This window comes from Silene latifolia, chromosome 2 (assembly GCF_048544455.1).
Source record: "Silene latifolia isolate original U9 population chromosome 2, ASM4854445v1, whole genome shotgun sequence".
Classification (NCBI taxonomy): domain Eukaryota; kingdom Viridiplantae; phylum Streptophyta; class Magnoliopsida; order Caryophyllales; family Caryophyllaceae; genus Silene; species Silene latifolia.
This window is the reverse complement of record NC_133527.1, coordinates 135,375,616-135,447,704: the sequence shown is the minus strand read 5'-3', so window position 1 is coordinate 135,447,704 and position 72,089 is coordinate 135,375,616. Positions and strand designations below refer to the sequence as shown.

Sequence of the window (72,089 nt, the reverse complement as noted above, 5' to 3'; positions counted from 1 at the left end):
CTTTATAAAAAAATCGTGTTTGACATAAAATTAATTAAATTGAATAATTCAAAAATATAAAATAAAGTAATCAAACGGTTTAATAAATTTTAAATGTCAAAATGGGAAATTCGCGGGTGTTACATTATCCCTCGTTTCCACCATTCTGAGTATCAACCTGGCCATTGTTTGTAGCTGTGTAGTAGAAATGAATATTATTAAAATAAGTAGTATAATTTCAGCATATATATATATATATATATATATATATATATATATATATATTTATAAATTATGTTGAATAAAATACATTATTTATATACCCTATCATCACCACTCATTGTCCTTCGAGTAGTTTTCCCAAAATACTTAGTGATACCAACATGCGTCGATACCCCTCTCACACGACTTGGATGCTCTGCTTTACCGATTGCCCTAGTAAGAATGTCATCACGTCCTTCAGGCTTCCATTTTCTTTCATGTACCTCCTTCTCACAGATCCTCTACATACACAAAAAACCATTATGCAACTAAATTTTATTTAAACTCACAATTATATAACCGACCACCAGTGGTAGGAGTGACATATTTATTCAAACTTACAATTTTCTCTTTGATGGCCTTATCATATGGAGATTCTAACTTTCCATTCTTAGGAGTGTGACCGGCCACCCAAGCGTCTTGACGATTGACAGTTCCAAGCTTCTTCTTAATTAATCTATAACCACCTCTGCAGCCATGAAAGACACTCTCTTTCTTTGAAATGTTCTCTAGGTTCTGCTTACTTATAGTCTTCATAAAATGAATTGTATCGAGTAACGTAAGCATATTTCATTATTTATTAAGTGATTACTAATAAAGTGATCCCAATGAGTCGCAGATAAATTATCTTAAACTTGTCTGACTGCCTATAAGAAATAAAGTTATATCAATCTTACTGGCTGACATTCTGATACTTCTTCGTTGGTGGTTTCTTGTTTATCTCCTCGGTCTAGTTGTTGAACAAGTGGTTCCGAGCAACCTTTAACTTCCATGCTCTGAAGGATTTCCCTATCTCTTTTTTAGGTAACCCTTATGTTGTTGAGGGACAGTGTAAGTTGCCTGCATATATGGTGAGCATATTTGGTTACTTTCGGCTAATAGCACATATCGAATACTAAGATAATTTCATCTTACTGCATTTATTATTGTATATACATACCTTTATTCTCCCCCATAGCTTTTCCCCCTGGTCTTTACTCAACTAATCGATACGCGGTAAACCGAGAGGCACATACTCTCTTACACAACAACCAATCCAACTCGCGAATTTTGAAGCAAAGAGATCATCTGGCAGCCCCGTTAATTTATCCCATTCAAGTTTATTAGGTATCCCTCTCTCTATTGCTTCTAGGGAAACCCTATGGCTCCTTCGCCCAGTATCCAATTCCAAATTATTCTCGTCACCTAAATCTTCTTCGTTTGACCTTTTCCCATCATTTCTTTTTCGCTTTCCACCCATATCTAAACCAGAAATTAACAAACTACTAACTTTAAGCATTAAGTCGACATAGCAGGAGCACCATCTCAAATAAATGATCACACAGTATACCTAAGAATATAGGTGCTGTTTAACACACAATATACTTAAAATAATAGGTGTTGTTTAACACACAATAAACCTAAGATAAATAGATAATTAGGGGATAATATCACAGCTAAAAAATATAATAAAGACATTAAGTTAATGAGACGAAGGAGTAGGGTTTATTATTACTTCTTCAAAGAGGAGAAGTCGGCCCCGGTATGGCGATGACGGAGGGGACGACAAAGGCAATGGGGATGGCGACGGCGACGACGACTACAAAGACGACGGCGACGGAGAATAGTAGTGGTTCTAGGGAAACTCGGTGTTCGAGGGTTTTAAGTGAGCGAGGAGAAGGTTTGCATGTGTGTTGGTTGAAGAATTATTTAATTGAAACTAATAAACACGGGTTAAGCGAAACTGTATTCTGTATTTTGCAATATGACCACGGCTGACTATAAACCCGTAATTGTTTTCATTACAATACATCGGTTGCTGCCTAACCGTTGTCATTTATCTTTCATTGTGTCAAGTTTTTCCCGCAAAAAAAAAAGCATCTTCCATATTTGGTAATCCGTATTAAGTTAGTACAAACTTCTTCCCTCAATTAGGCAACTGGGATAGCAAGTGAGGGAAAATGGAAATTCAAGACTAAATTATACACAACCCAATGTAATTAATGCATATATTAAAAACTTCTTTCCTCAATTAGTTTCCTAAATATAACCCAAACAGCAATTAATAAACATACATTAATCAAATGACCCAAAATACACTACGTCATGGACAATATCTCTTCCCATTAATGATGGTGTAGGAGTCTATTTCAACTCTGGTCTTTTTCCTCCAAATCCGACATCACTTTCGATGACCTGAACCACCATTGATGCCAAGCTTTTGTTGCTTCCTCACGGTAGATACATACCAATCTTATCTGGGTAATATATACCCCACCATCAAATCCTCAGAAGAACCAACTTCGAAAGCCGATGAATTCTAATATGTACCTTCAAGAATTATATGTTAGGGGGGAACTTAATGAAATGGAAAGGACATTGTTCCTTTAACCTTTCTCGTAACGAATCCATTTTCTTCTCGCTTTCAATATAAAAACGCTCGGCTGATGACGCAATTCCCTTAATCTTTTATTTTCTGCTTCTTCTGACAACTTACAATCCCTCTGCACCCACGGACTCACAATATTTGTACCTTGGTTAACGACCATATTTTGGAACAAAATTAAATTTATAGAATCACCCACCAATAATGCAGTGTTGATTCAAACCCACCAATAATGCAACGTTGATTCAATAGAAAATAACTGAACAGTCCGTGCATTGGTCAAATCAAGAATAGTGAGAAATATTAGCCACAGCTTAAAAAATAACGTATGGTCGAACAATTAATTATTTTTTAATATATTGAGTCGTATGGTTATATCTTACATGTATTTATTTTTTTAATATATTGAGTCGTATGGTTAAACAATTAATAAACGGTGCACGTTGAAGTTAGAACGTCACGATTGACAACGGTTGTAGGTGAACCGTTGTTAATGAGCAAATTTACAACGGTTGTAGTTGTAGGTGAACCGTAGTTAATGAACCAATTGACAACGGTTGCAGGTGAACCGTTGTTGATGAACCAATTGACAACGGTTGTAGGTGAACCGTTGTTAATGAGTATTATGTAGCAGCAATCTTGATCTTGATTACTGACTGATATATGGAGTTCAAAAAATGGAAGTAAATCAAACAAGCATAACTCAACACTTTCAAAATGATCATTTCATTTAATTTTAAACCAAATACATTACAGCATTTATCAGAAATCAAAAGATGTATAATAAGCCGGAACAACATCGGTTAAGAGTAAAAAGTGCTTCTCAACCTGACACCAATTAGCCACTCTAGTATACCGCTAACTTCCAGATCATTGGCTTCATATTTTGCAATAACATATTGAATATATTCAAGGACACGACTTGCATGTGGAGATAAGGTTGGAAGAGTACAACTCAACATATCTATGGCTGCAGCCAAGTTGCGAGTAATAGGCCGACGAGGGTATGAAGATGATGATGATGATGATGATGAGGCTTGGTTGACAAGCCGGGCTGCTTCACGCCTCTTAATCCAATAATTCTGTTGATGTTCAAGGGATGCTTTGATTAATGGGTGTTGATCGGCGGGAAGCTCGGCGAGAACCTTCCCATCATCTGCAATCGTTTGTGTAAGCCATTCTTCGTTGTTGATAAAATTAGGGTTCATTGCCATGTTGTCTCAAATTTGTGTAATGGGTATGAAATATTAAGATTTGATTAATGAATGTTAGTGATGTGACCATAATTGGCGCATATTTAGCCTCCGAATTACCATTGTTTCCATGCTTTTTAGTGCCTATTTGGGTCATTTCTTATCTTTAGTTCTTTGTTTTGCATATTCTTTGAGATTTTGATCCCTTGGTAGGAAAGGAGTAAGAATCTTGCATTTTCTTGGCAAAACGAGGCTAAATTGATCGTATTCAATGACCAAGCATCAAGGAGAGACAAGACTAGAAGGCCTTTGTACATAGCATAGTAGAAGAGCATTGTTGAGAAAGGATCCTTAAATCCCCAAGGAAATCCCCAAGGAATTTATGAAGAAAAGGGAAGAAAAAGAAGAAGAATTGAAGCTGTCAAACAATCCGAACGGATTGTATACAATCCGCCCGTCCGTCCAGCCCAATCCGAGCGTCCCACCTTGGAATCCGCTCGCATTCCCCCTCGCCAATCCGAGCGTCCCTCTCTCGAATCCGCTCGGATTCCTCGGCCCAGATCCGGCCGTCCCGACTCCCATCCGCACGGATTTCAGTACAGCACGTTTTCATTCTTCAAGCTACGATTAGAGAAGCCCTTCTCTCAGAAAATACCGGAGTCTCCTTGCTCAACTTAAAAAGTGTAATTACTAGTTTAGCCCTTAGTTAACCCTAATGCATCCTCCCTAATTTTCACTATAAATACCCCATTAGTCTAATTAGAGGAGCATGTTCTTCTTATCAATAATTAGAGTAGTTAATATCAATCAAATCTCTCTTTAATATTGTAATCAAGTATTAATCAAGTTTTAATCCAAGTTTTAGTTCCTTAATCTCTCTCTTGTTCTTCCTTTATTTTGGGTAATTGAAGATTATTTGGGTTATTATTGGGAGATTGACAACCTCTCAATCTAGGATTCAAGTACTTCTATTATTCTTGCTTTATTATTGGAATAATTAGTAGGTATAATCTCTTAATCCCTTTTTAATTATTGCTAATTACTTTCATTTATTCATCATGTTTCATTATGTTAGTATGATTAACAACCTTTCTAGCATGATCAATATGATAATGAGTGAGTAGTCTCTTAGCTAGGGTTTAATGGGTGATTAGGGGAAACAAACGTGGGGAATGATTCATGCTTAAATTAATATGCTTTCATATCTTATTTGCTTGCTTGTTTTGATCTTAATACATGCACATGTTATATTTGATGAAATGCTAAGCCTATGAATCCTTGCATTTACTATCATCTTCTATCTTTTCAATGAGACTTGTAAGACATAACCCAACTCGAGTCTTGTTAGACCATGCATGTGTTGAGTAGGAAAGATTAAGTCGACTTGTAGGTGTTGTACAATCTAATCGATTCGGCTCCGGGACCCAAACTTTCCTAGGATTGTAAGATATAACCCAACTCAATCCATCACAACAATAATTGCTTGCTTATAAATTGAGAACATGTTTGTATGATCATATCCCGTGAATCCCCTATGAACCCATGACACCCTAGTGCCTTTAATCAATTGTTTACACCCCTTATTTTATTCATCTTGCTAGTTTATTTTCATTGTTATTCTAGTTTAGTAACCTTCTACATCAACCCAATTTGTGACACTCCTAGACACTACTAGTTACAATAGAATTCTCATTTCAATACCCGTCCCTTGGGATCCGGCCTTTACTTGCCTCTTTACTAATTGTAGAGTTGTTTGTGAAGTATAAATTGTGTTTTGTATCGACCATTGACCAACGACCACATATGCTTAATTGTGAACACCAAATGGCTCCGATCAAAAATGGCGCCGTTGCCGGGGACGGTGTTTAATTGATTTTAGATTTCTTTTATTGTTATTAGTTGTGTCTTTTTCACCTTGGGGAAGTAAAACTCCTCAAGGTTTGTTCTAATTGTTTTCGAGTTGTTTGATATTTTGCATGTCTAGAAGGTTACAAAGTGATTTGTTACCTTTTGACCGTGAAATCGAAAGAACCTTGACGAATAATAGGAGACTTGTTAGGAGGAATTTGGGAGGTGTTGGTGAAGTTGTTCAACCCACTAGTGAGTTTGTCAATCCTTTCGCAATAGAAGGAGAAGAAAACCCATTAAACAATACCACACAAAATCCACCTACAATGCCTAAATTCTCGTCACACTCTATACCCACCGAGGAGGATCTACCAAATGGTACTCCTACACCGCAACATCTCACCGGAAATTTTATTGCCAAGTCCGCCTTCATCCAACTAGTTGAGAGGAGCCAATTCGGAGGAATGCCTACTGAGGACCCTCATTCTCATATGGAAACCTTTTGCGATTATTGTGAAGCTATCTCTCAAACGGGCGTGACTCAAGACCAAATAAGATGGGTCTTATTTCCTTTTTCGTTAATCGGCACCGCAAAGCAATGGTTGAAGGGCCTTGATAAGGCCACCCTTGGAATAGATTCTTGGAAGAAGTTAGCTCTAGCTTTCTACAAAAAATTCTACCCACCGGAAAAGACTAACATGCTAAGAGCTCAAATTACGGGTTTTAAGCAAAGGGATGAAGAATCTTTGTATGAAGCTTGGGAGCGGTTCAAAGGTATTTGTCGCTCATGTCCTCACCATGGACTTAGCGAATGGTTTTTAGTGCAACAATTTTGGAATGGTTTATATGAAGATTCAAGGAACATTCTCAATATGGGATCAAATGGAATGTTCACCGAAGTTGATGACAATCAAACATGGAACAAGATTGAGGAAATGGCGGTCCATAATTCACAATATAGTAGACCTCGCAAGGCTACTAGAGGAGGAAAGTATGAAGTGGACTCCGTTACTCAATTGGGTGCTCAACTTAGTGCTCACATTGACACAATCAACTTGAAGTTTGAACAAGCTATGGCTAGACTTGAGGAAAACTCAAAATCATCAAAGCATCATGTCAATGCCATGACGGCATCCTCATCAATCCCAAGCGGGATATGTGAGAATTGTGGAACCTTGGGTCATGACTCAAGTGAATGTAGGGGAACAACCGAACAAGTTAATGCTTTCCAAGCTTACAAAAGTGGTACCCCTTATTCAAATTTTTACAATGAAAATACCAAGTTCCATCCAAATCTCTCATACAAAAGCCAAAATGTTCAAAACCCTCAAACAACATACACTCCACCACCCATGAGAAATCAAAATCAAAGACCCTTTTACAATCAAAACCAAGGCTACCAAAATCAAAATCCATACAATCACCACAATGACCATAGTTTTGATGTCCAAAAAGCGGTCCTCCAAATCCAAAAGAATCAACAAGAATTTTTCACTCAAATGCAAAAAGATAGCCAAGCAAAAGACACCACCATCAACAACATTCTAGCTCACACCAAGATGTTGGAAACACAATTGACCCAACTAGCATCTTCAAGCTCACAAAGACAAAGGGGGCAATTACCACCTCAAAGTAATCCCCCTAGACATGAAACGGTTAGTGCCATTCACTTGAGAAGTGGTACAAGATATGAAGCACCGAAGGAGCAAGTTGAGAATGAAGTTGTGAGAGCTAGTGAGAATGAAGTTGTGGTGCAAGGTCCCAAAGAAGGGGAATCATCAAAAGAAGAAAGTTCAAAGAAAAATGAAGACAAAGCCAAAGAAAAGGAGCCCATTGTGATTAGACTTCCTTTTCCAAGTCGTCAAGCCAAGCCCAAATTTGATGATCAACTTGGAAAGTTCATGGAGATTGTGAAGAACTTAGAAGTCTCAATTCCTTTCACGGAATTAATCAATCACGTTCCGGCCTATGCAAAGTACATGAAAGATATCCTCACAAAGAAGAAGTCGATCCGGAAACTTGAGACTATCGCCTTCACTAAGGTGAGTAGTGCAATACTTCAAGGGAGTTCACCTCCAAAGTTAAAGGATCCGGGAAGCTTCTCAATACCGTGTACCATTGGCGACACGACGATCAACAAAGCCTTATGTGATCTAGGGGCTAGTGTGAGTGTCATGCCGTACTCGGTAAGTAAAAGGTTGGGAATGGGAGAGCTTAAATGCACCAATATCACTCTTCAAATGGCCGATAGATCGACGAAGACACCATTAGGGATATGGGAAGATGTCCCCGTGCGAATTGGGAAGTTTTTCATCCCGGTGGACTTTGTCATTGTTGATATGGAGGAAGATTCCAACATTCCAATCATCTTAGGAAGACCTTTCCTACACACCGCGGGTGCGGTGATTGATGTGAAACATGGAGAGCTCACTCTAGAAGTGGGAGATGAAAGCATAACTTTTAATCTTGACAAGACCATGAGAGCTCCTCGTTTGCATGAGCCATGTTTCATGATTGACCATTATAGCCGAAAAGATGAAAGGAAGAAATCGGAACTCCAATGGAGGAAGAAAGTTGAAGATGCTCCATTCAAAGAGCAAGTGAATTGTGACAAGGAGAGCTTGCAAAGCTCATCAAAATCAACCAAGGAAGAAGATGATGGCCTCATTGGCCAAGAGAAGAAATTGGGAGAGTTGTCTCCATCTAAGCAAGAGATTTTCAATGATCAACTCAATGAAGTTTGTGGTCTTTGGGACGACGAATTTGAAGGGATCTTTAATCCCTACATTGGGCATGCCATCGATCATGATCAACAACAAGGGCCACGGTCTATTGAGGACCTCTACCATAACAATGAACAAGCTTTTGATTACTTCTTCAAGGTGTTGAGCAACATCAACAACACCTTGAACATGCCCCCTTGACATCTCATCAAGAATGAGAGTTTGGTGGAGTCCTCCCTAAACCACCACTCGTAAATATTTCTAACTCCCTAACTTACTTTTCAATTTTTGTATTGCATTTTTGTCATTTTTGGATTTTTATTTACTTTGATCAAAATAATTGTCATGAAAAGAGAGAAGTGAGGGAGGGATTAACAATTTTAATTGATGTGTAGTGCTTTACCTTAGTGTGGGGATGGCAATTGCCTAGGCTATTCATGCCTTAGTAGTGCCCCCACAATGAAGAACACAAGTTTTGAAAGAAAGAAAGAAAGAATGATAAGGGAATGCGTTTGTGCACGGATGGAACTGAATCCGTGTACACAAGGACCAATCCGAGCGGATTCCTGAGAATCCGCCCGTCTCGAAGAAGATCCGAGCGTCTGTCGAGAAGACGCCCGTCTTGGGCCGAGCTGAAATTGCAAAATTCTTGATGTCAAAGAATCCGAGCGGATTTACGGAAAGACGCCCGTCTCACAGTAATCCGTCCGTCTTATGGAGAAGACGCCCGTCTTTGGTGAGAAAAACAAAGAAAAATCTCTCGGACTAGAATCCGTCCGTCCCGCACGAAATCCGCCCGTCCCATCACAGAAGAATCCGAGCGGATTCCCCAGAATCCGCCCGTCTCTAGGCGGGATTTTGAAAATTTTGAAGCTGTAGAATCCGCACGGATTGCGCCCAATCCGCACGGATTGTCCCTGCGTCTTGAAAAATGTCGAGCTCTTTATAACCCACCCCACCTTCATTCATTCATTCATTCATTCATAAACACTACCCACAACATCAAAACCCTCATCCTCTCCATCTCAAAAACAAAAACCCTCAACAAAATCCACCAAAATCAAATCAAACCATCCTTCAAACAACAAATCAATCACTCCATCTTCAACAACAATCAAAACCAAGCACAAATTCTTCAACCTTTGAGTCGATTTTTGTTCTCATAAAGGCAAAGCCTTTCACCTTCAAATCGATTTGGGCATTCTACAAATTGAAGATTTTTGATTCTTTACTTGGTTAGTTCATCAAATGTCAAGAACAAAGGGAGCAACAAGAGCAACAAAGGCAACAAAGGCACCAAAAGCAAAGGCTCTCTCTCAAAGGCAAAAAGCTCTACAAGCAAAGAAAGCTTTGGCAATGGTAGTATCAACACCAAACTTGGAAGTGCAACAACAACAACAAATTTCTATGGAAGCATCACCTTCTACTCCGGTAATCGATCAACTCTTGCATTATCCGGAGGTAACTTTCATTTCCGATACCCATAGAAATACATTTGTCAAGTTTGCTATGAAACAAATTCAATCCACCAAATTCATATGTAATGATGCTTTGGAGAAATTGGGTGTTCTTGAAAAAACAAAAGCCTTTTTCAATGCCATGGGTTTGAAGAAATTGTTTGAAATGAAGGAAGTAACATACCCCTCCCTTGTCTTGGAATTCTTAAGTTCCTTAAAAGTGACAAAAGTTGAGAATAGGGAAAATATTGAGTTTCGTCTAGCTAACACTAGTAGACGCATTACCTTTCCGGAATTGGGTGAAATTTTGGGTCTTAGCGATGAACATAAATATTATAAGCAATATGGGAAGTATGACCCCGAGCCTCTTTAGGAGGAAATCTCCGGGAAGAAATTTGAAGATTTTCATGCTTGTCGTTCTCTTTTGGTCCATCATCCGGGCATAAGAGTATGGCACAAAGTTGTGGGAAATACCATAATTGCTAGGAAAGACACCAATCATTTCACAGGACTCGATTTTATTCTCCTTGAATCAACTTTGAATATTGGAAGAATTCACACCAAGCCTTACAATTCTTTGAGGCTATTGGTTGATAGATGGCTTCATGTTGATAGCGGGAAGAAGGGTACAACCGTTATTGTTAATGGCGGCCTAGTCACGGTCCTAGCCAAGCACTTTGATCCTAATTTCAATAAGGATAACAAGTACAAGGCAAAGGAAGGTGGCCATCTTATTGATATGTCTATCATGATTAACAAGTTCAAGTGGGTTGCTCACAATCCCCTTGACACCAAGTTTGGGTGGCTTACTAGTGAGGCTCGATCATTCACTTTACCCGCAAAGATTTGCCGTCTTAGTGTCCACCGGACCAACTATTTACTTCCCCTATCCGAAGAAGCCGAGTACATCATTCAACAACAAAAGGGTGATCATAAAACTCCCTCCTCTTCCATTGTTGTACCGCCTTACCCCTTTGTGTATGAAGAGTTCAAACCGCAAGGAGTTGAAATTGAGAAAGACTATGTCACTCTTCTTATGCAAGCCATGCACAAGCAAGCTTATGAAGATCGGAAGAATGCTTATTTGGCTCAATATCCTCCCCTCTTACATCTAGCTAGGCAAGGACTCCTTGATCCATCGTGTCCTTTGCCTAGTTGGGCGGATAGAGAAGCCTTATTTCCGGATGCATCTAGGGACGTGGTGGAAGACAATGAGGTTGTTGGAAATGGTGAAGAAATTGATGATAATATTGAGGAAGAAGCAAGTGGAGATGAAGAAAGAGATGGTGAAGATAATGATGAGCAAGATGATGAAGAAAGTGATGAAGAAAGTGCCAAGGAAAGTGGCAATGTGACCACTTCTCATGAGGGAAGTGGTGATGATGATAGCATGATGGAAGACTAGCCTTGGAGACTCCTACACCCCCATGGTTTGTCTATATCTCTTTGTATTATATTTCATTTTGATCATTGTTGGTTTAGTCCTAGCAACATCAAAGGACTCACACCTCGGTTCCATTGAGGTGTTCTTTATTGTTCCCATTTTTGAAAATCCAAAATGACAATCTAGTTTCATGCATAGCATAGTGTGTGCATGAACTATACCCATGCTTTGACATTAGCAATAGTGTCTTATTTGGTTTGGGGAAGTTAATGCATACACAACGGGAGGTAATCTAAATTATCCTCTCCGTCATAACAAAAACCATGCATCATGTAGTATAACTTAGTGTAGAATTGCATTTAGTATAGAAATCATGCATCATCTTTGCATAATTTCCATCATTTTGGCCATTGAGGACAATGCCCATATTAGTGTGGGGATGGGAATTCTAACACTTAACTTTTATTCAAAAACCCATAAAAATTGAAAAATCAAAAATCATAAAAATTGAAAAAAATTGAAAAACCAAAAACAAGTTCATTTCCTTTGTATATATTGTTTTGTATATATTGTCTTGTATATATTGTGTTTGTTTATCCTTGTTCACTTTGATTGACTATGCCACATCCGAGACATGAGGATATTGAAGACCGCATGGTATGATCTTTCCAATCTCCTTTTTCCTCTTTATGTTAATGACTATGTGGCTTTATTTTGATTGATGCGGTACAACAATGTGAATTTAGGACTTGCATTTAGTTTATATGGCATATTAGTCGGTAGAATCATTTGCATTAGGATGTTTATATGCTAGTTGCATCATGGCATGTAGTTTGCATGTTAGAAAAATTTTGCGAAACCGTCTACTTGGGAAGCTTGACAAGTGTATATAGGCCCTAGTAGATGCTTTTTATTCTTAAGACTTTGCTTAAGACTTTGCTTGTTAGAATGCTTGTAAAACACCCTAGGATGTGTCATGCTAGTATCCTTTGACCCATGGTTTAAGGCCTAGTCAAGAGTACCTTGTGGTGTGATAACTCCTTGGCTACCGTTTATTCCAAGGTGACCCTTGAAACCATGCATACTTCCATCATTCATCCATGTTCTACAATACATTTTTGTCATCAAAAGGGAATGGGCACAAAAAGAAATCAATTTGAGTTCAATGAAATGAAAAGTGAAAGAAAGTTTGCAAAAATGCATCAAATGAAAAGAGGAGCAAAAATAGAACTCCTAAGCTTCAAATACAAGGCACCCTCGTTACTAATTGGGGTGACTTTGAAAATGTTCAAAAGAAATGCAAAAAAGTTGTCAAGTATTGAAAAGCCAAAAATCAAAAAGAAATGGCAAGAAAGTGTTCTCAAATGTCAAATGCCAATGAAATTGGGGGGAAAAACAAAAATAAAAGCAAACTCCCAAAATGAAACTCAAATATCTATCGATCCCTTTATCCATCGTATCCATTTTTGTGCATGGTAGAGAGGGGACGACCCTTCTTCTTGTCTAGGCAAGAGGGGGAATTCCGCGATCCTCCAGTGTTTCTAACACCATAGGGAGTCTACTCTTGACAAAAGCATTTAACGATTGAGGTCAAAGGTACCCTAGCTTGACACCTTTTGGAGGTGATTTATTGGTATCCTTCTAGGCTTAGTAGTTTGAACAAATTGCATCTATGAAGGATTGTGTACCCTTGAATTGCTTCCCTTGTAGATAATTTCCGCCACTTAGATGAGGAAAGTGGCTATTCTTTTTGTAGATGCATCCATTATGTGATTTTTGTGTGCTTAATGTTTGGATGTGTCGCCATTTTGGCAAGACCCACCTTGCCTTGCAAGAAGGCATCCTACCTCATGGTTGTCTTGTTGTGAGTTGAAGGGGCGGAGTGACACCCGCTAATTGTCTCATATCGGCTATTATTATTAGGTTAGGTTAGTATTGGTCCTAGTCTTTGTCACCTCTTTACTCGGGACGAGCAAAGGTTCGGTTTGGGGATATTTGATGTGACCATAATTGGCGCATATTTAGCCCCCGAATTACCATTGTTTCCATGCTTTTTAGTGCCTATTTGGGTCATTTCTTATCTTTAGTTCTTTGTTTTGCATATTCTTTGAGATTTTGATCCCTTGGTAGGAAAGGAGTAAGAATCTTGCATTTTCATGGCAAAACGAGGCTAAATCGATCGTATTCAATGACCAAGCATCAAGGAGAGACAAGACTAGAAGGCCTTTGTACATAGCATAGTAGAAGAGCATTGTTGAGAAAGGATCCTTAAATCCCCAAGGAAATCCCCAAGGAATTTATGAAGAAAAGGGAAGAAAAAGAAGAAGAATTGAAGCTGTCAAACAATCCGAACGGATTGTATACAATCCGCCCGTCCGTCCAGCCCAATCCGAGCGTCCCACCTTGGAATCCGCTCGGATTCCCCCTCGCCAATCCGAGCGTCCCTCTCTCGAATCCGCTCGGATTCCTCAGCCCAGATCCGGCCGTCCCGACTCCCATCCGCACGGATTTCAGTACAGCACGTTTTCATTCTTCAAGCTACGATTAGAGAAGCCCTTCTCTCAGAAAATACCGGAGTCTCCTTGCTCAACTTAAAAAGTGTAATTACTAGTTTAGCCCTTAGTTAACCCTAATGCATCCTCCCTAATTTTCACTATAAATACCCCATTAGTCTAATTAGAGGAGCATGTTCTTCTTATCAATAATTAGAGTAGTTAATATCAATCAAATCTCTCTTTAATATTGTAATCAAGTATTAATCAAGTTTTAATCCAAGTTTTAGTTCCTTAATCTCTCTCTTGTTCTTCCTTTATTTTGGGTAATTGAAGATTATTTGGGTTATTATTGGGAGATTGACAACCTCTCAATCTAGGATTCAAGTACTTCTATTATTCTTGCTTTATTATTGGAATAATTAGTAGGTATAATCTCTTAATCCCTTTTTAATTATTGCTAATTACTTTCATTTATTCATCATGTTTCATTATGTTAGTATGATTAACAACCTTTCTAGCATGATCAATATGATAATGAGTGAGTAGTCTCTTAGCTAGGGTTTAATGGGTAATTAGGGGAAACAAACATGGGGAATGATTCATGCTTAAATTAATATGCTTTCATATCTTATTTGCTTGCTTGTTTTGATCTTAATACATGCACATGTTATATTTGATGAAATGCTAAGCCTATGAATCCTTGCATTTACTATCATCTTCTATCTTTTCAATGAGACTTGTAAGACATAACCCAACTCGAGTCTTGTTAGACCATGCATGTGTTGAGTAGGAAAGATTAAGTCGACTTGTAGGTGTTGTACAATCTAATCGATTCGGCTCCGGGACCCAAACTTTCCTAGGATTGTAAGATATAACCCAACTCAATCCATCACAACAATAATTGCTTGCTTATAAATTGAGAACATGTTTGTATGATCATATCCCATGAATCCCCTATGAACCCATGACACCCTAGTGCCTTTAATCAATTGTTTACACCCCTTATTTTATTCATCTTGCTAGTTTATTTTCATTGTTATTCTAGTTTAGTAACCTTCTACATCAACCCAATTTGTGACACTCCTAGACACTACTAGTTACAATAGAATTCTCATTTCAATACCCGTCCCTTGGGATCCGACCTTTACTTGCCTCTTTACTAATTGTAGAGTTGTTTGTGAAGTATAAATTGTGTTTTGTATCGACCATTGACCAACGACCACATATGCTTAATTGTGAACACCAAATGGCTCCGATCAAACATTTTTGATCGGAGCCATTTGGTGTTCACAATTAAGCATATGTGGTCGTTGGTCAATGGTCGATACAAAACACAATTTATACTTCACAAACAACTCTACAATTAGTAAAGAGGCAAGTAAAGGTCGGATCCCAAGGGACGGGTATTGAAATGAGAATTCTATTGTAACTAGTAGTGTCTAGGGGTGTCACAAATTGGGTTGATGTAGAAGGTTACTAAACTAGAATAACAATGAAAATAAACTAGCAAGATGAATAAAATAAGGGGTGTAAACAATTGATTAAAGGCACTAGGGTGTCATGGGTTCATAGGGGATTCATGGGATATGATCATACAAACATGTTCTCAATTTATAAGCAAGCAATTATTGTTGTGATGGATTGAGTTGGGTTATATCTTACAATCCTAGGAAAGTTTGGGTCCCGGAGCCGAATCGATTAGATTGTACAACACCTACAAGTCGACTTAATCTTTCCTACTCAACACATGCATGGTCTAACAAGACTCGAGTTGGGTTATGTCTTACAAGTCTCATTGAAAAGATAGAAGATGATAGTAAATGCAAGGATTCATAGGCTTAGCATTTCATCAAATATAACATGTGCATGTATTAAGATCAAAACAAGCAAGCAAATAAGATATGAAAGCATATTAATTTAAGCATGAATCATTCCCCATGTTTGTTTCCCCTAATCACCCATTAAACCCTAGCTAAGAGACTACTCACTCATTATCATATTGATCATGCTAGAAAGGTTGTTAATCATACTAACATAATGAAACATGATGAATAAATGAAAGTAATTAGCAATAATTAAAAAGGGATTAAGAGATTATACCTACTAATGATTCCAATAATAAAGCAAGAATAATAGAAGTACTTGAATTCTAGATTGAGAGGTTGTCAATCTCCCAATAATAACCCAAATAATCTTCAATTACCCAAAATAAAGGAAGAACAAGAGAGAGATTAAGGAACTAAAACTTGGATTAAAACTTGATTAATACTTGATTACAATATTAAAGAGAGATTTGATTGATATTAACTACTCTAATTATTGATAAGGAGAACATGCTCCTCTAATTAGAATAATGGGGTATTTATAGTGAAAATTAGGGAGGATGCATTAGGGTTAACTAAGGGCTAAACTAGTAATTACACTTTTTAAGTTGAGCAAGGAGACTCCGGTATTTTCTGAGAGAAGGGCTTCTCTAATCGTAGCTTGAAGAATGAAAACGTGCTGTACTGAAATCCGTGCGGATGGGAGTCGGGACGGCCGGATCTGGGCTGAGGAATCCGAGCGGATTCGAGAGAGGGACGCTCGGATTGGCGAGGGGGAATCCGAGCGGATTCCAAGGTGGGACGCTCGGATTGGGCTGGACGGACGGGCGGATTGTATACAATCCGTTCGGATTGTTTGGCGACCTTCAATTCTTCTTCTTTTCTTCCCTTTTCTTCATAAATTCCTTGGGGATTTCTTGGGGACTCAAGGATCCTTTCTCAACAATGCTCTTCTACTATGCTATGTACAAAGGCCTTCTAGTCTTGTCTCTCCTTGATGCTTGGTCATTGAATACGATCGATTTAGCCTCGTTTTGCCATGAAAATGCAAGATTCTTACTCCTTTCCTACCAAGGGATCAAAATCTCAAAGAATATGCAAAACAAAGAACTAAAGATAAGAAATGACCCAAATAGGCACTAAAAAGCATGGAAACAATGGTAATTCGGTGGCTAAATATGCGCCAATTATGGTCACATCAAATATCCCCAAACCGAACCTTTGCTCGTCCCGAGTAAAGAGGTGACAAAGACTAGGACCAATACTAACCTAACCTAATAATAATAGCCGATATGAGACAATTTGCGGGTCTCACTCTGCCCCTTCAACTCACAACAAGACAACCATGAGGTAGGATGCCTTCTTGCAAGGCAAGGTGGGTCTTGCCAAAATGGCGACACATCCAAACATTAAGCACACAAAAATCACATAATGGATGCATCTACAAAAAGAATAGCCACTTTCCTCATCTAAGTGGCGGAAATTATCTACAAGGGAAGCAATTCAAGGGTACACAATCCTTCATAGATGCAATTTGTTCAAACTACTAAGCCTAGAAGGATACCAATAAATCACCTCCAAAAGGTGTCAAGCTAGGGTACCTTTGTCCTCAATCGTTAAATGCTTTTGTCAAGAGTAGACTCCCTATGGTGTTAGAAACACTGGAGGATCGCGGAATTCCCCCTCTTGCCTAGACAAGAAGAAGGGTCGTCCCCTCTCTACCATGCACAAAAATGGATACGATGGATAAAGGGATCGATAGATATTTGAGTTTCATTTTGGGAGTTTGCTTTCATTTTTCTTTTTCCCCCCAATTTCATTGGCATTTGACATTTGAGAACACTTTCTTGCCATTTCTTTTTGATTTTTGGCTTTTCAATACTTGACAACTTTTTTGCATTTCTTTTGAACATTTTCAAAGTCACCCCAATTAGTAACGAGGGTGCCTTGTATTTGAAGCTTAGGAGTTCTATTTTTGCTCCTCTTTTCATTTGATGCATTTTTGCAAAATTTCTTTCACTTTTCATTTCATTGAACTCAAATTGATTTCTTTTTGTGCCCATTCCCTTTTGATGACAAAAATGTATGGTAGAACATGGATGAATGATGGAAGTATGCATGGTTTCAAGGGTCACCTTGGAATAAACGGTAGCCAAGGAGTTATCACACCACAAGGTACTCTTGACTAGGCCTTAAACCATGGGTCAAAGGATACTAGCATGACACATCCTAGGGTGTTTTACAAGCATTCTAACAAGCAAAGTCTTAAGAATAAAAAGCATCTACTAGGGCCTATATACACTTGTCAAGCTTCCCAAGTAGACGGTTTCGCAAAATTTTTCTAACATGCAAACTACATGCCATGATGCAACTAGCATATAAACATCCTAATGCAAATGATTCTACCGACTAATATGCCATATAAACTAAATGCAAGTCCTAAATTCACATTGTTGTACCGCATCAATCAAAATAAAGCCACATAGTCATTAACATAAAGAGGAAAAAGGAGATTGGAAAGATCATACCATGCGGTCTTCAATATCCTCATGTCTCGGATGTGGCGTAGTCAATCAAAGTGAACAAGGATAAACAAACACAATATATACAAGACAATATATACAAAACAATATATACAAAGGAAATGAACTTGTTTTTGGTTTTTCAATTTTTTTCAATTTTTATGATTTTTGATTTTTCAATTTTTATGGGTTTTTGAATAAAAGTTAAGTGTTAGAATTCCCATCCCCACACTAATATGGGCATTGTCCTCAATGGCCAAAATGATGGAAATTATGCAAAGATGATGCATGATTTCTATACTAAATGCAATTCTACACTAAGTTATACTACATGATGCATGGTTTTTGTTAATGACGGAGAGGATAATTTAGATTACCTCCCGTTGTGTATGCATTAACTTCCCCAAACCAAATAAGACACTATTGCTAATGTCAAAGCATGGGTATAGTTCATGCACACACTATGCTATGCATGAAACTAGATTGTCATTTTGGATTTTCAAAAATGGGAACAATAAAGAACACCTCAATGGAACCGAGGTGTGAGTCCTTTGATGTTGCTAGGACTAAACCAACAATGATCAAAATGAAATATAATACAAAGAGATATAGACAAACCATGGGGGTGTAGGAGTCTCCAAGGCTAGTCTTCCATCATGCTATCATCATCACCACTTCCCTCATGAGAAGTGGTCACATTGCCACTTTCCTTGGCACTTTCTTCATCACTTTCTTCATCATCTTGCTCATCATTATCTTCACCATCTCTTTCTTCATCTCCACTTGCTTCTTCCTCAATATTATCATCAATTTCTTCACCATTTCCAACAACCTCATTGTCTTCCACCACGTCCCTAGATGCACCCGGAAATAAGGCTTCTCTATCCGCCCAACTAGGCAAAGGACAAGATGGATCAAGGAGTCCTTGCCTAGCTAGATGTAAGAGGGCAGGATATTGAGCCAAATAAGCATTCTTCCGATCTTCATAAGCTTGCTTGTGCATGGCTTGCATAAGAAGAGTGACATAGTCTTTCCCAATTTCAACTCCTTGCGGTTTGAACTCTTCATACACAAAGGGGTAAGGCGGTATAACAATGGAAGAGGAGGGAGTTCCATGATCACCCTTTTGTTGTTGAATGATGTACTCGGCTTCTTCGGATAGGGGAAGTAAATAATTGGTCCGGTGGACACTAAGACGGCAAATCTTTGCGGGTAAAGTGAATGAACGAGCCTCACTAGTAAGCCACCCAAACTTGGTGTCAAGGGGATTGTGAGCAACCCACTTGAACTTGTTAATCATGATAGACATATCAATAAGATGGCCACCTTCCTTTGCCTTGTACTTGTTATCCTTATTGAAATTAGGATCAAAGTGCTTGGCTAGGACCGTGACTAGGCCGCCATTAACAATAACGGTTGTACCCTTCTTCCCACTATCAACATGAAGCCATCTATCAACCAATAGCCTCAAAGAATTGTAAGGCTTGGTGTGAATTCTTCCAATATTCAAAGTTGATTCAAGGAGAATAAAATCGAGTCCTGTGAAATGATTGGTGTCTTTCCTAGCAATTATGGTATTTCCCACAACTTTGTGCCATACTCTTATGCCCGGATGATGGACCAAAAGAGAACGACAAGCATGAAAATCTTCAAATTTCTTCCCGGAGATTGCCTCCCAAAGAGGCTCGGGGTCATACTTCCCATATTGCTTATAATATTTATGTTCATCGCTAAGACCCAAAATTTCACCCAATTCCGGAAAGGTAATGCGTCTACTAGTGTTAGCTAGACGAAACTCAATATTTTCCCTATTCTCAACTTTTGTCACTTTTAAGGAACTTAAGAATTCCAAGACAAGGGAGGGGTATGTTACTTCCTTCATTTCAAACAATTTCTTCAAACCCATGGCATTGAAAAAGGCTTTTGTTTGTTCAAGAACACCCAATTTCTCCAAAGCATCATTACATATGAATTTGGTGGATTGAATTTGTTTCATAGCAAACTTGACAAATGTATTTCTATGGGTATCGGAAATGAAAGTTACCTCCGGATAATGCAAGAGTTGATCGATTACCGGAGTAGAAGGTGATGCTTCCATAGAAATTTGTTGTTGTTGTTGCACTTCCAAGTTTGGTGTTGATACTACCATTGCCAAAGCTTTCTTTGCTTGTAGAGCTTTTTGCCTTTGAGAGAGAGCCTTTGCTTTTGGTGCCTTTGTTGCCTTTGTTGCTCTTGTTGCTCCCTTTGTTCTTGCCATTTGATGAACTAACCAAGTAAAGAATCAAAAATCTTCAATTTGTAGAATGCCCAAATCGATTTGAAGGTGAAAGGCTTTGCCTTTATGAGAACAAAAATCGACTCAAAGGTTGAAGAATTTGTGCTTGGTTTTGATTGTTGTTGAAGATGGAGTGATTGATTTGTTGTTTGAAGGATGGTTTGATTTGATTTTGGTGGATTTTGTTGAGGGTTTTTGTTTTTGAGATGGAGAGGATGAGGGTTTTGATGTTGTGGGTAGTGTTTATGAATGAATGAATGAATGAATGAATGAAGGTGGGGTGGGTTATAAAGAGCTCGACATTTTTCAAGACGCAGGGACAATCCGTGCGGATTGGGCGCAATCCGTGCGGATTCTACAGCTTCAAAATTTTCAAAATCCCGCCTAGAGACGGGCGGATTCTGGGGAATCCGCTCGGATTCTTCTGTGATGGGACGGGCGGATTTCGTGCAGGACGGACGGATTCTAGTCCAGAGATTTTTCTTTGTTTTTCTCAGCTGCAAAGACGGGCGTCTTCTCCATAAGACGGACGGATTCTGTGAGACGGGCGTCTTTCCAGAAATCCGCTCGGATTCTTTGACAGTCAAGAATTTTGCAATTTCAGCTCAGCCCAAGACGGGCGTCTTCTCAGCAGGACGCTCGGATCTTCTTCAGACGGGCGGATTCTCAGGAATCCGCTCGGATTGGTCCTGTGTACACGGATTCGATTCCATCCGTGCACAAACGCATTCCCTTATCATTCTTTCTTTCTTTCTTTCAAAACTTGTGTTCTTCATTGTGGGGGCACTACTAAGGCATGAATAGCCTAGGCAATTGCCATCCCCACACTAAGGTAAAGCACTACACATCAATTAAAATTGTTAATCCCTCCCTCACTTCTCTCTTTTCATGACAATTATTTTGATCAAAGTAAATAAAAATCCAAAAATGACAAAAATGCAATATAAAAATTGAAAAGTAAGTTAGGGAGTTAGAAATATTTACAAGTGGTGGTTTAGGGAGGACTCCACCAAACTCTCATTCTTGATGAGATGTCAAGGGGGCATGTTCAAGGTGTTGTTGATGTTGCTCAACACCTTGAAGAAGTAATCAAAAGCTTGTTCATTGTTATGGTAGAGGTCCTCAATAGACCGTGGCCCTTGTTGTTGATCATGATCGATGGCATGCCCAATGTAGGGATTAAAGATCCCTTCAAATTCGTCGTCCCAAAGACCACAAACTTCATTGAGTTGATCATTGAAAATCTCTTGCTTAGATGGAGACAACTCTCCCAATTTCTTCTCTTGGCCAATGAGGCCATCATCTTCTTCCTTGGTTGATTTTGATGAGCTTTGCAAGCTCTCCTTGTCACAATTCACTTGCTCTTTGAATGGAGCATCTTCAACTTTCTTCCTCCATTGGAGTTCCGATTTCTTCCTTTCATCTTTTCGGCTATAATGGTCAATCATGAAACATGGCTCATGCAAACGAGGAGCTCTCATGGTCTTGTCAAGATTAAAAGTTATGCTTTCATCTCCCACTTCTAGAGTGAGCTCTCCATGTTTCACATCAATCACCGCACCCGCGGTGTGTAGGAAAGGTCTTCCTAAGATGATTGGAATGTTGGAATCTTCCTCCATATCAACAATGACAAAGTCCACCGGGATGAAAAACTTCCCAATTCGCACGGGGACATCTTCCCATATCCCTAATGGTGTCTTCGTCGATCTATCGGCCATTTGAAGAGTGATATTGGTGCATTTAAGCTCTCCCATTCCCAACCTTTTACTTACCGAGTACGGCATGACACTCACACTAGCCCCTAGATCACATAAGGCTTTGTTGATCGTCGTGTCGCCAATGGTACACGGTATTGAGAAGCTTCCCGGATCCTTTAACTTTGGAGGTGAACTCCCTTGAAGTATTGCACTACTCACCTTAGTGAAGGCGATAGTCTCAAATTTCCGGATCGACTTCTTCTTTGTGAGGATATCTTTTATGTACTTTGCATAGGCCGGAACGTGATTGATTAATTCCGTGAAAGGAATTGAGACTTCTAAGTTCTTCACAATCTCCATGAACTTTCCAAGTTGATCATCAAATTTGGGCTTGGCTTGACGACTTGGAAAAGGAAGTCTAATCACAATGGGCTCCTTTTCTTTGGCTTTGTCTTCATTTTTCTTTGAACTTTCTTCTTTTGATGATTCCCCTTCTTTGGGACCTTGCACCACAACTTCATTCTCACTAGCTCTCACAACTTCATTCTCAACTTGCTCCTTCGGTGCTTCATATCTTGTACCACTTCTCAAGTGAATGGCACTAACCGTTTCATGTCTAGGGGGATTACTTTGAGCTGGTAATTGCCCCTTTTGTCTTTGTGAGCTTGAAGATGCTAGTTGGGTCAATTGTGTTTCCAACATCTTGGTGTGAGCTAGAATGTTGTTGATGGTGGTGTCTTTTGCTTGGCTATCTTTTTGCATTTGAGTGAAAAATTCTTGTTGATTCTTTTGCATTTGGAGGACCGCTTTTTGGACATCAAAACTTTGGTCATTGTGGTGATTGTATGGATTTTGATTTTGGTAGCCTTGGTTTTGATTGTAAAAGGGTCTTTGATTTTGATTTCTCATGGGTGGTGGAGTGTATGTTGTTTGAGGGTTTTGAACATTTTGGCTTTTGTATGAGAGATTTGGATGGAACTTGGTGTTTTCATTGTAAAAATTTGAATAAGGGGTACCACTTTTGTAAGCTTGGAAAGCATTAACTTGTTCGGTTGTTCCCCTACATTCACTTGAGTCATGACCCAAGGTTCCACAATTCTCACATATCCCGCTTGGGATTGATGAGGATGCCGTCATGGCATTGACATGATGCTTTGATGATTTTGAGTTTTCCTCAAGTCTAGCCATAGCTTGTTCAAACTTGAAGTTGATTGTGTCAATGTGAGCACTAAGTTGAGCACCCGATTGAGTAACGGAGTCCACTTCATACTTTCCTCCTCTAGTAGCCTTGCGAGGTCTACTATATTGTGAATTATGGACCGCCATTTCCTCAATCTTGTTCCATGTTTGATTGTCATCAACTTCGGTGAACATTCCATTTGATCCCATATTGAGAATGTTCCTTGAATCTTCATATAAACCATTCCAAAATTGTTGCACTAAAAACCATTCGCTAAGTCCATGGTGAGGACATGAGCGACAAATACCTTTGAACCGCTCCCAAGCTTCATACAAAGATTCTTCATCCCTTTTCTTAAAACCCGTAATTTGAGCTCTTAGCATGTTAGTCTTTTCCGGTGGGTAGAATTTTTTGTAGAAAGCTAGAGCTAACTTCTTCCAAGAATCTATTCCAAGGGTGGCCTTATCAAGGCCCTTCAACCATTGCTTTGCGGTGCCGATTAACGAAAAAGGAAATAAGACCCATCTTATTTGGTCTTGAGTCACGCCCGTTTGAGAGATAGCTTCACAATAATCGCAAAAGGTTTCCATATGAGAATGAGGGTCCTCGCAGGCATTCCTCCGAATTGGCTCCTCTCAACTAGTTGGATGAAGGCGGACTTGGCAATAAAATTTCCGGTGAGATGTTGCGGTGTAGGAGTACCATTTGGTAGATCCTCCTCGGTGGGTATAGAGTGTGACGAGAATTTAGGCATTGTAGGTGGATTTTGTGTGGTATTGTTTAATGGGTTTTCTTCTCCTTCTATTGCGAAAGGATTGACAAACTCACTAGTGGGTTGAACAACTTCACCAACACCTCCCAAATTCCTCCTAACAAGTCTCCTATTATTCGTCAAGGTTCTTTCGATTTCACGGTCAAAAGGTAACAAATCACTTTGTAACCTTCTAGACATGCAAAATATCAAACAACTCGAAAACAATTAGAACAAACCTTGAGGAGTTTTACTTCCCCAAGGTGAAAAAGACACAACTAATAACAATAAAAGAAATCTAAAATCAATTAAACACCGTCCCCGGCAACGGCGCCATTTTTGATCGGAGCCATTTGGTGTTCACAATTAAGCATATGTGGTCGTTGGTCAATGGTCGATACAAAACACAATTTATACTTCACAAACAACTCTACAATTAGTAAAGAGGCAAGTAAAGGCCGGATCCCAAGGGACGGGTATTGAAATGAGAATTCTATTGTAACTAGTAGTGTCTAGGAGTGTCACAAATTGGGTTGATGTAGAAGGTTACTAAACTAGAATAACAATGAAAATAAACTAGCAAGATGAATAAAATAAGGGGTGTAAACAATTGATTAAAGGCACTAGGGTGTCATGGGTTCATAGGGGATTCATGGGATATGATCATACAAACATGTTCTCAATTTATAAGCAAGCAATTATTGTTGTGATGGATTGAGTTGGGTTATATCTTACAATCCTAGGAAAGTTTGGGTCCCGGAGCCGAATCGATTAGATTGTACAACACCTACAAGTCGACTTAATCTTTCCTACTCAACACATGCATGGTCTAACAAGACTCGAGTTGGGTTATGTCTTACAAGTCTCATTGAAAAGATAGAAGATGATAGTAAATGCAAGGATTCATAGGCTTAGCATTTCATCAAATATAACATGTGCATGTATTAAGATCAAAACAAGCAAGCAAATAAGATATGAAAGCATATTAATTTAAGCATGAATCATTCCCCATGTTTGTTTCCCCTAATCACCCATTAAACCCTAGCTAAGAGACTACTCACTCATTATCATATTGATCATGCTAGAAAGGTTATTAATCATACTAACATAATGAAACATGATGAATAAATGAAAGTAATTAGCAATAATTAAAAAGGGATTAAGAGATTATACCTACTAATGATTCCAATAATAAAGCAAGAATAATAGAAGTACTTGAATCCTAGATTGAGAGGTTGTCAATCTCCCAATAATAACCCAAATAATCTTCAATTACCCAAAATAAAGGAAGAACAAGAGAGAGATTAAGGAACTAAAACTTGGATTAAAACTTGATTAATACTTGATTACAATATTAAAGAGAGATTTGATTGATATTAACTACTCTAATTATTGATAAGAAGAACATGCTCCTCTAATTAGACTAATGGGGTATTTATAGTGAAAATTAGGGAGGATGCATTAGGGTTAACTAAGGGCTAAACTAGTAATTACACTTTTTTAAGTTGAGCAAGGAGACTCCGGTATTTTCTGAGAGAAGGGCTTCTCTAATCGTAGCTTGAAGAATGAAAACGTGCTGTACTGAAATCCGTGCGGATGGGAGTCGGGACGGCCGGATCTGGGCTGAGGAATCCGAGCGGATTCGAGAGAGGGACGCTCGGATTGGCGAGGGGGAATCCGAGCGGATTCCAAGGTGGGACGCTCGGATTGGGCTGGACGGACGGGCGGATTGTATACAATCCGTTCGGATTGTTTGACAGCTTCAATTCTTCTTCTTTTTCTTCCCTTTTCTTCATAAATTCCTTGGGGATTTCCTTGGGGATTTAAGGATCCTTTCTCAACAATGCTCTTCTACTATGCTATGTACAAAGGCCTTCTAGTCTTGTCTCTCCTTGATGCTTGGTCATTGAATACGATCAATTTAGCCTCGTTTTGCCATGAAAATGCAAGATTCTTACTCCTTTCCTACCAAGGGATCAAAATCTCAAAGAATATGCAAAACAAAGAACTAAAGATAAGAAATGACCCAAATAGGCACTAAAAAGCATGGAAACAATGGTAATTCGGGGGCTAAATATGCGCCAATTATGGTCACATCAAATACTTGACTACCAAGTATCTTCGATGTTTGGGGAATTGACTACCAAGGGCCCTTTGTGACATCCAATGGGAACAAGTATATCCTTGTGGCCGTAGATTATGTTTCAAAATGGGTGGAGGCAATTGCCACCCCAAATGATGATGCAAAAACGGTCACCAAGCTTTTCAAGAAGATAATCTTCCCAAGATTTGGAGTTCCTAGAGCAATCATTAGTGATGGAGGAACACATTTCCATGATAAGAAGCTTGCATCCCTTTTGACCAAATATGGTGTTCAACATCGAACCGGCTTGGGATATCATCATCAAACAAGCGGTCAAGTGGAAATTTCAAATAGAGAGATCAAACAAATCCTTGAAAAAGTCGTGAACAAGACTCGGAAAGATTGGAGCACAAAGCTTGATGATGCTCTTTGGGCATATAGGACGGCCTATAAGACTCTCATTGGTGCCTCCCCCTACAAGCTTGTATATGGAAAAGCATGTCATTTGCCAATCGAATTGGAATACAAAGCTTATTGGGTAATCCGAGCACTCAATCTTGATCTCAAATTGAGCGGTCAAAAGAGGATGATCCAAATCCAAGAGTTGGAGGAATTCCGACTACAATCTTATGAGAATGCAAAGATTTACAAAGAAAGAACAAAATTGCTTCATGATAAGAGAATTCGACAAAAGGCCTTGCACAAGGGAGACAAAGTCCTTCTATTCAACTCCCGCTATCGACTCTTTCCGGGAAAATTGAACTCTAGATGGATGGGTCCCTATGTGATAACCGAAGTTGGGAAATATGGAGATTTCGAACTCAAGGCCGAAGATGGAAGCAAGTTCAAGGTAAATGGTCAAAGGTTGAAGCCGTACTATGAAGGAGCATTTGTTGGAGAGGTCGAGGCTACCTACCTCGGGCCTCCTCCCCCTTGAAAGGACCATCTAAGGGAGAGTTTGGTGGAGTCCTCCCTAAACCACCATTTGTAAATATACTAACCCCCTAACTTGTATTTCTTATTGCTTTCTAATAAATGTCATAAACTCTTTTCATGAGCGTAAGTGAGGGAGGGTTACTAACAAGTTTTTGAATGAAGGAAGGAGCAAATTCCTAAGTGTGGGGATGCATTGAAAGAAAGAAGAAAAAGTCAAAACTCGCAACCAGAATCCGAGCGGATTTCCGGGAATCCGGCCGTCTTGGCCGAATCCGGACGTCTATGAGAGAAACCGTACGTCCAACTGCACTGCGAAATTGAAGATTACTGGACTGAGGCAGAATCCGAGCATCCTGTGGAGAATCCGTGCGTCTCGAGGAATCCGGCCGGAATTGAAGAAAGACGTCCGTCTTTTCTACCTGTGCATTTCAAGAAAAATCTCTGTACTAAAATCCGCCCGTCTCCTTGAGAAGACGCCCGTCCCACCTTGGAAGAATCCGAGCGTCTTTTGCTCGGGACGGCCGTCTTGTGGCGAGAAAAATTTTTGGGATTTTACTCTGTGGCAGAATCCGGGCGTATTTCCCAGAATCCGCCCGTCCCGTGAGAGAAGAATCCGAGCGTCTTGCCTTCAAATCCGCTCGTCTCCCTGCCCGTTTTTCGGCCCGACTTTTCTCAATTAAATTACACCCCACCACCCATATAATGACACATCACTACTCCTTCCACTTACCCTATAAAAACCACCTCCTTATGACTCCCATACATATCCAAATCACTCTCTTCACCCACAAAATTAAAAATCCCTAATTTTCTGGGGTTTCCAATTCTCAAACAACCTTAGCAAATCTTCAAATCAAAATAACCCAACAAAAGAAGCAAGAATGGCACCGAGGAGATCCTCCTTTAGAAGTGCAAGAAGACCAAGGATGGTGGGAAGTTCCTCTACTTCACATCTCAACACCATTAGAAGGGAGCATGTAGAGATTGTAGACCTCACAAGGCTCGATGATTTCTCGAATGTGGAATTCCTTGATGATGTGCAGCGATTGGTCTTCCATCGACTCTTAAGTAAGAATATTCTTCCCACTAAATTCCTTTGTCATGATACCTTAAGAAAGCTTGGAATCTTTCACCAAGTAGAGGCACTCTTTGAGGTTTTTGGTCTTTCGACTCTCTTTCGCATGTATGAGCCAACATATCGGTCCCTTGTGCTAGAATTCTTAAGCTTTTTGAAAATCACAACCTTGAACAAGACTATTTGCATAGAGTTTAGGTTGGAGAATGTCTCTAGGATGATGACCCTTGTCGAGTTTGCCAATGTGTTCGGACTTGATGTTTCGCCTACCCGAACATCAAAGCCCAAAAAGTATAATGTTGCACCATTGTGGAGGGCCATGACGGGCCGGGATTTCATTCTTATCAAAGAGTGTCTTGCTTTTCACATCCAAAACCCGATCTTGAGGCTTACATATAGATTTCTTTCGGGTACTCTTTTCGCCCGCCGTGATCCGGCCATTGTCAACCAATTGGACCTTGTATTCATGGAATCATACCTCAACATTCAAGGGAGAGATAGGTATCACTTCAATGCACCTCTAGTTTTGCTAGAGAAGTGGGCAAGGTTTAGAAATGGGGATGATGATGGAATGAAGCACATAGTGAATGGTGGACTCATAACTAGACTTGCAAAGCACTTCAACCCAAGGTTCAATGAGAACAATGAGTACACTCCACTTACGGGGGGGGACAAGAATTGATGAAGATCTACTTGTCGTCCAACACCATTGGATAACCCTTGAGGGGGTTGACAAGAAGATAAAGTGGTTAACGAAAGGGAGCGATCCACTCTATCTCCCAATTCACGATCTACCTCGGATCTCCCCAAGAAGAGGAAGCTTGTCCCCAATGCCCTCCTACCTCATCCCAAGTCAAAAAAGGCAAACTCCACCCCCACAAAATCCACCACCACAACAAGAACAACAAACTCCAAATGAAAAGATAAAAGTGCCTCCTTACCCCTTTCCCTACCAACCATACAACCACCCAAATCCCTTCATCCTCCCCTGTGACGACTTTGTCACGGGAATTTTGCAAGATTTACACTACCGTCAATATGAGACCTCCGTGGACACTTATTATGCTCTTTACCCCCAATACTTTGAGATGGCTCAAAAAGGACGGATTAGTGAGGAAGGAGCTTTCCCCTCATGGGCTCAAATGGAATTACTCTTTCCTAACTCGGAGAAGGCTAATGAAGGGGCAAACGGTCGCAAAGAGGAAGAAAGTGGGGATTCTTGTGGAGGTGATACGGTGAAGCTTGAGAGTGAAGATGAATTCATGGATCCAAGTCTAAGTGATGCTTCAAGGGATATTTGGGATACCGATATTGAAGGAGATGATGCCGATATCTAGGAGATTACTTCATCACTAGGTGGAGCGGGCAAGAGGCACCCACCTTAGTTCAAGTGAAGTTTTCTCATCTCTCCTCTTTATCTTTCTTTTTCATGAAAAGAGCTTTGTATCTTGTTTCTTTGTATTTTATTTCATTTTGATCATTGTTGGTTTAGTCCTAGCAACATCAAAGGACTCACACCTCGGTACCATTGAGGTGTTCTTTATTGTTCCCATTTTTGAAAATCCAAAATGACAATCTAGTTTCATGCATAGCATAGTGTGTGCATGAACTATACCCATGCTTTGACATTAGCAATAGTGTCTTATTTGGTTTGGGGAAGTTAATGTATACACAACGGGAGGTAATCTAAATTATCCTCTCCGTCATAACAAAAACCATGCATCATGTAGTATAACTTAGTGTAGAATTGCATTTAGTATAGAAATCATGCATCATCTTTGCATAATTTCCATCATTTTGGCCATTGAGGACAATGCCCATATTAGTGTGGGGATGGGAATTCTAACACTTAACTTTTATTCAAAAACCCATAAAAATTGAAAAATCAAAAATCATAAAAATTGAAAAAAATTGAAAAACCAAAAACAAGTTCATTTCCTTTGTATATATTGTTTTGTATATATTGTCTTGTATATATTGTGTTTGTTTATCCTTGTTCACTTTGATTGACTACGCCACATCCAAGACATGAGGATATTGAAGACCGCATGGTATGATCTTTCCAATCTCCTTTTTCCTCTTTATGTTAATGACTATGTGGCTTTATTTTGATTGATGCGGTACAACAATGTGAATTTAGGACTTGCATTTAGTTTATATGGCATATTAGTCGGTAGAATCATTTGCATTAGGATGTTTATATGCTAGTTGCATCATGGCATGTAGTTTGCATGTTAGAAAAATTTTGCGAAACCGTCTACTTGGGAAGCTTGACAAGTGTATATAGGCCCTAGTAGATGCTTTTTATTCTTAAGACTTTGCTTGTTAGAATGCTTGTAAAACACCCTAGGATGTGTCATGCTAGTATCCTTTGACCCATGGTTTAAGGCCTAGTCAAGAGTACCTTGTGGTGTGATAACTCCTTGGCTACCGTTTATTCCAAGGTGACCCTTGAAACCATGCATACTTCCATCATTCATCCATGTTCTACCATACATTTTTGTCATCAAAAGGGAATGGGCACAAAAAGAAATCAATTTGAGTTCAATGAAATGAAAAGTGAAAGAAAGTTTGCAAAAATGCATCAAATGAAAAGAGGAGCAAAAATAGAACTCCTAAGCTTCAAATACAAGGCACCCTCGTTACTAATTGGGGTGACTTTGAAAATGTTCAAAAGAAATGCAAAAAAGTTGTCAAGTATTGAAAAGCCAAAAATCAAAAAGAAATGGCAAGAAAGTGTTCTCAAATGTCAAATGCCAATGAAATTGGGGGGAAAAACAAAAATGAAAGCAAACTCCCAAAATGAAACTCAAATATCTATCGATCCCTTTATCCATCGTATTTATTTTTGTGCATGGTAGAGAGGGGACGACCCTTCTTCTTGTCTAGGCAAGAGGGGGAATTCCGCGATCCTCCAGTGTTTCTAACACCATAGGGAGTCTACTCTTGACAAAAGCATTTAACGATTGAGGACAAAGGTACCCTAGCTTGACACCTTTTGGAGGTGATTTATTGGTATCCTTCTAGGCTTAGTAGTTTGAACAAATTGCATCTATGAAGGATTGTGTACCCTTGAATTGCTTCCCTTGTAGATAATTTCTGTTGGGAAATGTGTCCTCAATAATAGTGCGATTACATGATTTAAATATCATTATTAAATCTCATTTTAAAGAATACAATTGGGAAGTAATATTGTTACTGTCAACTGGTCAACATATATCGGTAATGATTGGCTGACTAGAGTTTGACATTACTGTCGTGTGACGGTGGTGATCAGTTGACCCCCTAGGTCATACCTATAGGGCGATACTCTTAATAGATCATTTAATTAATCGTATAATGTTACGAGTTAATTAAATTACTTGAAAAATTGACGGACGATTTTGGAAGTAAAATTTACGTATCAAATTGAAATGTGATTAAATGAGATACGGTCTGAGTAATCAAATTATTACTCGGATGAAATTATTGTTTAAAGAAACAATTGGATTTGAATGAATTATTATAAATGCGATTTATAAACGGTAAAATATTTTGGCACAAGTAATTATGAAATTACTAAGTCAATTTTTGTATGTGACGTATTTTTATTAATACGTTGATTTTTAACATGTTAAAAATTACATAACAAATTTATGTCACATATGACATGTGACATATTGACATTTGACAAAAATAATATGGATCTCATATTATCATATGTGCCGAAAATGGGAGGTTGTTTAAACAAATATTGTGTTTGTTTAAGTTAGTGGTAAGCATAATGATGATTACTCTAATTTAGGCATGCATACCTAGTGCCTTTTGTGTAAGAGCACAAAGGCCATGCATAGGCCAATTCCCCTCACCCTACCCGGTTCTACATAGAAAAGAACAAGGGTTCTTTTTCTTATTTTTTCTATTATTCACTATATGGAGTAGTGTGTGGAAAAATATAATTCATTCTAATCATAATTATTTTTAAGAGAGATAAAAATAATTTCTCTTCCTCTCCTCTTCTCTCAACCGGTTTTGAGAACTCTAAATACCAAATATTTTTGGTTCATTTTTCATAAGATTAATATTATACTAGATCACATAATATTAATTAGATTAAGAGTTAGCCTTGGGTATAAAGCTTAGGGAGAGATCTTATACTTAGATCTTTGTTCTTCCATAAGGAAAAGCTCAAGAACAAGAGAGAAAGGTGATCTCTCTTGTGCCCAATATAGCCGAAATCATCAATGTAAGGACATTATTTTTCTTCTTTTATATTATTGTTTGCATGCATAAAATCCGTTTTAATTTTATGACAAATTAATTAGACATATATGAGTATGTTAATATGTATATTAATCTACATTTCCTTCAATCGGTATCATGAGCCACGGTTGTTTGCATGCAAATTGGTTAAAAGTTTTTCCGAGTTATATGAATAACAAATAAAACTTGTAAAATTTGTGTTATTATGATATATCACGAAATTATTACATGCATGTTAATATTTCTGGTCCTAAAATGTTTTAGGATATTTTGGTTAATTTTTCGGATTTTTATTGTTCATATTTTACAATAATGGCATTTAAATGTGATTTTATGAGTAAAAATGTCATTTTTGGTCTAAAATTAGCTATACTTCGAATTTTAAGTTGATTTTTGGATATGTTGTTACATATATTATTTTGAGATAACCTGTAAATTTTCATAATTTTTGGACTTGTTATGCTCGAAAAATGAATTTTTCATTATTAAATTCGGATTTAAGTGAAAAATAGGTTAATATGAGTTAAATTTCGAATCTGGTCATAGAAAATTAATATGTTGTCACATGCAATTTTACAAGATGTGTGTAAAATAATTGGCTATAAAGAAGTCTTTTTGCATGATTTATGAATTTTTGAAGAAAAATAGCATAAATAGTGACATTATTAGTGGAAAATTAATAAAACATAATCTATGACATAGGAAAAACGTGTAATGTTGCATTTTATTATATTTTTCAGATCTAAAATTGAAAAGTTAATGAAAATAATTTTTCCATGTTTTTATGATTATTTTATTAAATATCGATAAACCGCAACATTGTTTTTCCGGTAAATTTCGAAATTTTTTTTTAACCTAAGATTTTGAACATTATGAGTGTCATGGAATTTTTCCAGAATGTTCATGAGTTTAAATTTCAAATTTTGAATTTATTTGAAATTTTTGGATTTATTTGAAGTCTAATAGCTTATTTTTGTAATTTTGGTCCATTTATGAACAATTTTATAAAATATGGGTTAATTATGGTCAATTTATTAGTGAAGACTAAATTTTGAGTCCTAAGTGGTTAGGGTAATTAACTAATGCATAAATATGAATTTATGTAATTTTTGTGATTATGAAATGTTGAAATCACGCAAATCCGTAAAAACCGAGTAATATACGATATTGGCTATTAAAAGGCGATTTAGCATAAATGAGCATGTTCATACATATTATAATTCTGCATTTTTCTTTATGATTGTCATAATTTTAATTTATGTAATTTTGAATTATGTATTTTACTTAGTATGGCCTTAGATTTTAATTGATATTTCCCGAAATGTATGGGAATATCGATTCGGTTGTAATTTTTATTGTGATCTCGTATCACCGTTTTGTAATTTAATAGATTTATTTTATTTTAGTTACAAATGTATAATAGGAAATTATGTAATTTATTATGTAATTTTATTCATTCCGGAGTTCCCAAAGACGGATTTCTTCAAGAATGGCGATACATAAAGACGGTGTTACATCGAGATGCGTGCCACAACCGAAGTTCAAGGGACCAATGGAGTTGGTTTCCGAATATGTAATAGTTAAAGAGTTTTTCTATTTTAGGAAAGGACATACTAGGATTTATTTATTTATTTTTATGCTTGCATTTTATTTTATGTCGCATGCATCGCTAAATCGCCATAACTTAAACATGCATTGTCTTTTATCGAGTTTTTCGACCGTGTCAATTAAAATTATCGTAGTTCACCGCTTTAGTTCACTTAAAACGTGATAGATAATAAATTGACATGACCTCTCGCTAAAACAATCAATTGAGACTTAGCCTTACCAAATAGTAGAAACCATGAAGTACCAGTTTTCCAAGGGAGTTGAGCCGGCTTTACCGTAAGACAAACCTTGTTACGTTGGTGAAGTGGGTGATAAATGTTAATCCACCGAATTCATGTTGATGAGGGTTTCATCGGCTACCCCGTGCCTAAGTTAATGTGGGTTTGGATAATGGACACATTTATTCGAAATTTGGATTGAACTCAACAAAAGTAATTGATAAGGGTTTCATCGGCTACCCCGTGCCCTTGTTGATGTGTTTTGGGCTATAGATAAATATTAGAGTAATTTTATCGACCAAGAGTTCTAAAAGTAGAATCGATTAAAGAGTTAATCCACCGAGTTATATTGATAAGGGTTTCATCGGCTACCCCGTGCCCAAGTTAATATGAATTTGGATCTTGGAATCATTTATCATAGTTGGGTAGAGGTCACTATGTAAATGCTATACTTATTTACAAGTATTAATAAAACGATAAATGTTAAGTTTTCCACTATTCCGTTATTATATTGTTCTATTTCTTTACCACAATTCATATACGATATCATTTCGTTTTTGATTCAAATCTCCATTAAAATATCGTAACTAAAGACAAATATGAGTTTGCTTCTAAAACCTCAAATGAACCATTGCTAAGGATCTCTTGAAAGGAGTATAGATTAATGTTATTCATTATCAAACAGGTTTTTGATTCTAGACTAACACATCTACTTACAATGGATTATGTTTCATATACTTAATTGAATTAAGTACCTTGAAGCGATAAATTATTTTGGTAATTAGTTTTGTCAGAATTCGTAATTGACCAAAATAACGCAACCACTTCAATGAAAGTTTTAAGACTAAAACGAACCTATGAAGAGTAATCTTCATTAATTCAATTTTGCTTCTCAAAGCAAAGACTCAGTGAAATGAGTGGGAGCATTCTCTTAAACCGTTAAGATGACGACGAGGTTCAAGAAATAAAGATTATAATGGAATTGATACAAGGTAATGTTAAAGGTAAAGTTGTTGAGAATGACGATGCTAAACCTATCAATCCCGACCGATAAAGTTTCCATTGTCTTAAAATGTTAGACACGAGAAAGAAAACTACCCCAAATTATTGAAGAATCAACAAGTTAGTTGTGGGACATCTAATGAGACCTTCTTCTTTAAAATGTTTATTTGATTAAACATAAAATTTTGCTAGTACTACTTCGTCAATATTAGAAACCAATGGAGGTTTTCATCATTGTACTTGATACATAGGATGATTAGAATATGACGACTAGCAACAATGAAGTCGAGAGATAGAGTAATTGTGTACTCAATCTAGTTTTTGGATTTAAAGTGGTACTTAATTGTGACTATTAAGTGCATAAACTCTAAATAAGAATATAAACTTGTTAAGAGACAAAAGAGGTTTTCACTTTTGTGACCCTATACACCACGATTTGATGAATGGCTAGCCCATTATCAAGGTGATTATATTCTAAACCAAACTAGAATGACATATCATGTAGATGATGTAAGATTCAAATTGGTAACCCAAGATTAAACCTTAAAAGATGGAATAATGAACGCAAAGAGTTATCGAGTACTCTTGAAACCATTAGATCGTTAATGGTATATGCGTATCTTGTATTCAAAGCAAGATGTCTCGTGCCTTTTGGTTGAAAAGGAGATCGAGGTTGTAAATCATTGATCCAAAATAGGTTGATCATTTTCTTTTACCAACGATTTAAGTTGACACTAGTGTGTTCACTTAATAAGGTAAATAGAGAAATCCTTGAAGAAGTTCAAAAGTTCAAGGAATCACGATTTAGTCGTGATGGGATTATCAAAGTGAAGACTTTGATATAAGCCAAAGGAAATGTGATATAGTATCACAAGTTAATCTCTCTTAGCACGCATCATGGAATAATGTGTGATTGGATAAGAATTCAAACGCTATTCAATATGGTTTGAACTTCGATCAAGTTACTTTGAGTCACTTGATCCTTTTGGGGATTTTATCATTTTTGTCTAAATTATTTTTCCACTAAATCAAAACATATGAGATATGAAATGGTAAGGGTACCATGCTTGTAAGTTCTCACAAGAAACAAATGCTCATTTTTCCCTTTCAATTTTCACGAGTACGACGGGTTTGCGGCTCATGAAGCTGTCTTTCTAAAATACAAGTTTATTTCTAGAAGACAGAGTGGGAGAAATTATTCAAAGAGCCACAAAGATGTTGTGTCGCAAGAAACTGGTCTTTCTTAGCTACGTGAGATGTTACGTGAGATGTTTTGTGTAAAACGTTGTCGCAAGAAACTGGTCTTTCTTGGCTACATGAGACGTTTTGTGTAAGACATTGTTTCTTCAAAACCTAGGAGGTTAAAATTCGTCACTTGTTAAAAATGATGAATTCATGTTACTTTTAAGAAAGTAAAGAGCTTATAACTTACAAAGAAATTGTTTGATTCAAGATTGATTACTTCTGGAAAGTAATGAACATATGACTTACATAAGAGTGTTTAAGTCACAACTCAATACAAGGCTTAGAGCCATAAGAGTCCGAAATAAAAGGCTTGATTAGTGACAAAGGGTTTTGCACTAATAAAGACAAATTTCAAAGTTTGATTGGTTGCAAAGGGTTTTGCACTAATTGAAATGCTTAAGTCTATTTGGATCTTCTTAGTGATTATGTTTCATTATGAGGTTATGAAATACATAGCAAGTGAATCTAAAACCCACTTCTTCAATAGAAGGAATGTATTCAATATATGTCTTGAGTTTAGTAGATTCTTGCAATCCTAAGATAATGTGAAACTTAAGAGAGGGTCTTAAGTAGGACATCAATGAGTTAGAATCAACATTTTGATCATGTGATAAAAAAAAAAAATTTCTCGATAAGTCGAGAAGTTGTGTTTATACATGAAGTTTAGTGAGAGTTACGGAAATTTTAATTAGTCCGATATGTGGATGACATATTGATCATTGAGAATGATTTAAGACTTTTGGAGTATTATAATACATCTTGAATATCCGGATTTATGAAGATAAATCCACATGATATCAGCGTCAGTAAGAAGTCTTATGTTGATAAGATTCATGACTAGTTCAATTAAATTGAACATATTTGATTGATTCCATTTGCTTCCGCTGCCGGATCAATTAAATGAGTAATGATGTATAACACTTCATATACTTTGAGTATGATGAACTGTTTTCAAAATCGAATTTAAGTCATCTTTACCTAGTATATAAAGATTACCCTTAAGTGTTTGCAGAAGCATTAAGGAAGTAAAACAAAGTGTTTATGATGCAATTTTGTGTAAGGGTGTTACACAAGTGACAATTGACAATTGAGGTTGCGCATGGTTTCCGACAAAACCATAATCAAAACACATTAGGATGGTTAAGATACCATTGTGGCTATGTTAATTAAGAAGTAGATTTTCTAGAATCGTTCTAGACAATAAAGAACAATAAGAGATATTTATAACGGAAATTGAGTACACTTGCGATCATGAGATGTGCAAGAAGGATGAGTCCCGCACACTGTGAAAACAGTGGGAGCTATTCTTAGGCTTATAGGGCCCATGTCTTGATTGGATCTCGACACGTACTCAGAAAGTTTTGTAGTGCAAATGTATACATTACAAAGGAAAACGAGTATGTAGTAAGGTTGAGTAAGGTACAAGAAGTTGATAAAACCTACTAACCAAAGCCTTCTCAAAGGCTAAACATGATGAGTCATGTTATTTCAATTGAATTGAAATGAACAACTACGTACAAGATCAAATTAGATTATAGAACATGAAACAGTAATCAGGCATTGACTATTCATGTGTGATAATCGCATTTGTCGTTCGAGTTTTATTTTAAAACTATTTTATTATACTTTGTTACATCCAAACGGGTTGTAGAGACAACGTTGAACCCCGTTAAAGTGAACACGGATTAGCATAGTATTCGCCCATAGTCACTTGTATGAGGTGACGTCTCGAAGTGACTAGAGTGTGATGCGATTGATGGCAAGTTCAAGTGCCATACAGTCATGTGAGATGACTAGTCGATCACATAGGCAGATGTTAGGAACACCTTGTCGGGCCTTATGACCGCTTATAGAGTTCTGGCAAATTTATATAGCCTGGTCGTGGCGAGAGCTGCTATAGTATTCTAATGAGTCGATTCTTTTGACTAAAGACTATTCACCTAAGATGGCACAGTTTCAGATTAACTTTGATTTGTGTTACTACGACCTTCGTAAATGGGGTCAAATGGGCATATTTTGGGTTATGATGGTGTGGCTAGTCGAAGGGAATGAGTGCGATAGGAATTGTCCATCCCCTTGTCAGGGTTAAAACAATATCTCAGGGCCACTCGAGGAGTAATGAACTGGAAATGCGTGGCCACGCTCGGAAGGTATCCAGAGTGGATAAATCCGGTTAATCAGTTATTCTCCAGATCGAGGAAACCACTCACGATATGATCACTTGCAAGTACGACCTGAAAGACACCTTGCATTGAGTGGGAGATAGTAATAGGACAAGAGAATTGGTAACGCACACTTGTCGAGGACAAGTGGGAGATTGTTGGGAAATGTGTCCTCAACAATAGTGCGATTACATGATTTAAATATCATTATTAAATATCATCTTAAAGAATACAATTGGGAAGTAATATTGTTATCGTCAATCGGTCAACATATATCGGTAATGATTGGTCGACTAGAGTTTGACATTCTTGTCGTGTGACGGTGGTGATCAGTTGACCCCCTAGGTCATACCTATAGGGCGATACTCTTAATTGATCATTTAATTAATCGTATAATGTTACGAGTTAATTAAATTACTTGAAAAATTGACGGACGATTTTGGAAGTAAAATTTACGTATCAAATTGAAATGTGATTAAATGAGATACGGTCTGAGTAATCAAATTGTATAATTACTCGGATGAAATTATTGTTTAAAGAAACAATTGGATTTGAATGAATTATTATAAATGCGATTTATAAACGGTAAAATATTTTGGCACAAGTAATTATGAAATTACTAAGTCAATTTTTGTATGTGACGTATTTTTATTAATACGTTGATTTTTAACATGTTAAAAATTACATAACAAATTTATGTCACATATGACATGTGACATATTGACATTTGACAAAAATAATATGGATCTCATATTATCATATGTGCCGAAAATGGGAGGTTGTTTAAACAAATATTGTGTTTGTTTAAGTTAGTGGTAAGCATAATGATGATTACTCTAATTTAGGCATGCATACCTAGTGCCTTTTGTGTAAGAGCACAAAGGCCATGCATAGGCCAATTCCCCTCACCCTACCCGGTTCTACATAGAAAAGAACAAGGGTTCTTTTTCTTATTTTTTCTATTATTCACTATATGGAGTAGTGTGTGGAAAAATATAATTCATTCTAATCATAATTATTTTTAAGAGAGATAAAAATAATTTCTCTTCCTCTCCTCTTCTCTCAACCGGTTTTGAGAACTCTAAATACCAAATATTTTTGGTTCATTTTTCATAAGATTAATATTATACTAGATCACATAATATTAATTAGATTAAGAGTTAGCCTTGGGTATAAAGCTTAGGGAGAGATCTTATACTTAGATCTTTGTTCTTCCATAAGGAAAAGCTCAAGAACAAGAGAGAAAGGTGATCTCTCTTGTGCCCAATATAGCCGAAATCATCAATGTAAGGACATTATTTTTCTTCTTTTATATTATTGTTTGCATGCATAAAATCCGTTTTAATTTTATGACAAATTAATTAGAAATATATGAGTATGTTAATATGTATATTAATCTACATTTCCTTCAATTTCCGCCACTTAGATGAGGAAAGTGGCTATTCTTTTTGTAGATGCATCCATTATGTGATTTTTGTGTGCTTAATGTTTGGATGTGTCGCCATTTTGGCAAGACCCACCTTGCCTTGCAAGAAGGCATCCTACCTCATGGTTGTCTTGTTGTGAGTTGAAGGGGCGGAGTGAGACCCGCTAATTGTCTCATATCGGCTATTATTATTAGGTTAGGTTAGTATTGGTCCTAGTCTTTTTCACCTCTTTACTCGGGACGAGCAAAGGATCGGTTTGGGGATATTTGATGTGACCATAATTGGCGCATATTTAGCCCCCGAATTACCATTGTTTCCATGCTTTTTAGTGCCTATTTGGGTCATTTCTTATCTTTAGTTCTTTGTTTTGCATATTCTTTGAGATTTTGATCCCTTGGTAGGAAAGGAGTAAGAATCTTGCATTTTCATGGCAAAACGAGGCTAAATTGATCGTATTCAATGACCAAGCATCAAGGAGAGACAAGACTAGAAGGCCTTTGTACATAGCATAGTAGAAGAGCATTGTTGAGAAAGGATCCTTAAATCCCCAAGGAAATCCCCAAGGAATTTATGAAGAAAAGGGAAGAAAAAGAAGAAGAATTGAAGCTGTCAAACAATCTGAACGGATTGTATACAATCCGCCCGTCCGTCCAGCCCAATCCGAGCGTCCCACCTTGGAATCCGCTCAGATTCCCCCTCGCCAATCCGAGCGTCCCTCTCTCGAATCCGCTCGGATTCCTCAGCCCAGATCCGGCCGTCCCGACTCCCATCCGCACGGATTTCAGTACAGCACGTTTTCATTCTTCAAGCTACGATTAGAGAAGCCCTTCTCTCAGAAAATACCGAAGTCTCCTTGCTCAACTTAAAAAGTGTAATTACTAGTTTAGCCCTTAGTTAACCCTAATGCATCCTCCCTAATTTTCACTATAAATACCCCATTAGTCTAATTAGAGGAGTATGTTCTTCTTATCAATAATTAGAGTAGTTAATATTGATATTAACTACTCTAATTATTGATAAGAAGAACATACTCCTCTAATTAGACTAATGGGGTATTTATAGTGAAAATTAGGGAGGATGCATTAGGGTTAACTAAGGGCTAAACTAGTAATTACACTTTTTAAGTTGAGCAAGGAGACTCCGGTATTTTCTGAGAGAAGGGCTTCTCTAATCGTAGCTTGAAGAATGAAAACGTGCTGTACTGAAATCCGTGCGGATGGGAGTCGGGACGGCCAGATCTGGGCTGAGGAATCCGAGCGGATTCGAGAGAGGGACGCTCGGATTGGCGAGGGGGAATCCGAGCGGATTCCAAGGTGGGACGCTCGGATTGGGCTGGACGGACGGGCGGATTGTATACAATCCGTTCGGATTGTTTGACATCTTCAATTCTTCTTCTTTTTCTTCCCTTTTCTTCATAAATTCCTTGGGGATTTCCTTGGGGATTTAAGGATCCTTTCTCAACAATGCTCTTCTACTATGCTATGTACAAAGGCCTTCTAGTCCTGTCTCTCCTTGATGCTTGGTCATTGAATACGATCAATTTAGCCACGTTTTGCCATGAAAATGCAAGATTCTTACTCCTTTCCTACCAAGGGATCAAAATCTCAAAGAATATGCAAAACAAAGAACTAAAGATAAGAAATGACCCAAATAGGCACTAAAAAGCATGGAAACAATGGTAATTCGGGGGCTAAATATGCGCCAATTATGGTCACATCAAATATCCCCAAACCGAACCTTTGCTCGTCCCGAGTAAAGAGGTGACAAAGACTAGGACCAATACTAACCTAACCTAATAATAATAGCCGATATGAGACAATTAGCGGGTCTCACTCTGCCCCTTCAACTCACAACAAGACAACCATGAGGTAGGATGCCTTCTTGCAAGGCAAGGTGGGTCTTGCCAAAATGGCGACACATCCAAACATTAAGCACACAAAAATCACATAATGGATGCATCTACAAAAAGAATAGCCACTTTCCTCATCTAAGTGGCGGAAATTATCTACAAGGGAAGCAATTCAAGGGTACACAATCCTTCATAGATGCAATTTGTTCAAACTACTAAGCCTAGAAGGATACCAATAAATCACCTCCAAAAGGTGTCAAGCTAGGGTACCTTTGTTCTCAATCGTTAAATGCTTTTGTCAAGAGTAGACTTCCTATGGTGTTAGAAACACTGGAGGATCGCGGAATTCCCCCTCTTGCCTAGACAAGAAGAAGGGTCCTCCCCTCTCTACCATGCACAAAAATGGATACGATGGATAAAGGGATCGATAGATATTTGAGTTTCATTTTGGGAGTTTGCTTTCATTTTTGTTTTCCCCCCCAATTTCATTGGCATTTGACATTTGAGAACACTTTCTTGCCATTTCTTTTTGATTTTTGGCTTTTCAATACTTGACAACTTTTTTGCATTTCTTTTGAACATTTTCAAAGTCACCCCAATTAGTAACGAGGGTGCCTTGTATTTGAAGCTTAGGAGTTCTATTTTTGCTCCTCTTTTCATTTGATGCATTTTTGCAAACTTTCTTTCACTTTTCATTTCATTGAACTCAAATTGATTTCTTTTTGTGCCCATTCCCTTTTGATGACAAAAATGTATGGTAGAACATGGATGAATGATGGAAGTATGCATGGTTTCAAGGGTCACCTTGGAATAAACGGTAGCCAAGGAGTTATCACACCACAAGGTACTCTTGACTAGGCCTTAAACCATGGGTCAAAGGATACTAGCATGACACATCCTAGGGTGTTTTACAAGCATTCTAACAAGCAAAGTCTTAAGAATAAAAAGCATCTACTAGGGCCTATATACACTTGTCAAGCTTCCCAAGTAGACGGTTTCGCAAAATTTTTCTAACATGCAAACTACATGCCATGATGCAACTAGCATATAAACATCCTAATGCAAATGATTCTACCGACTAATATGCCATATAAACTAAATGCAAGTCCTAAATTCACATTGTTGTACCGCATCAATCAAAATAAAGCCACATAGTCATTAACATAAAGAGGAAAAAGGAGATTGGAAAGATCATACCATGCGGTCTTCAATATCCTCATGTCTCGGATGTGGCGTAGTCAATCAAAGTGAACAAGGATAAACAAACACAATATATACAAGACAATATATACAAAACAATATATACAAAGGAAATGAACTTGTTTTTGGTTTTTCAATTTTTTTCAATTTTTATGATTTTTGATTTTTCAATTTTTATGGGTTTTTGAATAAAAGTTAAGTGTTAGAATTCCCATCCCCACACTAATATGGGCATTGTCCTCAATGGCCAAAATGATGGAAATTATGCAAAGATGATGCATGATTTCTATACTAAATGCAATTCTACACTAAGTTATACTACATGATGCATGGTTTTTGTTATGACGGAGAGGATAATTTAGATTACCTCCCGTTGTGTATGCATTAACTTCCCCAAACCAAATAAGACACTATTGCTAATGTCAAAGCATGGGTATAGTTCATGCACACACTATGCTATGCATGAAACTAGATTGTCATTTTGGATTTTCAAAAATGGGAACAATAAAGAACACCTCAATGGTACCGAGGTGTGAGTCCTTTGATGTTGCTAGGACTAAACCAACAATGATCAAAATGAAATAAAATACAAAGAAACAAGATACAAAGCTCTTTTCATGAAAAAGAAAGATAAAGAGGAGAGATGAGAAAACTTCACTTGAACTAAGGTGGGTGCCTCTTGCCCGCTCCACCTAGTGATGAAGTAATCTCCTAGATATCGGCATCATCTCCTTCAATATCGGTATCCCAAATATCCCTTGAAGCATCACTTAGACTTGGATCCATGAATTCATCTTCACTCTCAAGCTTCACCGTATCACCTCCACAAGAATCCCCACTTTCTTCCTCTTTGCGACCGTTATAGCCGAAAAGATACACCTTTTTTTCAACTTTTTTTCAACTTTCTTCCCCACTTGAATGTTAGTAAAGGATGCTTTAACATTTATTGTCACATTTATAATTTTTTTCAAAATTGTTGGTAATTAATTTAATGTAAAAATTGACTTATTAACAATTTTTTTTTTTTTGCAACAAAAGCAAGCCATATTATTCATCCAATCGGGAATAAAACTGACCAATCTTACAAAAGTATAACCAATAATTAGCAATTAAGACACTCTATTATCTCATCCTCATAAGATGGGTGAGGTACAAAAATAAGCCTTACTCCTACTATGTATTGTATGCGTTTGATTATATATTCAATACTATGCTCTATGCCTTGGAAAATCCTTATATTCCTTTCTTCCCAAAGACTAAAACAGTTGCATTTAGACAACTAGTATACCAATGAGCATTCCAATGTCTCCGCACCCTACTGTTTGCAATCCAACGCAGTTCCCTTCTCATATCCAGAGTTCTATCTGGCATACCCAGCCACTGCAAAACCCCCTTCCAGACAGCAGCTGTGAAAGAGCATTTAAAGAATAGATGCGTGTGTGCCTCATTAGCAGCCTTGCACAAGATGCACCAATTGACTAAGCAAATCCCTTTCTGATTTAGTTTATCAATAGTAGCTAACCTTCTTTGCATTGCCAAAACCATTATAAAGCTATGTTTAGGAAGAACAGCTCTCTGCCACACTCCTCTATACCAGTTTATCTTCTGTGCTTTTTCTCTAAACTGATCATAAATCAGACTAAGTTTCAGCTTTCCCCCCTTAGTATAGTTACTGAGTATCCTCCTTGTTGTTTCCAGGTTGCCTGCTCTATCTATCAAATCATTCCTCACAATCAGAATACTTCTCCAGCTCTCTGAATGGTAAGGTCTGATTGGCATAGTCCAAAAGTTAGCAGACTTAATATTTTACACCTGATTCCAAATAGACCACAAGCTGTCAGAGTTATTATCAATAGCCTATAACCATTTACTTATTATGCTCTTATTCCATGAAAAGATTTCATTAATATCATATCCTCCCTCATTATGTGGAACACAGCAAGAGGACCAACTTTTCATTACCAACTTTCTTTCACCTTCCTCAGAATTCCACAAAAAATTCCTGCAAAATTTTGTAATGAGCTTTACAACTCCCTTTGGAATCAACAGAGTAGCACACCAGTATTGTTCCATCCCTAAGATAACAGTATTTATCAAACTAATCTTCCCTGCATATGCAGTTTTATGAGCTGACCAGTTATGAAGAGCACTCTAAATCTTGTTAAGTAGGGTTGCAAACATAGCCTTGTTTAGCTTCCCCTAATTCAATGGCACCCCTAAATATCTGAAAGTAAAAGCTCCCTCTGTATAGCCTATATTGCTTAGTATGCTTTGCCTGATGTCCTCCCTTATCCCTACCATATAAATATTGGTTTTATCAGGGTTAGCTTCGAGCCCAGACATTTTTGCAAAAGAGTGCAAAGAATCTGCCACTGCTTGAACAGAAGGGGTATCCCCCTTGACAAATATCATCAAATCATCTACAAAGATGAGATGATTAAGCCCAATTTTCCCACACTTAAGGTGACAGCTAACCTGATGCTTGCTATGATATTTCCTAAGTAATCGTGACAAAATTGCCATATTCAGAACAAATATGAAAGGGGATAGGGGGTCCCCTTGTCTCACACCACTGGCCCCTTTAAAGTACCCTGCACAATCTCCATCAATCTTAATGCTAAACCACGTAGAAGTTATGCAACCCATCAACCACTTTTGGAACTGAGGAGGAAAGTTAAAGATTTGTAGCATCTTACCTATGAAGTCCCATTGAAGTGAATCAAATGCTTTTTTAATGTCCACTTTAATGAGACACCTAGGTGATATCCCCTTTTGTCCATACCCTTTTATTAGAGACTGAGTGAGCATGATGTTTTCAAAGACGCATCTCCCCTCCACAAAAGCACCTTGCTCCTTTCCCACTATACTAGGTAATAAGGGTTTAAACCTGCTATAGAGAATTTTGCTCACAATCTTGTAAAATACTGTGCAACAAGCCAACGGTCTGAAATCTAGCACTGATGTAACCAAAAGCTTCTTAGGGATCAGAGCTAAAAGAGTTGTATTAGCTTGTGGAGGCATAGTTCCTGTTCTGAAGAAAGCAGTTACAGCAGCACAGAAATCTCTTTTAATGATATGCCAGGAAGTCTTAAAAAATTGAGAAGAGAACCCATCCTGCCCCGGACTTTTGTTAGAATCAATTGAGAACAAAGCTTTTTTAATCTCCATTTCATCCACTGGTCTACACAGCTGTGGCCAATCAGACTCTTGAATGCTAGGCCCATCTAAATCCTACATAGACACATCAGTTGTGTCCACTTTTCCACCCAAAAGCCACTGATAATAGTCCACAAATGTAGCATTAATAACCTCATGAATTCCTTCCCTGAGATTACCACCTCTGTCAGTGATTTTTCCAATAATAGTTTGATTCTTTCTGGCAGCTATTTTTCAAAAAAATAACTGGTAGGGGCATCCTGATATTTAATATTCTGAATTTTTGCCCTCTGGATCAAACTGCTCCTCTCAGTTTGTCTGAGCTTCCACTACGTTTCCAATAAGACTGATGTGACCATAATTAGCGCATATTTAGTCCCCGAATTAGCCTTGTTTCCATGCTTTTTAGTGCATATTTGGGTCATTTATTGTCTTTAGTTCTTTGTTTTGCATATTCTTTGAGGTTTTGTGTCCTTGGTAGGAAAGGAGTGCAAACCTTGCATTTTTATGGCAAAATGAGACTAAATTGATTGAATTCAATGACCAAGCATCAAGGAGAGACAAGATTAGAAGGCCTTTGTACATATTATAGTAGTTGGGCAATGATGAGGAAAGGATCCTTGCATCCCCGAGGAAATCCCCAAGGATTTTACGAAGGAAAGGAAGAAAAGAAGAAAGAAGTGAAGCTGTCCAGCAATCCGTGAAGATCGACTGGAAGACGCCCGTCCCCAGCACCATAATCCGTGCGTCTTCCTTCAAAGACGCCCGGGCAGCAAGCCCAGAAGACGCCCGTATTCCTTCAAAGACGCCCGGGCAGAGACCGTTGAATCCGGCCGTCCCGTGCCTAAGACGCACGGATTCCAGTCCAGCACAAATCCGTTTCTTCAAGCCTCAAAGAAATATGCCCTTCCTTCGAAAAATACCGGCGATTCCCTGCTCAACTATAAAAAGTGTAATTACTAGTTTAGCCCTTAGTTAACCCTAATGCATCCACTATAATTACCCCATTAGTCTAATTAGAAGAGCATGTTCTTCTTATCAATCCTTAGAGTAGTTAATATCAATCAAATCTCTCTTTAGTTTTGTAATCAAAATCAAGTTTTAATACAAGTTTTATTTCCTTAATCTCTCCTTTGTTCATCCTTTATTTTGGGAAATTGAAGATTATTTGGGTTATTATTGGGAGATTGACAACCTCTCAATCAAGCATCAAGTACTTCTTTTATTCTTTGCTTTATTTTTGGAATCATTAGTAGGTATAATCCTCTTAATCCCTTTTTAATTATTGTTAATTACTTTCATTTGTTCATCATGTTTAACTTTGTTGGTATGATTTACAACCTTGCTAGCATGATCAATATGATGATGAGTGAGTAGTCACCTAGCTAGGGTTAATGGGTAATTAGGGGAACCCAACATGGGGAATGATTCATGCTTAAATTAATATACTTCCATGGTTTATTTGCTTGCTTATTTTGATCTCAACTCATGCACATGTTATGTTTGATGAAATGCGAGCCTATGAATCCTTGCATTTTTTACCCATCACCTATCTTTTCAATGAGACTTGTAAGACATAAACCAACTCGAGTCTCATTAGACCATGCATGTTGTTGAGTAGGGAAGACTAAGTCGACTTGTAGGTGTTGTACAATCTAATCGATTCGACTCCGGGACCCAAACTTTCCTAGGATTGTAAGATATAACCCAACTCAATCCATCACAACAATAATTGCTTGCTTATAATTTGAGAACATGTTTGTATTATCAATTCCCATGATTCCCCTATGACCCCATGACACCCTAGTGCCTTTTATCAATTATTTACAAACCTTTTTATTCATCTTGCTTATTTACTTTCATTGCTATTTAGTTTAGTGACCTTCTACATCAACCCAAATTGTGTTACCCCTAAGACACCACTAGTTTCAATAGAAATCTCATCTGAATTCCCGTCCCTTGGGATCCGACCTTTACTTGCCTCTTTACTAATTATAGAGTTGTTTGTGAAGTTATAAATTGTGTTTTGGTCTAGGTGCTCCTAACGACAAGTTACCGAAAAGAAATAGTCCGCCCAAAAATGGCGCCGTTGCCGGGGACGGTGTTATTTTGATTTAGATTTTCTTGTATTGTTATTAGTTGTGTCTCTCTTTGCCTTGAGGAAGTAAAACTCCTCAAGGTTTGTTCTAATTGTTTTCAAGTTGTTTGATATTTTGCAAGATGGACCTTATAGATTGTTTTGTAGAGGACCACTTAAGTATACCTTTCTTCAAAGATCCCATGCAAGCATTGGAAGCCTTGGAATCAAGTGAGGCTAAAAATATGTATTGGGAATTGGAGGTAGATCTTTTTGAGGCCGCTCTAGCTAACAAAGAACTTACTCATGCACAATCCGTATTGGTGTATAACATCCTTGTGGAAGCATGTCAACCCATAGAAGATGAGCAATCCATCCTAGAAGATATTTTACAAGCTCAAGACCAAGAGGAACCCATCATGGAATTTGAATGTGATGAGGATGATGAGAATGAAGAACAAGTTGAATATGCCATTAGAATGGAATGTCTAATGGAGATGGAGCAAATTCTCAATGAAACTCCAAAGGAGGAAAGTGAGGTACAAACTCCTACCTTAAAACCCCTTCCCCCAAATTTGAAATATGCTTACCTTGATGAATCAAAGACCAAACAAGTGATTGTTAATGATAGATTTATGAGAACAAATTGGGAAAATTGCTTGATGTGTTGAAACAACATGAGAAGGCTATAGGTTATAGTCTAGATGACCTTAAGGGGATAAGTCCCAACTTTTGCATGCATAGAATTCATCTAGAGGAAGACCATAGACCTACCATTCAACCTCAAAGAAGATTAAACCCCCACATGCAAGAAGTTGTCAATGGAGAAGTTATGAAATTACTTGATGCGGGAATCATATATCCCATATCGGACTCTTTGTGGGTTAGCCCCGTCCCAGTGGTGCCTAAGAAAGGAGGTACCATGGTAGTGACAAATGAAAAGAATGAACTAATACCCACAAGGATGATCACCGGTTGGCGTATGTGTATTGACTATCGAAAATTAAACTCCGCAACAAGAAAGGATCATTTCCCCCTACCATTCATTGACCAAATGCTTGAGAGGTTAGCCTCCAACAAATTCTTTTGTTACCTTGACGGGTATTCGGGATTCTTCCAAATCCCTATACACCCGGATGACAAACATAAGACCACCTTCACATGCTCTTATGGTACTTTTGCATATAGGAGGATGCCTTTTTGGTTTATGTAATGCCTCCGCCACTTTCCAAAGATGCATGATGAGTGTCTTCTCCGATTACTTAGAGACCATAATAGAAGTTTTTATGGATGATTTTAGTGTTTATGGAAAGGACTTTGACTCATGTTTGCATAATCTTTCTCTTGTGTTGCAAAAATGTGAAGATGTTAGTCTTGTTTTAAATTGGGAAAAGTGTCACTTCATGGTCAATGAAGGAATTGTTTTGGGTCATTTAATCTCGGAAAAGGGCATCGAGGTCGATAAAGCTAAAGTTGAGGTGATAGAGAAACTCCCACCTCCCGTGAACGGTCGAGGGGTGAGAAGTTTTCTCAGTCACGCGGGTTTCTATCGCCGTTTCATAAAGGATTTTTCAAAAATAGCGAAACCCCTCACTCAACTTTTGCTTAAAGATGCCCAATTCCAATTCACTGATGAGTGTGTTGAAGCCTTTAATAGAATCAAGGAAGCACTAATCTCGGCACCGATCATCCAACCTCCAAATTGGGAACTACCATTCGAGATTATGTGTGATGCTAGCAACTACGCCGTTGGAGCGGTTCTTGGCCAACGGGTAGGAAGAGCTCTTCACGCCATCTACTATATAAGCAAGACTCTTGATCCCTCCCAAGTGAACTATGATACCACCGAGAAAGAGCTTCTTGCCATTGTCTATGCTTTGGACAAATTCCGTTCCTAATAGTCTTTTCGGATCACCGTGCTCTCCGACATCTCTTGATAAAGAAGGAGGCGAAACCAAGGTTGTTGAGATGGATTTTGCTCCTTCAAGAATTTGACTTGGAAATAAGAGACAAGAAAGGAGCCGAAAATGTAGTGGCGGATCATTTGTCAAGGATCCGGTTTCATGATGAACATGGACAAAACCCCGATCAATGACTCATTTCCCGACGATATTTTGATGGCCATTCAAACACAACTTGAAAGGCACATCACTCCATGGTTTCCCGATTATGCTAACTATATTGTTGGAAAGGTACTCCCTCCAAATTTGAACCACAATCAAAGAAAGAGGTTCCTATTCGAAGTAAAGAGGTACTTTTGGGATGATCCAAACCTCTACAAGGAGTGTAGCGATGGGCTCTACCCGAGATGCATCCCTCAATGGGAAGTCCAAGGAATCTTGGAAGGGTGTCACTCATCACCCTACGGTGGGCACCATGGAGCAAGGAGGACCGTTGCAAAAATTCTTCAATCGGGATTCTATTGGCCTATGATGTTTCAAGACATAAGAGAATACATCATTCATTGCGATGCTTGTCAAAGAACGGGGAATATCTCTTGGAGGAACGAAATGCCACAAAGGGGCATTCTAGAGGTAGAGATCTTCGATGTTTGGAGAATTGACTACCAAGGTCCCTTTGTGACATCCAATGGGAATAAGTACATCATTGTGGCCGTAGACTACGTCTCAAAGTGGGTGGAGGCAATTGCCACTCCGAATGATGATGCAAAAAACGGTCACCAAGCTCTTCAAGAAGATAATCTTCCCAAGATTTGGAGTTCCTAGAGCGATTATAAGTGATGGAGGAACGCATTTTCATGAGAAGAAACTTGCATCTCTTTTGACCAAATATGGTGTCCAACATAGAACCGGCTTGGGATATCATCCTCAAACAAGCGGTCAAGTTGAAGTTTCAAATAGAGAGATCAAACAAATCCTTGAGAAAGTTGTGAACAAGACCCGGAAAGATTGGAGCACAAAGCTTGATGATGCTCTTTGGGCTTATAGGACGGCCTATAAGACTCCCATAGGAGCCTCCCCTTACAAGCTTGTCTATGGAAAAGCATGTCATTTGCCAATCGAATTGGAGTACAAAGCTTTTTGGGCAATCCGAGCGCTCAATCTTGATCTCAAATTAAGTGGTCAAAAGAGGATGATTCAAATTCAAGAGTTGGAGGAATTCCGACTACAATCCTATGAAAATGCAAAGATTTAAAAAGAAAGAACGAAATTACTCCATGACAAGAGAATAAGACAAAAGGCCTTGCACAAAGGGGACAAAGTCCTTCTATTCAATTCCCGCTACCGACTTTTTCCGGGAAAGTTGAACTCTAGATGGATGGGTCCCTATGTGATAACCGAAGTTGGAAAATATGGAGATTTTGAACTCAAGGCGGAAGATGGAAGCAAGTTCAAAGTCAATGGTCAAAGATTGAAGCCATACTATGAAGGAGCGTTTATTGGAGAGGTCGAGGTCACCTACCTCGGGCCTCCTCATCCTTGAAAGAATCATCAAAAGGGAGAGTTTGGTGGAGTCCTCCCTAAACCACCACTTGTAAATATACTAACCCTTTAACTTGTATTTATTGTTTTATTTCATTCCTTTAGTAATAAACATGAACTCTTTTCATGAGAGTAAGTGAGGGAGGGTTACTAACGAATTTTGAATGAAGGAAGGAACCAATTTCAAGTGTGGGGAAGCATTTACAAGAAGAAAGGAAATCAAAGGAAGGATTCGCGGCTTGAACCAGAGCGACTTCAATGGAATCCGCCCATCTCGGTGGAATCCGGGCATACTCGGAAGAATCCGTCCGTCCTGCTAAGCTGAGAATTTAAAGATTTTGGGACTGAAGAAGAATCTGAGCGTCTCAGAAGGGAAGACGCTCGTCCTGAAGAATCCGGCCGGCTTTGCAGAAAGCCGCCCGTCTTTCTACCTGTGCATTTCAAGAAAAATCCCTGTAAAGGAATCCGCCCATCTTCAGCAGAAGACACCAGTCCCGCAATTGAAGAATCCGAGCGTCTTATACTCGGGGCGCCCGTCTTTTTGGCGTCATATTTTTTTGGAAAGTTAGCTGTGACAGAATCCGGGCGTCTTACCCATAATCCGCCCGTCCCGATAAGAAAGAATCCGAGCGTCTTCTGCTCGAATCCGCCCGTCTTCCCGAGGTGATTTGACCCGTCTTTTCTTAATTAAATTACTCCCCACCACACATTTAGTGACACATCACCCTTCCTTCCACTTCCATTTAAAAACCCACCTCCTTATGACTCCCAAGCATATCCAAATCACTCTTTAACCCCACAAAATCAAAAAGCCCCAATTTTCTAGGGTTTCCAAAGGCAACATTCAATTTACAAGGAGCATCTTTATTCCTTCACAAATCAAAAGAATCCAGCTCAATAATCAAGGAATGGCACCAAGGAGATCCTCTTTTAGGAATGAGAGAAGACCAAAGATGAGGGGAAGTTCTTCTACCTCCCATGTAAACACATTAAGAAAAGAGCATGAAGAGATTGTAGATCTTACAAGGCTTGATGACTTCTCAAATGTGGAATTTGTCAATGATGTGCAAAGATTAGTCTTCCACCGGCTTCTAAGTAAGAACATTCTTCCCACTAAGTTTTTATGTCATGCTACCTTGAGGAAACTTGGGATTTATCACCAAGTGGAAGCTCTCTTTGAAGTATTTGGTCTCTCCACCCTTTTTCGCATGTATGAACAAACTTATCGATCTCTCGTGCTTGAATTTTTGAACTTTTTGAAGATTACAACCTTGAACAAAACAATATGCATAGAATTTAGGTTGGAGAATGTTTCTAGGATGATGACCCTTGTAGAATTCGCAAATGTGCTCGGTCTCGATGTTTCGCCTACCCGGACATCGAAGCCAAAGAAGTATAGTGTTGAACCTTTGTGGAGGGTCATGACCAGCCGGGATTTCATACACACCAAGGAATGTCTCACTTTTCATATCCAAAATCCTATCTTGAGGCTTACTTATCGATTCCTTTCGGGCACTCAACTTGCTCGCCGAGATCCGGCCATAGTGAATCAACTTGACCTTGTGTTTATGGAATCCTACCTCAATATTCAAGGAAGAAGTGCGTACCACTTCAATGCACCGCTAGTGTTACTCGAGAAATGGGCAAAGTTTAGGAATGGTGATGATGACGGGATGAAACACATTGTGAATGGAGGACTCATTACTAGGCTTGCGAAGCATTTCAATCATTGGATAACCCTTGAGGGGGTTTATAAGCGGATCAAGTGGTTAACGAAAGGAAGTGATCCGATATATCTACCGATGACCGGCCTACCACGAGTTTCCCTGAGAAGAGGACTTTTAGCCCCAATCCCATCCTACCTCATCCCGAATCAAACAAGACAAGCACCACCACCTCCAAATCCCCAACAACAACAACAAGAGCAACAATCTCAAGATGAGAAGATCAAAGTGCCTCCCTACCCATTTCCTTATCAACCGTACAACCATCCCAACCCCTTCATCCTTCCCCGTGACGACTTTATCACGGGAATTCTACAAGATTTGCACTTCCGCCAATACGAAACCAACGTGGACATTTACTATGCACTCTATCCTCAATACCACGATATGGTTCAAAAGGGAAAGATTAGTGAGGAAGGAGCATTTCCCTCATGGGCTCAAATGGACTTACTTTTCCCCAATTCAGAGAGGGCAAACGAAGGGGCAAACGGGATACAAGAGGAGGGAAGCAACAATTCTTGCGGAGGGGACACGGTGGAGCTTGAAAGTGAAGAGGACGAATTCATGGACCCAAGTATGAGTGATGCATCAAAGGAGTTATGGGATAGCGATCTAGAGGGAGATGACGGCGATCTCTAGAGGATCACTTCATGGCTAGGTGGAGCGGGCATGCGGCACCCACCTAAGTTTAAGTGAAGTTCCCTCATCTCCTCTGATACGTGCCTAATGTACGGTCTTTTTGGCCTATTTCAGCACGTATTTCCATGCATTTATATACTGTTTTTATAGTATTTTGCCCCGAATTGGCTACTTTGTTGTATTTTGTCCTTTTTGTAGGGATAATCGCGAAAGTAGCGGAACCACGCTCTTTTCTGCCCTTTTGCGTGCATTTAGAGGAGACGGGACCATTCCAGAGTGAGATGTTGTACTTGAAGAGTCGCTGCACGCTTTACGAGGCATTTTGGTGAAGACGTGAGCTGAATTGTAGACCCAAGTGGTCTATCGAGTTGACTAGTGGTCTATCGAGCTGTTATTGGGACGATCGAGAGGTCCCCAAGCTTCCCAAGACTCGATCGAGTTGTTCCTCACTCGATCGAGTAGGCTGCCCTTGTTCTAGTCCTCGATCGAGAACCATGCTGGTCGATCGAGGAGTTCCCCTGAGCTGATGGTCGATCGAGTAGTCTAATCTACTCGATCGAGAGACTTTTTGACGCTGTGGGCTTTAATTAGCCGTGTTTAGTAATTCCGCAAAACACTTAGACTTTGCCTATTTAACCAAGGATTACTAGGTTAATTAGGCATCTCTTTTTATCTCCTTTTATCTTGGAATTACTTTTTACTCTTAGACTATCTTTTTTGACTAGAACTTAAAAACCTACTGTTACTTTTACGTTGCTTTCACCTTGGGATTATTGCACTTGGATTTCGTCGTTCTTTACGCCGGATTGCTCAGATTGTAATCTCCTTCTTTTCTTAATAATAATTAACCCTCATTTATTGTTTCAATTCTTGTTATTGCTCTTATTTCCCTTGCCCTAATTTGTTAATCATTGCTTTTTATTATTATATCATCATGTCTGTTGCTGGAATCTTATGTGCTGTTAGATTAGTTATGAATATGAGTAGCTAAACCCCCTCATGTTGGGATTAGGGGATCTGCGGTAGGATAATGACGACGTAGTGAATGAATTAGACGAATTGACTAAGAGACTCTGTCACTATAGCAATATAACTGTAATCACCGACCTAGTTGAGTGCACGCTTCTATGTCACCTATTAAACCGGCTACAATTAGTCCTGGATCGAAAGATTGGATTAAATAGGCTGCTATAAAATGAGACTCGCCCTAATGAGGACGAAAGTTAAGTTAGTGGTATTTTAGGGTGGGAAGTGGACCGAAAGGACCTTCTAATATCCGTCTCGCATTAGTTCGTCTCGAGTCATTTCTTCTTTGAGTTGTTAAATTACCGTAGTGAACCGAGTTCCCGCATGTCTCCCTCTTATTGATAGTTAAATCATTTTCTTGTTTCTCGCTTCCGCCTTTATTTCTCTTCCTTTTACTCCGTAGTTTAGAACCAAAAATTCAAATCAACCCCATTGTTACCTTAGGATTAAAGATAGACAATTTTGTAGTTGCATTACCTCCCCGAGGATTCGATACTCGACTGCCTCTACTACATATTTAGTGAGACCGTTAGGTTTTATTTTTGACAGGTCAACGACAGGCGTGTCAAATTTTGGCGCCGTTGCCGGGGAGGCAATTGTTCCAATTACTAGCTGTTTTTATTTTTAATTCCTTTTAGTTTAAGGAACATCGTTCCTTAAACATTCTCACATCTTGTTTTTAGTTTTGTCTTATGCGCAGTCGCAAGGTGGTCCACTGCTACCTTTTGATCCCGAGATTGAGAGATCTTGTCGCGCAAAGAGGAGACTATTTCGAGAGCAACGGGAAGAGCCAGTTCTCGCGGAAATTTTTACGAGAACGAGCTTTTCGAAGACAACCCGCCGTCTTCTCCAGTTTCCGACTATTCACTTGAGTCTATCACTTTTCCGAAGTACCGAGAAATGGCCGAGGAAGCATCCATTGCTAGTCACTCCGAGCCCACAGCTGACAATCTTTATAAGGGGTTCGAATCACGGGAGATGCCGAGAAAGTTCGAACCGAAGCCCTCTTACATCAAAGCATGGTAGAGAAAAACCAGTTCGGGGAGCTGCGAAAGAAGATGCGGCAAAGACATGGAGACCTTCATTGATTATGCTGCTCCATACCTCCTCCCACCGGAGTGATGGTGATCGATCAAAGAAACTATGTTCATCTTCTCACTCCGCGATGCTGCAAGGGAGTGGTATGGGGATTTGGACAAAGCTGTTCACGGCATAATGATTGAATTCGCTAGCACTGGCGTTTTATAAGAAGTATTTCTCTGCCTCGAGAACCATAGCCATCAGAGCTCAGATAACTAGCTTCAAACAAGGGCCCGACGAGAATTTCCATGAGGCATGGCTTCGATTTAAGAAGCTGGTGCGGACCATACCGCATCACGGTTTCGAGAAATGGAGTCTATGTAACCATTTCTACAATGGTTTATATGATGACCAGAGAGCTATACTTGATGCGGCAGCCAACGGTCGATTTTCTGACAACTTGGGGCCGACGAAAGGATGGAAAATCATCGACGATTTGGCCACTCACAGGGCCGAATACGGGAACTCGAGGGGAAATCAAAGGAGAGCTGCTGAGTCATCTTCAGTGGCCGCATTAGAAGCCCTTACTGCTAGGTTCGACAAGTATGAACTAGGGGGAACTTTCAAGCCAGGGATGTACCAGGTTAATGCTATGACAGACGGTCCTTTCGTCTGTACGAGGTGTGGGGTAGAAGGACATGTCTCTGAATACTGTCCTACTCCTTATGAGCAATGTGCTGCCTTCCAACATTACAGGCAAAACAACGCTCATTACGAGTCAAACATCCACCCCAATCTGAGGTGGAGTAATCAGAACAACATACTCAACCCCACCGCTCCTCCAAATCAGCCAGAAGAAGCACTTTTACATTCCGCCACACCAGAAGCAACAAGGCTATCAGAAGCCTCCGTCTTTCAATCCTCCTAACCAAGGTGCCTCGTCATCTAGTGGGGTGAGTGAGATGGGAGAGTTAAAGACCATGATGCAGTCCATTGCGAAGCAGTTACAGCAAAAGGACACGGCATTCAAGGCACTTGAGACCCAAGTTGCGCAGTTGGCTGAAAACCAATCTTCAAGGAAGCCCGGTCATTTACCGACTCAGAATGACAAAAATCCGAATGAGACGGTACATTTGATAGAGTTGAGAAGCGGTCTCTCTTATGAGGGACCAGAAATGAAGAAATCAGACCTGGAAGCTGCTGAAACTGATAATGAACAGTGTTCTGGTAAGAAGAAGGGACTCACGACGAAGCAGTTACTCGATCGACTGAAGTCTGGTGCTGAACCAGTTCGATCGAGTAGAATTGGTGAGGAAAGCTCTCGATCGAGTAGTCACTCCACTCGATCGAGTGACCTGGAAGCTGAAGAAGGTCGATCGAGTGGTACTGCTGCTCGATCGACTAAAGTTGATGAAGAAACCGGTCGATCGAGTGGACCCATTGCTCGATCGTCTGATATTGTTGACGGGAAGCTTATTCGAGAGCCTGCTAGTGCTCGTTTAAGCGATGAAGTACCAGAAAGGCCTCGTTCGAGAGGTAAGAAGCGTCCGAAAGATACTGAACTTGCTCCGGAAGACACTTTGGAGGCGAGAAATAAGGGACTTGAAATTCCAATTACAGTTCCCTTCCCGAGGCGGCTGCAGAATACCAGGATTAATCAACAATTTAGCAAATTTGTTGAACTGTTGAAGAGTTTGGAAGTTTCTGTACCGTTCACTGAGTTGCTTATGAAGGTACCCTCTTATTTACGATTTATGAAAGATATTTTAGCACGTAAGAGGACCGTAAATGATAATGAGACTGTAGCTTTGACTGAGATGGGGTCACCCTTGTCTCAAAATAAGTTACCCACTAAGCAATCAGACCCGGGTAGTTTTTCGATCCCATGTCACATAGGAATGCAGTTGATTGATAATGCGCTATGCGATTTAGGCGCTAGCGTAAGTGTCTTACCTTTGTCTCTAGCTAAGAGACTTGGTGTGACCAAGCTGAGTTGCACCAATATGACTGTCCAGATGGCCGACCGTAGTCTATCACGGCCACTAGGTGTAGCGGAAGACGTACCTGTTAGGATCGGGAAGTTCTTTATTCCCGTTGACTTTGTCGTCCTTGACATCCCAGAAGATGTGCATACCCCTATCATTTTAGGGAGACCATTTTTGTCCACCGCCGTGCGGTGATAGATGTCGGGGAAGACTTTGACCTTCCAGGTAGGGGATGAGGAGTTGACTTTTCGTCAGTCCCAATTCCGGAGGGCTCCCATGCAGGCTCGGCCTTGCAATGCCCTCTCTTTCGTTGACCCCAGATTTTGACACTCCAATTTTGGAGAATATTGCTATTGTTGCTAACCCTCCGCCTCATACTGAGAGCAAAAAGGAGGAAGATCCGTCTGTTTCCCTTACTGCAGGTACAGATGAAGGCAAGAAAGGAGCTGTCAAAGGACGTGGTAAGACCATTATCAATCAACCTGGAGCAAAGGATGCCAAGGAAGATGACAGAGGGGCGAGAACAAAGACAGTTCACACCTACGTAGATTGGAATTATATTCCTCCTCCTCTCGTAAATTCGAGCTCGTGGAAGTCAAAGAGGACGGTTAGTATTGCCGAAGTGACGTCCTCCGTCGAGAAGCCCACGAAGGGGCTGCGACACTGGTGGGAATTAAACGGGAAATGCCCGTGTAACAAAGTGTAATAGACAAGTTTTGAATTTCCTTTGAATTAGTTTATTTATTACGTTTTTATTAGGACAATTAGTTAGACAATTTCTTTTTAAACGTAAGACTAAGACTATAGATCGTGTTCTCGTATATTTGGTATTTTGGGATTTGTTTTACGCGAGGTTTGGGGAAATGCACGCATTTCGAGGAAGAAACGGTAGAAATTCAAGGAAATATACACGAGGAAGTCCTTGATCGAGTACTTATGCACTCGATCGAGTGAAAGATGGTTCGATCGAGTATGCTGGTTACTCGATCGAGGAAGACCACAGAGGAAGAGGTCGATCGACGAGGTCCTTACTCGATCGATCAATAGGGAACAGCAAAGACCTCGATCGAGTGACTTAAAATCACTCGATCGAGTGAAATGAACAGTGGACGGGAGTCTTTCTATACTTAACTCCTTTTTACTTCAGTTTCCATTTCTAATTTGTTTTAACCCCTCATTTCCGTCTAACCTCTACCCTAATTGCGATTGTTTTTTCCCCAAATCCCCATTTCTTGCCCAAAATCATCAAATCAAACACCTACATTCTCTTGCTAGTTAATTAATCTTCCATAACCCCTTAATTTCCCCCTCTTTTGTGCTCGTTTTTACGGTTTTCAAAGGGGATTAGGGTTTGCGGTTTTGTCGATCAAATTTCCGCCATTGTTGTCTATTTTTGGAGTTTAATTACTTTGTGTAGGTCAATCATCATCAAGTAAGTATTTATATCACATTCTTTGCAATTCCTCTTAATTTATTTCGAATTTTTGAGATGATTTTGTGTTAGGGGTCGAAAATTCCATGTATAGTCAAATTTATTCGATTAATTTGTGTTTATTTGCCCTAGCTTAGCTTGATGATGATCTATTAGCATTTCCTCATTGTTTTTGCATGTTAATTTCGATTTTTGCGCGATTTCCGCAACTAGGGTCCCTGTAAGTCGAATTCATCGACTGTCCGACGGTTTTTCTATCGCATTGCTTGCTTAACTGCAGCTCTTGACTACCTTTTGCTGCTGTTATCTGTTTTCCCGTCCCCTATCGCCTTTATATGATGTGCATTGTTAGGAATCTCGCGCCGTGAGTAGGTTATTTTCGACTGCCCAAAGTTATACATGCCCCATTTCTGGTTCCATGCTGTTTTAGCCCTTTTTGCAGTCACTGATTATCATATATTCACCACTCACTTGCTGTTTTTCGAAATTTTATGAGGAATTGTTTGTTTTGATTTCTGGAAGTCGAATTTTCGACTAATAGGGCTGCTCTTTTGCTGTCACATGTTGGTTAGCGATCGTTTTAATCACGGTTAGCAGCATATTTCTTATTCATGCCCTTTGATAAATTGCAGGATGGACGCGAGTTCCTTGTCTTCTACTAGCACGTCCTCCAGCTCTTCTAGCTCGTCCGGGAAGGAGCAAGTGGCCCTGCATTGTTGCCACTAGCTCGCCTTGGTCACCACCGCAAAGACCGGTTCTACTTGTCTCAGCTGCAGGGACAGTTTACTCCGCGGCTAGCACAGCCGGGAGCTCGGTTCAGGTCTCACCAGCCACTACTCCTAGGCCCTTCTCTCTGCTGGACTGTGGATTCAGGCCCCGTTTCCCGCAGCCTGGCATGGTGCCACCGAGACCACACCAGCAGGCTAGCCAGCTAGCCCTCACTTCCAGCCCGTCTGAGGCTGTTGTTACGGGAGAGGGCGCACTCGCACCTGTACCAAAGATGCCTTCGGTACGTTTCACTTCAGAGGCTCACCGGAACCGGTTAGTCGCTTTACTTCATTGCCCCCTCTCCTCCACCCGTTTCCTTGCACGAGCTGACCTAGAGACCTTAGGCATCTATGAGGAGGTCTGTAGTTTATTGAACGGGACGGGTATGTCGGGTCTGATTACCATGCAGGAGGCTACCATTCGTACCCTTACGTACGAGTTCTTTAGCTCCTATTCCTTTGACACCGACACCTACCAGGCTGACCGCTCCAGTGCCTGCATTCACTTCCGACTCCGTAATGAGTCACATCACTGGACTTTGGCTCAGTTTGGGCAGGTTTTGGGACTAGTTAGTGATGGTCCCACTGCCCCACCTCGAGAGCCCCTTCAGCTACTCTGGGCTGCTCTCTCTCACACTCCCTTCCAGGCACGGAAGGGAGCTCATGTTCACTTACCTGCGCCCGTTACTACTTGCGTCAAGGCTCGCTAGCCGAGACCATCTTTGGGCGCCCGAGCCCAATAACGTTACCAACACCGAGCTATCCATTCTCGCGGGTACCTCAACATTGACTACGGTACCCCGTTTGTTCGAACATCGCCTTTCGGTAGCTCAAAGCATTGGAACGGTATTGGGACTCGGTCAAGACGCGATTGTCTGCGGCGGGCGGTGACCAGGATTGCCCGCCACCTTTACCCTACCGACCCTTCACTCACCGCACCCGATGAGGTGGCTTATCTTGACCTGGATGCCATGGCTACCTTGACTGGTTTCCCCGGGCGAAGGGGAGCGCGAGGACGTGGAAGATCTGTAGTTCCACGTCTGTCACCTTGCCGTGCTCTACCCTTCCCCCACTTTTACCGCTCTCCTCTGCCGATGAGGGAGCGAGGCCACCTACCTACCACCTTACCTTCACCCCTCCCTCTTCTTCCACGAAGAAGAGGAAGCGCGAGGCCGGAGCATCTTCTAGCTCCCAGGCTCAGACTCAGGCCCAGGCTGGACCGACACCCACGCCTCAGCCTCAGCCCACACCCACTCAGTCTCACACTCCACCTCCACTTGACCCTCCTTCTGGTTCGGTTTTTCCGGCCAATTTTGTTTGCCCTCCCGCTTTAGAGGCGCCTGCGGTCACAGACCAAGGGCGTCGTGATGCCTTGCCTCCGGAGTTGTGCAGGTACCTTACTGAGATGAGACGGGATATGGCTTTAGCCGTATTCCCTCTCTACGAGTTCCACATCCGGGCCCGGCGACCGATTCCAGAGGGGTGGCCGCATCCTTCCTTCTACCGATACCCAGCGGACGGGTACCCTTCATTATCCTCTGACTCAGATGAGGAGAAGGAGGAGACAGCGGTAGAACGAGAGGTGCGGCTACGGGCAGAGCAGGCGGCGGCGAGAGATGCCAGAGAGGAGGCGAGTGATCCTCCGTTCGTACCCGGTCCGGATGATCAGCCTGGAGATGATGACTGAGTCTCCCCTTGTTTGTTCTTTGGTTTGGGGAGACGGGTTTGTTGAGTCGAGTCGAGAGAAAGGCGGTGCCGACGACGAGTAGTAGCTCTTGGTCTACTCACTTCCCGCCGTTGGTTTGGGGAAGTTCGTGTTTTGTATGTTCTCACTCTTTTTATTTTTCGTCTCCTTTATTTGTCTTTCTATTGGTTGTATACCCCCATCCCCCATTTTTTCTTTGGTGTATCTTTGGAGGACAACGAGGGCGTTGTCCGTTTTGGTTTGGGGAGGGTATTGCATCCTTTTGAGTCCCATCCGCATTTGTTTTGCATTCACGTTTAATTTTTCAGTTTGCATTTGTTGTTTATTTTCATTAAAATCAAAAAATCCAAAAAAATTAGAAAATGTTAAAAATTCAAAAAATTTCATGTTTATTTTTGCATTTAGGTTGAGTCGGAACGGTAGATTCCCGTGATGAAACTGCACTTAACTCGTCAAATCACTTGAGCCTTGCACATCATTGATGGTTTTTAGCTTTGTCAATTCGCATAGTCTACGAATTTCTGTTCAAATAATAGCTGACTGTTTAGACTTGACACGATAAACGGCAAACTACTTAAAAATTACGAGTTTTTAGAGCCCATAACGGTGACATTCATGACCAGTTCATTAGGAATTTTGAGTAGTACTCCTTGCATAGCATGTTCGTCTCATTTGCACATTTATGACATTCAATTTCTTGTCAAATGCACATATTCGGGTTTGTGGTTGGTGTCACATGCAGGGAGGGTCTTGCAATTCCCCTTTCTTTACATTTTTCACCCATTTAGCTCCACATTGACCAAAACTTGCCTTTTTGACCCATTAGCTACATTCCAAACTAAGCCTGCCTAGTCAAGCTAGTTAGTCTGTCCTTTTGTGGTATGTTTTCAGTTGCAGTTTGGTCCGTAATTCTCACTTGGAGTTGGTGTTTGAATTGAGGAAGGAGGAAGTTAAAAAAAAAAAAAAAAAAGTATTGAAAAAGAGAAAAACGTGAAGAAAGAAGAAAAAAAAAGAAAATGAAAAAAGCTGTGATTCACGAAAAAAAAAAAGAGAGGAAAATTGTGAAAAATATTGGACCCTCTTGTCAGAGTTGAGAAGATGTTCGAAGATGTACAATCAACAAGAGGGTTGGTTGTTTCAGTTAGTTGTTTCAGATGGCAATTAAAAAAGGGAACTTTGTGACCGTCTAGCTCCTCCATTCTTATTTTACATTTTTTGAGGAGATTGTGTTCCCAGTCTAGTGAGTTTTGTGCCAAGTGAAGGGCACACGTGTTAGTTTTTCGGTCGGTTTGAGATCCGGATGATTTATCATGGTCTGTTAGGAACTAGCTTGACGCTTTTACCTCCACATTTCCATAACATGTTTTGCCTTTTCTCCCGAGCCTCACTATTCCCATATTATTTGCAAACCCTCTTTGTGACGGACATTATTGGTTGGAGTGTGTGCATTGGTACTTGAATTGTTTTTCATTTTTGTTGCATACATGCTATGTAGGTCGTGATTAGGTGAGTGACTGTTTTTCTTCTCTCTTTTACATATAACATTTGCCCTTTGCTTCATGAGAGAAGAGTGACCACGTGAGAGTCCGATTTTGTTGGTCTTGCAAGGTCGATAGGTCGGCTTTATTTACGAACGACTTATAATTCGTTTTGCGTTTTGGTTGTCTAGCTTTAATGTTAATTTCTGTTGCATTAAAGTGGTTCAAGTGGACAAGTTAGGCTAGCTCTGAGTTATCATTTCCGTTCCATTAGTTTAGTTTTGAGTTTACTCGAGGGCGAGTAAAGGTTTGGTTTGGGGAGATTTGATACGTGCCTAATGTACGGTCTTTTTGGCCTATTTCAGCACGTATTTCCATGCATTTATATCTTTGTTTTTATAGTATTTTGCCCCGAATTGGCTACTTTGTTGTATTTTGTCCTTTTTGTAGGGATAATCGCGAAAGTAGCGGAACCACGCTCTTTTCTCGCCTTTTGCGTGCATTTAGAGGAGACGGGACCATTCAGTGAGATGTTGTACTTGAAGAGTCGCGCACGCTTTACGAGGCATTTTGGTGAAGACGTGAGCTGAATTGTAGACCCAAGTGGTCTATCGAGTTGACTAGTGGTCTATCGAGCTGTTATTGGGACGATCGAGAGGTCCCCAAGCTTCCCAAGACTCGATCGAGTTGTTCCTCACTCGATCGAGTAGGCTGCCCTTGTTCTAGTCCTCGATCGAGAACCATGCTGGTCGATCGAGGAGTTCCCCTGAGCTGATGGTCGATCGAGTAGTCTAATCTACTCGATCGAGAGACTTTTTGACGCTGTGGGCTTTAATTAGCCGTGTTTAGTAATTCCGCAAAACACTTAGACTTTGCCTATTTAACCAAGGATTACTAGGTTAATTAGGCATCTCTTTTTATCTCCTTTTATCTTGGAATTACTTTTTACTCTTAGACTATCTTTTTTGACTAGAACTTAAAAACCCTCTTTGTTACTTTTACGTTGCTTTCACCTTGGGATTATTGCACTTGGATTTCGTCGTTCTTTACGCCGGATTGCTCAGATTGTAATCTCCTTCTTTTCTTAATAATAATTAACCCTCATTTATTGTTTCAATTCTTGTTATTGCTCTTATTTCCCTTGCCCTAATTTGTTAATCATTGCTTTTTATTATTATATCATCATGTCATTCTTTGGAATCTTATGTCTTTGTTAGATTAGTTATGAATATGAGTAGCTAAACCCCCTCATGTTGGGATTAGGGGATCTGCGGTAGGATAATGACGACGTAGTGAATGAATTAGACGAATTGACTAAGAGACTCTGTCACTATAGCAATATAATCGTAATCACCGACCTAGTTGAGTGCACGCTTCTATGTCACCTATTAAACCGGCTACAATTAGTCCTGGATCGAAAGATTGGATTAAATAGGCCTGCTATAAACGATGAGCGCCCTAATGAGGACGAAAGTTAAGTTAGTGGTATTTTAGGGTGGGAAGTGGACCGAAAGGACCTTCTAATATCCGTCTCGCATTAGTTCGCCCGAGTCATTTATTCTTTGAGTTGTTAAATTACCGTAGTGAACCGAGTTCGGCATGTCTCCCTCTTATTGATAGTTAAATCATTTTCTTGTTTCTCGCTTCCGCCTTTATTTCTCTTCCTTTTACTCCGTAGTTTAGAACCAAAAATTCAAATCAACCCCATTGTTACCTTAGGATTAAAGATAGACAGCTGTAGTTGCATTACCTCCCTGAGGATTCGATACTCGACTGCCTCTACTACATATTTAGTGAGACCGTTAGGTTTTATTTTTGACAGGTCAACGACAGGCGTGTCATCCTCTCTTTAATTTTCAAAGTTTCATGAAACGAAGTTTGTGTTTTGTTAACTTCTATTTTATTTTTTGATCATTGTTGAGTAGTCCTAGCACCATAGAGGACTAACACCTTGGCCCCATTGAGGTGTTCTCATTTTATTGTTCCCACCTTTTGAAAATCCAAAATGACAAATTAGTTTCATGCATTGCATAGTGTGTGCATGAACTACACCCAACCTTAGGACATTAACAATAATGTCTAGCTCGGTTTGGGGAAGTACATGCATACACAACGGGAGGTAATCTAAATTATCCTCTCCGTCATAAACAAAAATCATGCATCATGTAAGTGTAGATTAGTGTAGCTTGCATTTAGTGTAGAATTCATGCATCATGTTTTCATAATTTCCCATCACTTTGGCCATTGAGAACAATGCCCATATTAGTATGGGGATGGGGAATTCTAACTTAACTTTTATTCAAAAGTCCAAAAAAATTGAAAAATTTCGAAAAATCATAAAAATTTGAAAATTGAAAAACCAAAAACATGTTCATTTCTTTTGTAGTGTAGTCTTGTATATATTCTTGTATATATTGTGTTTGTTCTATCCTTGTTCACATTGATCGACTACGCCACATCCGAGACATGAGGATATTGAAGACCGCATGGTATGATCTTTCCAATCTCCTTTTTCCTCTTTATGTTAATGACTATGTGGCTTTATTTTGATTGATGCGGTATAACAATGTGAACTTAGGACTTGCATTTAGTTTATATGTCATATTAGTTGGTAGAATCACTTGCATTAGGATGTATATAATAGTTGCATCATGGCATATAGTTGCATTTAGATGAAATATTTTGAAAAGTGCCTATTTGAGAACTTTGACAAGAGCAACTAAGCCATTACAAATACTTTTTCAACTTAAGACTTTGCCTACTAGAATGGTTGTAAAACACCCTAGATTGTGTCATACTAGTGTCTTTTGACCCATAACCCAAAGCTTAGTCAAGGGTTTGCATGTGATTCACCTATTCCAACCCCGTGATGCGATGTGGACTTGGTTAACTTGTCTAGGTGACCTTGATTGACCTTGTGGTAAGGCAACCCAAAAATACTTTCTATCAATAAGTTTAAAGTGCTCATTTCGAAAATTTTGTTATGTGGAAGTAATTTATTGCTAAGGAAACCTCAAATGTTATGAAATGTTGAAATGTTGAGAATTTTAGTTGTTTTGATGGAGGCGTACCACTTCGATGTGCTTTGGAGAGGGATCCATTGAATTGGGCCCCCACACGGTTGTGAATTCAACCGCCCAGAGACAGAGTGACTGTCACCCCGAAAAGCTACTGTCTAGAGGTTAACCGGTTGCCTAATAAGCGATTGGCGAAAGCAAAAGACATTAGCACGGAAGGGACACACCCCATATCTAATTTTTGAAATGTGAAAGTTGAATGAGGTCAATTTTTGAATACTAGTCATATCCACCCTTGTTTACAACGATTTGAGCATTTCATTCCCAAAAAGCCTTTTTGTCGAGCCACTTTTTCGAGCTTGGGATGATCCATGACTTTACTTTTGTAGAGAATTCGAGACTTGTCATGTCATATGCTACTAGCATCATAGGGATCATCATTCCATAACCATCCGATCGCCCTTGACGAAAGCATTTGGAAATTGAGGACGAAAGTAGTCTAGTTTAACACCATTTGGAGGTGATTTAGTGCCATCCTCTTAGCCTTAGTAATTTGTTGAACTAGTATTTGTGACGGATTATATGCTCTTAAATTTGTTCTCTTTTAGTTGCCTCCGCCACTTGATGAGGAAGTGGCTATTCCTTTTGTAGATGCATCCATTATTCGATTTTGTGTGCTTAATGTTTGGATGTGTCGCCATTTTGGCAAGACCCACCTTGCCTTGCAAGAAGGCATCCTACCTCATGGTTGTCTTGTTGTGAGTTGAAGGGGCGGAGTGAGACCCGCTAATTGTCTCATATCGGCTATGTTATTAGGTTAGTTTAAATAATGGTCCTAGTCTTTGTCACCTCTTTACTCGGGACGAGCAAAGGTTCGGTTTGGGGATATTTGATGTGACCATAATTAGCGCAAATTTAGTCCCCGAATTAGCCTTGTTCCCATGCTTTTTAGTGCATATTTGGGTCATTTATTGTCTTTAGTTCTTTGTTTTGCATATTCTTTGAGGTTTTGTGTCCTTGGTAGGAAAGGAGTGCAAACCTTGCATTTTTATGGTAAAATGAGACTAAATTGATTGAATTCAATGACCAAGCATCAAGGAGAGACAAGATTAGAAGGCCTTTGTACATATTATAGTAGTTGGGCAATGATGAGGAAAGGATCCTTGCATCCCCGAGGAAATCCCCAAGGATTTTACGAAGGAAAGGAAGAAAAGAAGAAAGAAGTGAAGCTGTCCAGTAATCCGTGCGGATTGACTGGAAGACGCCCGTCCCCAGCACCACAATCCGTGCGTCTTCCTTCAAAGACGCCCGGGCAGCAAGCCCAGAAGAAGGCCGTATTCCTTTAAAGACGCCCGGGCAGAGACCGTTGAATCCGGCCGTCCCGTGCCTAAGACGCACGGATTCCAGTCCAGCACAAATCCGTTTCTTCAAGCTTCAAAGAAACATGCCCTTCCTTCGAAAAATACCGGCGTTTCCCTGCTCAAATCTAAAAAGTGTAATTACTAGTTTAGCCCTTAGTTAACCCTAATGCATCCACCTAATTTCCACTATTAATACCCCATTAGTCTAATTAGAAGAGCATGTTCTTCTTATCAATCCTTAGAGTAGTTAATATCAATCAAATCTCTCTTTAGTTTTGTAATCAACAATTAATCAAGTTTTAATACAAGTTTTATTTCCTTAATCTCTCCTTTGTTCATCCTTTATTTTGGGTAATTGAAGATTATTTGGGTTATTATTGGGAGATTGACAACCTCTCAATCAAGCATCAAGTACTTCTTTTATTCTTTGCTTTATTATTGGAATCATTAGTAGGTATAATCCTCTTAATCCCTTTTTAATTATTGTTAATTACTTTCATTTGTTCATCATATTTAACTATGTTGGTATGATTGACAACCTTGCTAGCATGATCAACATGATAATGAGTGAGTAGTCACCTAGCTAGGGTTAATGGGTAATTAGGGGAACCCAACATGGGGAATGATTCATGCTTAAATTAATATGCTTTCATGGTTTATTTGCTTGCTTGTTTTGATCTCAACTCATGCACATGTTATGTTTGATGAAATGCGAGCCTATGAATCCTTGCATTTTTTACCCATCACCTATCTTTTCAATGAGACTTGTAAGACATAAACCAACTCGAGTCTCATTAGACCATGCATGTTGTTGAGTAGGGAAGACTAAGTCGACTTGTAGGTGTTGTACAATCTAATCGATTTGGCTCCGGGACCCAAACTTTCCTAGGATTGTAAGATATAACCCAACTCAATCCATCACAACAATAATTGCTTGCTTATAATTTGAGAACATGTTTGTATGATCAATTCCCATGATTCCCCTATGACCCCATGACACCCTAGTGCCTTTTATCAATTATTTACAAACCTTTTTATTCATCTTGCTTATTTACTTTCATTACTATTTAGTTTAGTGACCTTCTACATCAACCCAAATTGTGACACCCCTAAGACACCACTAGTTTCAATAGAAATCTCATCTCAATTCCCGTCCCTTGGGATCCGACCTTTACTTGCCTCTTTACTAATTGTAGGGTTGTTTGTGAAGTTATAAATTGTGTTTTGGTCTAGGTGCTCCTAACGACAAGTTACCGAAAAGAAATAGTCCGACCAAAGACTCTCTTTCTCAAGGAGATGAGGGTCCAGAGGAGCCCCCTGCACTTATTTTTGGCATTCATCCAAGTCTTGTTTTGCTTGTCTTACTCTGATAGATAACCCAGAATAATTAGTCTTGTGAAGTTCAGTTAATTGCTTCCGAACATTCTTTAGCTTATCAAACAGTCTAAATATATCATTACCCCTTATAGACATTTCCCAAGCCCGTGCAACAATATTACCATACTTCTTATGCTCCTCCAAGCAATTTAAGTAACTGAATTTCTTTTTAATCTGATAAGCTTCTTTGATCTGAACCAGAAGGGGTGAGTGGTCAGAAATCCCAGATGGAAGGATTGTCACCTGAGTATGAGGATACTGCACCAACCAAGATGGGTTAGTGAGCACTCTATCCAGTTTGGACCACACTCTAGCCTCCACATCTCTCTTGTTAGTCCAAGTGTGTTCACAACCAAAGCTCTGAACATCATCCAAATTAGTATCCAAAAGACATTGATTAAAAGCAAGCATCTCAGTTAATGAAGGTGGATTGGGGCCAATCCTCTCCTCCATTGCCCTTACTATATTGAAATCCCCTAAGATTATCCAATCAGAGACAGTATGTGCAATCTGTCTTAGTTCATCCCATAAACTTTCCCTTTCACTTCCATCATTACTACCATATATAAAAGTAACATAAACAGTTTTGTTGGATACATGATGCAAGAGTTCAACATGTATCAATTGTTTATGCACCCTAGAAGAAAGAAGAGTCAACAAACCTTTATTCAAAAAAACCCAAATTCTCCCTTTATAATGATGAGAATAATTATTCAATATACTATAGAAAGGAAATTGCCTACTAATAGCATCAAAATTATTTATTAAAACTCTAGTCTCCAAAAGCCCAAACACCTCAATTTTATTCAAATGCAAATAACCCTTAACTTCCCCCTGCTTTATTGGGTCATTGAACCCCCTTATGCTCCAAGAAGAGATTATCATTTACCAGGATCAGGTGGTTCACCATTATCCCCCATTTGCTGTCTCTCTTCCATATCTCCCCTCAGTGTGCAGCACAGAATAAGTATTCTGTGTAGAGATACCAGCATGTTCACGCTCCCAAACAACCTGTACATCCTCAATCTCACCTCCAGTCAGTACATCCTCAGTCTGAACTTCAGTCACAACAGCATCAGAATTTATTGAACCTAGCACCTTGCTTCCTGAGCCCGTCCCTGCTTCATTAGGGAGAATAACTACCTCTGAGACAATGGGATCAGAACCTAGTCCTAGACATTCTGAATTCTTCCCCACATCATCAGAAACAGTTTTCTCTCCTAATTTGTGAGAACTATGGCCTGGCAAAGTACTTCCTGAGTCCTGTGTTTCTGAGTGTTGGACTGGTTTGTAAATCTGTGTCACTCTTTTTTCCTTCAGTGCATCAATCTTATTGTTTATTTTAGTGAATTTGCATTTCTCCTTTGTGTGTCCCAGTTTCCTGCAACAGTGGCAATAATGTGGCAGCCACTCATATATTATCCGTTGTGTGGTTTCCCCATGATAAGGTGACTGTAGTTGCACAGTAGTGGGCAAGGCTCCAGCTACATCTACTTCAACCAGAACACGAGCAAAGGAAATCTTAGACTTAAATGTAGTGGGCAGATCAGCGAAGAGAGGCTTCCCTGCAACACTAGCCAATTTACTCAACACCTTCTCTGACCACATAAACGGATCCAAATCAGGAAACAATACCCAAGCCGGGACTGTAGATACTGAATCCATTTCTTTGGAAAAAGTTGGCGTCCATTGCTTTAAAACCAGCGTACTAGTACCCATATTCCAAGGACCTCCCTTAACAATCTCATTCATGTCATGTTCATAGAGAAATCGAAAACTATACCAGCCTTTTTTATAATATTGCACTATAGGTCTATCAATATTCTTCCAGTATTTCAGAACATATTCATCAACTTCCTTGGGTTTAGGCTTGGAGCCCAAGAAATTTCCCATTAAAGTATTCTGCTAGAATTTACTTTCGTCTATTACATCATCCTCCTCTACTATAACCGTTTGATTATCAGTGCTGATTTCACAAAAATGTAAACTCATTCCTTGTTTAGGTTTAGCAATTATACTCCAAGATTTAGGTCCTATGCCTAACTCAGTTACAGGTGGTCGTCGAACTAGATGGAATATCATTACCTGCAGTTGAAGCGTCAGTTGTATCCACTGGTTTATCCAATAACCCCATAAGGTTCAACAATTAACCAACCGTTGCACTCGTATCAGTACCAGAAGTCGAATTTTTCATCGTCACCACGTCATTTGTAACTTCATCTGTGAGTGTTCCGTCCCCAATCGCTTCTGTGAGGTCACCAGTATCATCTAAAGTAACTTGCTTATTCCGAGCGCGAGTTTTAGCCATGGAAACAAGCTTGAAATCTAAGAAAATAAAACGTGTTTTTGGATATTAACAAATATTTTAAACTTACGTAACTTGCAATAAACAATTAGAAAATAAAATACACTACCACGTATATATTCAAGAAAAACACATACATAACAAGAAATTAAAAGACGCGCGGTTTTAACAACATTAATTAGAATAATAATAATAATAATTAATCAACATAATCATCTAGTAATTCCCCTGCGATTGAGATAAATATTGGGAATTCAATATGTGGATTATTAGGAGGCACTTGTTCCGCCTCCGATGAACGAGGCACAGTGTCAATATAGTGCCGATATGTTCTTAATAGATTAATGTCACAATCAGTTGCAATCCATAAATATTGCGCTTGTAACACATCATCCGTATAATAATTTTTCTTCCCAGCATCATGATCCTCGTATCTTGCCTGGTGTTTTCTCGCTTGACGAAAAGATTCCAGCTTCTTCCCAAAACCATCAAACTCGATCATTGCGTAACCAAGAAAACTATGAACTTTAGTCCAAGCTGGGTGGACCTTTTTAACGTTCGTATAACCACCTTGACG

At 39.3% G+C, this 72,089-nt stretch overlaps 1 protein-coding gene and 2 non-coding genes across 3 annotated transcripts; 1 reads left to right on the top strand and 2 right to left on the bottom strand.

Annotated features, from left to right (window-relative positions):
• Positions 1-6,344: 6,344 nt before the first annotated feature.
• Positions 6,345-6,451, bottom strand: LOC141645621 (small nucleolar RNA R71). The gene has a single exon (XR_012545099.1). It is a non-coding gene; the product is annotated as a small nucleolar RNA R71 (small nucleolar RNA).
• Positions 6,452-23,478: 17,027 nt separating this feature from the next.
• Positions 23,479-23,585, top strand: LOC141644601 (small nucleolar RNA R71). The gene has a single exon (XR_012544214.1). It is a non-coding gene; the product is annotated as a small nucleolar RNA R71 (small nucleolar RNA).
• Positions 23,586-44,233: 20,648 nt separating this feature from the next.
• LOC141641355 (uncharacterized) lies at positions 44,234-70,092 on the bottom strand. Its single transcript, XM_074450022.1, has 3 exons — positions 69,196-70,092; positions 45,276-46,231; positions 44,234-44,768 (listed from the first exon to the last, which is right to left on the bottom strand). The coding sequence occupies exons 1-3, from the start codon at positions 70,090-70,092 to the stop codon at positions 44,234-44,236; spliced, it is 2,388 nt and encodes a 795-aa protein (XP_074306123.1).
• Between the last annotated feature and the right edge of the window lie 1,997 nt (positions 70,093-72,089).

What these genes read in the sequence shown, in the direction of transcription:
- LOC141641355 (XM_074450022.1), bottom strand. Translation starts at nt 70,092, where the DNA reads ATGATAATCTCTTCTTGGAGCATAAGGGGGTTCAATGACCCAATAAAG. An exon ending in ATTCTGGGTTATCTATCAGA is followed by an intron (nt 46,232 to 69,195) that starts GTAAGACAAGCA and finishes GTGTCTATGTAG; the next exon opens with GATTTAGATGGGCCTAGCAT. An exon ending in GGGATAAGGGAGGACATCAG is followed by an intron (nt 44,769 to 45,275) that starts GCAAAGCATACT and finishes TATGCCAATCAG; the next exon opens with ACCTTACCATTCAGAGAGCT.